We start from the raw sequence: 72089 nt of genomic DNA on the forward strand, positions 1-72089 counted from the left end.
TTAACATTGAACATTTGAATTCGCCTTGAAGACACGTACGAATCAAATTCTTGGAATGCATAACTATATTTCACTTTTATTGAAGATATCAAAAAGAAAATAATAAAGTATAGATAAATCCCAAATCACACCATCAGCTCAAAATATGATCGTAACACTAAAGATCCGTCTGCTTTATATGTCAAGCCATCGATCGCTCCAAATTTATCACGGCTATGATGTTAATGAGAATAAAAGTAACAGATTAAATTATTGAAAATACAAATGGCAATGAAAATTTGACAAACACAAACACTGACAAGGATTCTGATTTTAAGCAGGAAAATTAACGAATGATTTAATTAAACTATTGAGTACACGAACCATGCATTACTTAAATTAATATGTACAGATTGTAAAACTCCGTTTTTCAAGATGAAACAAGTTTTTACTATTTTTTTCGAAAAATTATGGTCAAACAGTATAACAGTACAATGCAGTAGGCATACAAATCTAAATTGCACAAAGTTTAGGGCATTGTTGTTCTTGAAAACAAATGTTGCAATTCATGTTATTTTGTGATGTTATTGTTTTAACTATTTATTTCATCATAATTTTGTACTTCATTTTAGAAGATCGTACTGCATTTGATTACCTCAACTATTGTATTTGTATTTTCACCATGTAATGCTGTTTATTTCTCTGTAAACTTGTATTTAGTTTTAAGAGAATAAAGTATCTATCTATCCAACAATTTATAATTGTTAAAGTTCACTGCTTTTACAAGTTTTACTGTGTGTATTTTTGCAAGTTTTTATATGATTTACATTTGCAAAATTTCAGGATAGCTATGAATTCGATTAGAATATCATATATCCCATGCACTTAATCAAAAACGACGTGGTTGTCAACATTGACCGAATAACATGCATATCATAATATCAACAAGTAATTGAAGTTGTAAAACAGAAATCAATTAATATTCATATTTAAGAGTTTATCATTTTTAATTTGTTTTCACTAAATGTATATGTCATTCAGAATCAAATTTACACTTATCCATCGTGTGAGACCAATAAATAAATGACAAGTTTGTTTCGCCATATTCATAATTTCACTTCAATCACTTTACTTTGAAATACTTGTATGATTTATAGTTATACTAAATATAGTATGTTAATATCCGGCTTTATACATTCTAGATGTTAATAACCGATATCTTTCTATTTGAATGTCATTAACGGCAAATTTTGTATACCATACATGATACATTTTGATCACTCGGATTTGCTCAAAGGCCTCAAATTTTCAAAGCAAAGAATGCAAAAAAGTGTATATTCTTTTATTTCTACATAATTTTTTTTAATTTTTATCATATAGCTCTTCAGTTTAATTATTTCTATTATTTTTGTGCATTCTTAGCTTTCGAATATTTGGCTTCAAGCGTTCCTGATGAAGTTGAATAACAAAAAAATGCTTCGGATGCATGAAATTTACAAAATGGCTACTAACGTGCCAATGTATTTATAAATTTGTACATGATGTTTTGGTTTTAAATTTTCTGATAGACAATTTTTATCTATTATTTATAAGTTCCATTTGCAAATTATTTATATGAAGAAGTAGAACATGTACAATGTAAAGCATATTCACCTACCTAGGTAGTCCTACTTAAAATAACTCTTATATTTGTATGGTTGAACTTGATTTTTATGTTGTTTATATTAACATGTCATTTATAATGTACTTTTGCATTTTTAAGCACTACTTTATTAATCTGAATTGTTTGTATATTGTTTTTAAAATAAGTAAAACATTGTTTTGCATTGAATATATGATAATAATACTATATAGGCCGTTCTTGATGTCAAATATGATGTGATTGAAGTTTCAAATGTGTATATTGTGTTAAACTGGTTAAAACTGTTACACGGACAAAATTCAAACATACTCATGATGTGATAATGTAAAATAAAACATGCCTGTCAAATATTCTTCTGTTATTTCATAGTTTGTAGATATTACATTAATTCATTTATCAACACTTAAATACAACGTTCCTTGTGCAATCCGGGGGAGTTGAAAAAAGGAGTCGTGGGTTTAAAATGTTTTATCACCGATAGCTAAATAACGTAACATTTTATGTTAAATGCTTGACTTGTTTTCATTGACTTCACCCTTCACGTGCCAATCTTCCTAAGAATCAGACAGGGGGGAAAACATGACAATCAAAACCTCTCTCAGGTTTACATTTTCATGTTTATAATGTATAATGGTTCACGGACATGAAATGCGTTTCCATTTTCCCTTCTGGTATTTTCAGATCTGGTTTGGTTGAAACACACAAAAAAAGCACAATGAAGGGGAGCTTACTCTGTAATTATTAATTATTGTTACTAAAATTTGTCTAGATATTTCTCGAATTAGAAGAACACGGAAAACCTACCCTTTTCGAACCGAAAATGACAATTACTTAACCCCGAAAATTCTAAACGGAAAGTCACTAATCAAATGGCAAAATCAAAATCTCAAACACATCAAACACATCAAACATTGGTAGTAAATGATGGATTAAACCTGGTTTCAAAGCTACCTCAAAATCTCACTTGTATGGCAGGCGCATAAAATTTCTTTATATATTGATGTAAAATGTCAAAATTAGGGGTACAGCAGTCAACGAGTGTTTGTTTCTTTTAAACACTTTAAAAAACAAACAGATATTAAAACAAATATTTACAATGGCACAATAACTGGTTGTAAAAGTACAGAGCCACATCATACAAAGAACAACAAAGAAACATAAAAAGTCATATAAACAAATCATATTAGCAAATATGAAAGAATAAGAATACAAAAATCATCATAGAAAAATAACCCATTCACGGGATGTATAAATACTATATGATACAAATATATTAAAGAATACATACATGAATCCCCTCATCTTCCACCTAGACACTTGTTAATTGTTAAAGCTGCTCTTATTATACTTCAAATTTCTCAAGTATCGAAACACCGCTATTCTCGTTGTAGCGTACTTGTCTCGAGGGTGTGATCCCGTCCGGTTCAGACTAAAGAGCATTGATAGTTGCTGCTTTTCCGCCAAGCAAGCTGCATGTATGAGTAAAATCTCAGATGCAGATTGCGCAGATGATGTGAAATGTCTTCTTTATGACTATTACCTTTAGAATAAGATATAAGAAGATGTGGTATGAGTGCCAATAAGACAACTATCTTACCAAGTCTCGATTTGTAAAAGTAAACCATTATAGGTCAAAATAGGTCTTAAACCTGGAGCCTTGGCTATCACCGAACAGTACGAAATAAAGGACTCCCAAAATGACTAGTTTTTAAACCAGTTAAACCTGCAAACCATCGGTCTAAGCTATATAAAACGAGAAACACTTATGAACCACATCAACAAATGACAACTACTGAACATCAAATTCCTGATTTAGGACAGGTGCAAACAAATGAAGCGGGCTTAAATGTGTAGACAGGTACCAACTTCCATCCTTATCTGAAACAATAGTGTGATATCACAACAGAGGAAGACACAAGTTAAGAATCCACCCAGTCTCTCTGTCGTGTACAAGGCAGGAGCTACATACATAGTTCTTCATGAAACTCTCGTCCTGAATATACATTAGATTTGCCACTGAACGGAAAACAGAAATTTGCCACATCCATTAAAAAAGACTGGATAATTTATCTTGCCGAGATGTGTTAAGCACTATAACTTCAATTTAGTAAACATGTACTGAACTAAAACATTACTTATGAAGTATTTTCCAATTATTTTACAAGTTTAGTACCATATCTAACAGCAGAAGATAGTACTACATGTACAATGATATGGTTTTTCTAAAGGAGTAGGTTCAGTAAGACCCCTTTTTGGCCTCAAAATATAGCAGTTTTAGAAAATTGTGAAAATATAATCGTTTAGATATTTATTGCAAAGTAGAATGCTTCTGCTACATAAATATGGGCTGTTTTTGACAAAACAATGCACATATATCGGGTACTAGCATCATTAAGTCATGCTAAATTACTGAAATCTTCACAATTGTAGCATTTTAGTTAAATTTTAGACGGTTTCCGTCTGAAATGAAAGTGGCCGCATTCGTGTTCATTCATAATATTCAAAGGTAAGTTGTATTTGATGATAATACATAATATATATAAAGGTTGAGGATGAACACGGATGCGGCCACTATCATTTTTGACAAAAACCATCTGAAAGTGACGATTTTTGGCATATTTGATAGATTTTTCAAATTTAAGCTTGAATCGGGGCGTTTTAAATGACTAATTAAGTTAAAATCTTCACCATTAACTAATTGAATCAATTGAAATAGACACTTAAGTGTTTAGAAAGTGTCTAAAATCTTTCGTTAGATGAACTTGAAAATTGAGGCCGAAATCGGCCCTTACCGGACCTACTCCTTTGTCCGTTAATAGATTTCGAAACTTTAAAGAAAGAGGTTTAAACTCCCTCAGGAAAAGTTGACCTTCGATGGATTTGGCTTTTGTTTTAGGTTTTCATTTTGTCAAATAGCTCTTCGACTGTTTCGGTACTTATATATCCTCGGCTTTCAAATATGTTGCTTTGGGCGTTCTTGATGAAGTTAAAGCTAAAACAAAAAAATCATTAAGTACAATAACATTGGAGATTTGAATTTGTTAAATTAGTTTTTATGTATGAATTACTACACGAGCAATTTATGAGGTAGCAATATATTCGAGAACTATAAAACTGTGGTACTGAAATTATAAAGTAGTTTCGAAGTACTATAGCAGTAAGTTAAAAGTTAGATATATACCAGTTTTTGTTTTTCAAAGAAACGGAATTAATAACTCTTTGTGAACTGGGCTACAAATATCATCGGGTGCATGCAAACGTCATACGAAATAGCGAATGAACCATTTTTGTTGCAGTTAAAGTGCTACATTATGTGTTATAATAAGTCGTTACAGTAAAATGTCTAAGTTGATTTTCCTTTCGTAACTGATACTATTTTGAACCTGTACCAATATTGCTTTAAATGGTTTCTTATTCAAAGCGAGATAATCAAAACATGATGCATTGACTGTTTCAAAATTGAACGTATTTGCCCAATAATAGGTTTATTGCTGGCATTAGATATTCTGGTCTGTTTTGAGAGATGATAACGTTATTTAACTTCTCTGCATCACACATCTATGTACATCAGAAAATCAGAAACTGTAAATAGCCTGAGTTATAAGGCTATCCCAAAAGAGTTTGTTAATAAATATGAATCTCGGTTGTTAGTTGTCTCAGTAAAAATCGTATCAAATCTCTTATTTTCATATTTATATGTCTTTGTCTAAGATCACAAGAGACATTTAACTAGAAATTAAAGAAACCACAGCACGTCTTCCTCCGCCTCATTTGTAGACTTATATCTCGAATTTTAATTACACACTCATCTCAGTACCATAATCAATGACAAACGAGACGATTTTAATTTTGAAATTATAAATTTCCGCAACCTTAGTAGCAATACTAGTATACCAACTTCACCTGCATATGGGATATACATTTTCCAACTCATTCGATATTTAAGAGCTTGCAGCTCCTACTCAGACTCTGTAAAACGTCATCAGTGTCTGAGCATAAAGTTGATAAACTAAGGGTATGTCAAAGAACTTCTCGGAAGGTACAAAGACCTTGATGATGCATTTTTCGTATCAACTTCACAAATAATATAGGATGGTCTTGTTGTATAGATTCTGCGTACTGACGTTGTTTCTCATCTTAACAACGTGTTATATTGTTTTTTCATTCGTCTTTGTTCTATTATTGATATTACTCTTACTGTTGGATTGTTTTCTGTGATATCCATTTCACGTGGCTCGGTACTTATACATCCCGTCAATGTGTTTGTATTATCTTCCATTTTTGCTGATGTGCTTTGTATATGCGACTTTTTGTGTTTCCTTGATTCTTATAACGTGATTCTGTACTTTATAATATCCTGTCAGTATGTTATTGTTCTATTATATGGCATTATGTTATATTTCTTTTAGAAATTAGAAAATACGTTGAACCACAAACATCAAAATTATTTAATTACGTAAAGATATGAACCATTTATGGAATCTTATAAGTTCTATAGAACTTTTGAACTATTTTCAATGTTGGTCTATTTCTGAAACTAATTCTTACATACTTTAGATTGTTTAACCCTGTGTGCTAACATTGCCCATGTGAAACTTTCGAGTTGTTTGTATAAACATTGAACGACAAAACTTTGTGACGTATAAATTTTCTGACGTCAGACACGCGAAACTGTTTCTTTTAAAATTATAACACGATGATGCCTGCTGTACCCATAATTTGACTATGTTATTTATTATGACTCTTTAGTTCACGCATTATTCTAAATATAACGGAATTTGATGACAATGCCGTACAAAGTGAGAGGTTTAGCGCTATGAAACCACCATTTTCTTCATTAGAAAATGCCTGTACCAAGACAGTAGTTGTCCTTTCGGTTTTTATGTGTTTTGTCATTTGATTTTCCCATGTGATTAGGGACTTTCCAATTTGATTTTCCCCTGAGTTCAGTATTTTTGTGATTTTACTTTTTAGTTCTGTCAACTTTTCAGTGAAAGACCTATTATTCATTGTTGTGACTATTATTTTTTCCGTCAAATTTGTTTCTGAAGTGTAAATCAGTTTTGAAACAAGTCGCTTAGATATTGGATAATTTTTATCGAACAGTGTATCCGCTTTTAAATTTTACCCTTCTTAACCGAACTTATTTTGTTGTCAGATTTATCTCCCCGTACACTGTTTGTATCGTGAGTGCATCTCCTTCGCATCCGTAAAATAAATCGGCAAATTTATTTTTCGATGCTTCAATCAATTTCAACGGAAACGATACTGAGATTTCATATTAGAGTTATTTCCCATTTTGTATTTGACACACGTGATATATGAATGTAACGCATTAACCGTAAGTAATGGAAACCTAGGATATATTGATTTGAGGTTCTTCGTACACCAACATAAAAATGGTGCCGAGTGCAAAGATCAAAGTCGTATTTTCATATATATTTTCCTTTTGCTTGTTTGTGCATCGTATCTTATACTTAATAAGCTCAAAATAAAGAACTGATGCTTAATGTTGGGGATGTTGAGGCAAACAAATGGTGCATTCAATACTAAGCGAACTGATTATTACCTATAGGAGTAATTGTGTTTATGTAGGTAAAAAAAAACAGCGAACAACTTATTATCAAAGTGATTGTTAGAACACTGCACCGCAGATAAATTGTCAATTATTTATTAATAAAAGAATCATTCGCAATGGTACATTTATTACTTGTAGATTCGAAGCAACAGTACTTTATCTTTGTTGACATGTTTTTAAAGTGATTAACATAATAAAAGGTTGACTGCTCTGACACATTTTTGACATTTTTACCTATTATTTCTGTCTGTTTTGTTCACACATCGTTGTCAATATAATGTAATTGTATGCGACTATCATACAGGTCAGAGGTTTAGCAAGCTATAAACCATGTTTAATCCACCATTTTCTACATAAGAAAATGCTTGAATCTATTCGTGTGTGCTTTTGATTAATTTGCTTAGGGATTTTCCGTTTATAATTTTCCTCGTATATCGGTATTTTTGTTATTTTACTTTTTAGATATGAGCTTAAGCTCATGAATTCAGAACGACGGTACAAATTAGACAAAAATACAAAACTGTCCGACTGCGTCAACAAGGTATGCGTTCCTTGTCATGTGTATCATGTACACTCAGTGAAAATGTCACAATCAGAGATAGGACATATCTATAAAGCAGACAAAATAAGAATCACTACATTTGTTCCCGCATTTTTATTAGAAAAACCAACACATGTTTATCATTAAAATGTAATACAATTTATTAATGATAATTCACTGAAAAATATTATGAAATAATTCAAAAGAACTACCCGCTTCAATGTTAATAATGGGTGTGTATTACAATTAAATGTCACCTGAATCTATATTCAATGTGAATTCTACGAAGTTATCATTTGCATTTTGTTAACAATCAAAGTACAAGTTATCAATCCCACAAAATGTCATTGAATGATGTGATAAATATATTTTTTATAATCTCTGTCAACACTCAGTATTGACCTCGTTTTTATATAGTCTGTGTATGGCTACCGTGCATTATCATGGGTTACACTTTTTCATCTACCTTCACCAAAACACCCCTGTCAACCCTGTGATGGTCCGAGATTGTCACCGTCGGTTCTATTTCGCATAAAAATACAATTTTCAAATGTCACAAAACATGTAGAGTTATACCAAGCTATCTGTTGGCCATCAGCTTATAAAATAAGGATTATTCACCATTATATTAAAATTAAAATTATTTTACATTGAAATATGCGCCTTCAAAGTTTCGAATAAACATATATCTATACTAGCAAATGATGATCATATCAATTGATAACTTAAATGTCATTCAGTCTATGGTGAAGAGTATGGTTATTATCGTACCATTTTGACAAATACTTTTTTTAAGCATTGTATAAAAATAAGATTAATAACTTGATTTGTCTGTGGAAAGGACAAGATATGATAAGGGCCATTTCTGGTTCATCTTTTTTAGAATTTTGAAACTTTGAAGTTGGAACCCATACCGCCGTTGGAATGAACTGCAGTATCTGCTCATCTACATAGCACCTTATCTTATTGTGATATGTGCCAAAATCTCTGCAAACTACGACTTTGAAAAGGCAATGAACAACGAAAAGTGATTTTAGTTATTCCTTTTTATTGTTAGGAATGTGGCTCATTATATTTTTTCAGCGCAAAGAATGGATGGTTTCCTAAAACCTTACCACACCAAGCCGGTTTTGGATATGTAGATATGTCCATATGTTTTGTTTTTTTCTAAAATTAAATTTATCGACAATAAAATAAATGTTCTTTCCATAAACTTTTCTGATTGGGTTCCATTAATATATCCCCCAGAACTAGAGATTAAAGAAACAACAGACACGGCTTCCTCCGCCTCATTTTTAGACTTATATCTCGAATTTGACTTACACAGTCATCTCAGTACCAGAATCTATGACAAACGAGACGATTTTAATTTTGAAATCATAAATTTCCCCCACCTTAGTAGCAATATAGCAACTTCACCTGCATATGGGATATATATTTCCCAACTTATTCGATATTCAAGAGCTTGCAGCTCCTATTCAGACTTTGTAATACGTCATCAGTGTCTGAGTAGAAAGTTGATGAAACAGGGGTATGTCAAAGAACGTCTCTTTCTTTTTCTAAAAAAAGTTCATCGGAAGGTACCAAGATCTTGTTGATAAATATTCCGTATCAACTTCTCAAATAATACACGATGGTCTTGATGTATAGATTCTTCGTACTGATGTTGTTTATCATCTTAACAACGTGTTTTATAGTTCGTTCATTTGTCTTTGTTCTATTATTTATATTACTTTTACTGTTGAATGGTTTCATGTGATATCCGTTTCACGTGGCTCGGTACTTATACATCTCGTCAATGTGTTTGTATTGGCTTTTATTTTTTTTGTGGTTTGTTTTGTATTTGCAACTTTTTGTATTTCTTTTGTTCTTATAATGTGGCTCTGTACTTTAAAAGATCCCGTCAGTATGATATTGTTCTATTATATTTCATTATGATATATTTCTATTATGAATTACAATATACGTTGAACCACAAACGTCAAAATCATTCAATCAAGTAGTGGAATTAACTATTTTTGGATTCTTATAAATTCTATATATAACTTTTGGACTAGTTTAAATCTCGGTCTATTTCTTAAATTTATTCTTACATACTTTTGATTTTTTAACCCTGTATGCTAACATTCCCATGACAATTTTAAAATTGTTTGTACGCACATTGAACGACAAATTTATGTGACGTATAAAATTTTCTGACGTCAGACACTCAATAAATGTGTTCGTAGATAGTAGATGTTTTTGTGTTCTGTTAAATTGTTCCTTTTAAAATTGTTAAACGATGATGACTGATGTACCCATATTTTGACTATTATATTTATTGTGTCTGTTTATTTAACGCATCAATGTAAAAATATCGGAAATTGATGAGACTGTCATTACAAAAGTGAGAGGGTTAGCGCTATAGAACCAGGTTTAATCCACCATTTTCTACATTTGAAAATGCCTGTACCAAGTCAGGAATATGACAGTTTTTGTCCATTCGTTTTTGATGCGTTTTGTTATTTGATTTTGCCATGTGATTATGGACTTTCCCAATTGATCTTCCTCTAAGTTCAGTATTTTTGTGATTTTACTTTTAACAATTTCAACGCATTTGTTTTATACCCGGTGTGATATTCTGACTGAGTGTTAAAAAAGGGACTAAAGATACCAGAGTGACAGGAAAACTCATTGATTGAAAATAATCTGACAACGCGATGGCTAAAAAATAATAAGACAACAGACAAATAATATTACACAAGACACCATATAGAAAACTTAAGACTGAACAACACGAACACCACCAAAAACCGGTATATGCTACACATGTGGCACCCGTCGTGTATACATAAATGTAAAAAAGTCAAAATTCTTAGTACAGAAGACCAACCATTGAGTCGTTTGAATTTTCTGAATTCTCCTTAATCATTCACTGAATTTTTACACAAACGAAATTCTATACCTACTTATACAAACGGCGCAGTACATTAATCCAGCCTGCAATATGAAAGAACTAAAATAGCCGATCTACATTAACATCTTTCTGAGGTTACTTCTTTGTAACATGTTATAACTTTTAAATGCATTTATTTAATGTCAGAACTTTTTTTATTACTAAATTAACTGTCATTTTTGTTGTTAAAATTTGTTTTTGCAATAAAATGTAGCGGGTTTTTTTCTAGTTATCTTGAAAAGGTTTTAAGAAAATATGTATGTGTAATAATCATCAATCCAAGTCCATCACCCCAAAGAGTTAGATAAACATGCACATACCATACAGGTTCGTATTGTTATATATACGTTTGAATTTGTTTTTCACATTCTATTTCTCGATATCTTTAACATTGACTATGCGGAATGGGTTTCGGTCATTGGATTAGAACGTATGGTGACCTGAAGTTGATAAACCTGTATTCGATTTGGTATCTGTTAGGATGATTTCTTAAGTTGTTGCAAAGGATGATTTTTCATGCGTTTTAAAAACTTATAATCTTGATTAAAAAACCAAACTAGTAACGACGAGTACAACAATATGGTGGTTTGGATCGATTCTTCTCACAAAAGAATTTATTGATAGATATGCATGTATATGACCCGTCTATGTACACCAAAACATAAACTATATGTATATGTAACAACACAGAAGTTATCGTTAATTAATTTGTTTCAAAGATTAAATGAATACAACACTTGATGAATTTCGTGCGTTCAAAATGATATCTTGGATTTACCTCAATAAGGACTGCTCAAAATTAAACTTTAGCAAGACAGGAATGTGTTAATATGTCACGAATGTATGAGCTATTTGACCAAAAAGGATCTTTAAATTCATCTAGGGTCAAAGTTACATTAGCTGATGGTTTTTCTACTGTTTTTTTTAAATTTATATCCCTGTAATCGTTTACTGAATTTTTACACAACTCAAGTAATTTATTATTTCAACATATACAAAAGGCCTAGTTTGTAACTTGTTTCCAACAGAAACCTGACTTAAAATTCATATCTAAACTGCATAATCTGGATATTTGGATGATTGAGACAAATATAATGGAAAAATGTGTAAATTCAATTATAAAGTTGTCTCTTGTTGTAATATCAGTTGCAAACGTGGTTATTTTTACTGTTTCCATTGTGCTTTTGGTTATATCTCTGAATCCAGGAGTGAAATGGAATGAATATATTGATGAAATTTCGCCTGGATTTTATGTCTATTATTTTCATACATTGTGGACAAGTTTAGATGCCAATGCCTATGAGGGAAAACTTTATTCTGGAAGCTATTCAAAAATATTAAATTCACATCATGATGGTGAGGTGTTTTATTTTCATGTTATAAACAATTCTAGGAAAACGTTAAAAAGTTCGTTTCAGTCTTTCGTTTGTCATTCATTCATTTGACATTGTGGACGAATAATGCCAATGCTATGAGGGCAAACATTTTTCCGAAGATATTTTAAAATATTAAATCTGCATCATGCTAGAAAGATCTTTTGTTTTCATTCAATTAAACAAAAGACTAGGAAAACGCTTACAAAACGCGCTTTGGTCTTTCACTCGTCCTTCTTTCAATTTAAATTTAAATACAAGAACTCCAAAATCTTCCCGGCTGTAGCACTTTTAAAGTATTTTGTTAGCACTTTTATAAAGTGAGGCAAAAAGTGTCAAATATATATGCATTTGAGTAAAAACAGCATTTCGAAAGCTTTTCAAAAAATTTAAACCTTAAAGAAGGTTATTTCGGTTTTATTTCATATAAAGATATTTGAACACATACAAACAAGATAATCATGGAATTTTTTTGAAGAGCAATTATTATGTCATTCAATTCTGCGGTTTAAAATGACTATAAGCCACTTTGACATATTTCTTCGTCTTATTTTTTTCACAAAATACCATAATATATTATTCTCTATAAAAATATAAATTTTGAAACTTCTCTGATCAATCTCTTATGCTTTAGTAACCAGTCTTTTTAACATCCAATGGTTAAAAACTTCATACCATTTTAAATTCTAACAGTCAATAACTGCCTTATTTTCAGATTTTGAAAGTTATTGATTATTTTCCAAATGAACATAATACATTTTTCTTTGTGTTAATTTTCTTCCTAGATTCAAATTGGCTGACATATAGAATTAAACACATATTGTTCATCAGAATTTTTACCGAATGTACATGTATTTGGAAGATTAACAAACCTCAATAATTGATTTATTGTCTGAAATGATGTTTAGCAATATGTTCAATATTCATTATCAAATTTCCGGAAATAAGCTAAATGACTGAACATTTCAGGCAAAACGTAATACGTGCGCGTTAGCTAATTGCCTAGGATTTGATTGTGATGCTTTATTTTACTTATTGGCACTAACATATACATTCAAAACATTAGCAACAGTAGTATTACATCAACATTTTTAATACCTGTTTCTTATTATAAATTTTATAGAAAAATTAGAAATACTTTTTCTTTTACTTTCAGAAACCTGGAAGAGTCCTACACAGAATGGAATATATACAGCAATAGGTTTTGCCTCCGGTAGCTTACTCTTGCTAATAATTGGAATTGCATTACATGCTGCTACAAAACAAAAAGTGTTTACCATTGCTGTTAACGTAGGTGCTGTAGTAATTGGCGTAACAGGAGGTATGTTCTTTTTTATTTGTTCTTGTAACAGTATTGTGATTCAGTATCTACCACTCATCGTTTGACATCAAATTTTAGTGAAGATATGTCCTATCTGTCAAAATATTGCGACTGTCATCACTTGATTTCAAGTGTTTTGATACAAGTAGTATTTGGTTTCATTTAAAATCCATTTATATCATTCTCAATTAATTTGAAAGTATTAATTTGGGTTTGATGCTATGTATGGGTTTTTAACGGAACAAGGGTTTTCTATCAATTCTAATGCAAATGCTTACATGCTATATTTTCGTTACTTCTGATTATTAAGCTTAATCTAAGAACACTGTTAATATGAAAACATCGGATCTTTCATTGTAGACAGAATGGAGAAGGTTATCAAAGATAGATCATGTATATTTAGTGTAGAAATAAATACAAATAAACAAGCAAATGTTTCAACAAAAACCTTTGTGTTATTATCAGTGTTGTCTTAATTTCGCAAATGTGTCAAAATTTATTACAATGGTGTCTTTCTTAGGTATTTCACATAATTATAAAAAAAAAACACAAACAAAACTCCAAACTACAGTAAAAAAAAGAACCGCCAAACCTTTAAATGCTATCAATCGACGGTAACAACGTAACCAGTGAAACATTGTCATATTCCTCATTTGAAACACATTATTTATCTTATACCGTCTCTTCTCTTTTCCCATTTCATCTTCTTTGTTAAACTATTATACAACAAATGTGCATTTCAAAAAATAGAAAATATGTTCAGTATATTGCAGATCAAAGTATTTGAAAATCGAAAATTTATACATTAACGAAAAGAAGAGTTTATATACTAAAAAAGATAAAACGTTTAGCTAATGCGGGGCAAGAAATCAATTGTTCATTTAAAATGGTTTAGACTTAGAGGCAAAGCCAAAGTAAAGCACAATATTTGACGTCATATCTAAATTTTAAACTATGAAAACCTGAGACAATACAAACCATATTTCAATCAAACGTAAAAAACGGCTAGGACATAATGCAATTGTTTGTACTAACTGTTACAGAATATTTGAATGTTTCAGTAATACTTTGCAGGATTAATTTGTTTCAAGGCAACACAGGATTATCAGAATGGCATACCTGGCGCTATTGCAAAAAGATCAATGCCGTATTATTTTCCGGAAAAAGAGAACATGGAAATAGGCTTTTATCTTGCCAAGAGCAGTTCCTTATTGATGATTGTTGCATCTGCTTTAATGACAGTTTTTATCGGTCTTTACGTACCATTTGGAGAAGGAAAATGGATCTGGCAAACGAAAATAGATATATTACCAGATACCGAGAGAGGTGTTCCTTTGAATACTGAATTAACACCATAGAGTTCACAGCAACGTCGATAGGTGAAAACAACGAAAGGAAACGTTATTGTTCTAAAAGAGTGAAAAGAAAAAAAATGTGTATATTTGCTAATGACTATTTAGTATTTAGATATTTATCCTGTTTGCAGAACATTCCTAGTTTAAAACGTAAAATCGTTTGATTTTTTTTTTGTGTGACAGGAGTGCCTTGAATAAAAATGCCTTTAAAAAGAGTAAAAAGACTATAAGATTGTTTTCAATTAGGTTACAAAATTTATATAACCATTAAAAATAATGGAGCTGCGCATTTTTATGCTACATTCATTCTGGTAAAAGTAACCAATGCGTTACAGAAATATAAGGGTAAGGTTATTTCCAGACGACTATTTTTTTATATAAAAATAGAATCATGGATACAATTTATTGTCCTGCAAAATCTTTTTTTGTGAAGAGCCATACTGATTCATAAAACAAATACTCTGAAGATAATTTCAAATTTTAAATATTATACTATTACATCGAAAATATTTTCGTATTTCTTTAACCAGATTGATGTTTCTGTAAAATGGTGTGCAACACTACTGACAAAATTCCTACCAAAACTTTTCAAGGTGAAAGAAATAAAACTCAATGTTTTCATATGCTGAATTTCAATAACTACAATACGAAACCCTGAATTCTGCTGTATGTTTCCAATTGATTGAAAAGAGACCATATGAATAGTAGTAGTAGATCTGTAAACAAAATAAAACAGCACAATGCTGACTCATTGTTCGTATACTCGCGTCATTTTTTTGTATATTAAATTTGAAAACAATCAAAATGTTATCACTTTAAAAATCTTGTAGAACCTTTTTTATGTACATTACCATACACACAGGAGGTTTGGTTAGCCACAACATTAGAGTCCCAACATTTGATTTATCAAAATGTCCTGTACCAAGTCAGTTATATGGCAGTTGTTATCAGTGGTCTTTTTTTCTGTTGACGTTTGTTTTGTAGCAGGTCAGTGTTTCTTTTGGCCCTTTTTCTCCCTGTTACAGTTGATCAATTTCGCATTGTGTTTGCTTAATCGATTTATGGCAATTTATCACTAGTGTACTACTGTGGGCTTTATTTATTATTTAGAATTGACTCGAAACATTAAAATCATGATAAAAAATCGATAGATATTTTATAGGCTTTCAGGTTTGGAATAAGCATCTTTGAAATTAGAAAAAATATCATCTTCTTGAGGTAATGTTAGTTTCGCACGAAATTGTCCTGCCTTCAATAAAATGCAAACACTTATATTTTTATACTCAAAATGTCAACTTTACATTTGTAGCATTTAGGATGTCCTGAGTTGTATATTATCCTAACGCTATGTTAATATAACACAAAAAGAATTGACAATATATTGATTTCACCAGAGTTTTCAATCTCACAAACTAGTCAAAACATTCACTAAATTTTATCATCGGTACAAGGACATCATTCATAAATAAAAATCAAAATGCAGATATCTTATACTTTTAGATTTTTAACATACAATTTTCTCTTGTAATTTTCTTTACAAAGCACCAACATGTGGCAATCACTTCAAAAGCTAACCAAACCTTTTTGAACATACTTTTTCAGAAGGGGTATAGTAACGCTACAGTTGTCAGGTCATAAAGGAATGCATATTTTTGTCGATGTTATTTCTATAAGACTTTGCGTTTCTGATCGTTTCACAAAACAAACTGTAAGCAGTTCTGTGTTGACATGAATTAATAAATTTGATGTCCCTTTATAGGTTAGATTATTCTACCATGCTGCGTTTATATGTTTAACACTTCAAAAGCCCTTCCTTTTTTATATTGGACTACTAACATATGATTGTATTCTATGTTCTAAACTTGATAAATTTTAGTCACCTTTTAAGACAGAAGATCAGTAGACAATTGTTTGATTGGAAAAGAAATTATTTTATTCCATAGTTTTGCTTTACAAACTTTGCCCTATGTAATGTGATTATCGTTCTCAAGCTGATTCTGGGAGTAGTGTTGGTTTTTACATATAATATCTGTTTGTTATGTTCACACATCAATGTCAATATAATGAAATTGTAATAATTGTAAATAAAATGAAAAAATATAAAGGACAATGTGAAAGAATAGCGAAAATCATAATCTCAATTCTAAATCTACGAATATAGTGCCTCTATTACAACAATCATTTATAATACATGATTAACAAATTGATTACTATTGTGAATGCAAACCTGAAATCATACCGGATAACTTTTTAGTTAGCAGGAGTGCTTTCAAATTCTTTAAATAAAAAAAGTAAGACATAAACTGAACATTTTAGAGACAAAAAGAGTGGATTTAACTGTTTTTGATTCGAGAATCACTGAAAAGTCTTTTGTAGACGAAACGCGCGTTGGGCGCATATACAAAATGTCAGTCCTGGTATCTAATAATAAGTCTATGATGGGTTGATTGATAGTCCTAGGATAAACAGTCAATATGAAACTGTTGTCCACATAAATTGAAAGATTAGTGATGAAAAGTTTGGTTTAAAAGACTTTTAACAACAATTGGATCTTAACAATTTTCAGCTTCAATCTCTAATTTTCAGTGTGGTATGTTTGAGTAACTTGTCTCTTTCTTTTATAAATATCATACAGTTTAGTAGTTGCTCTAATAAAAGTCACTTAACATTCAATGTTGATCTTTTCTCATTTGTTATCAATATGTAATTTAAAGTTATATCTGGGAAATGTAAAATAAGAAAACACTGAACTCCGGGGAAAATTCAATCGGAAAGTCCTTAATCAAATGGCAAAATCAAATGACAAACACATCAAACGAATGGACAACAACTGTCATATTCCTGTCGTTGTACTGTCATTTTCAAACGTAGAAAATGGAGGATTGTACCTGGTTTTATAGCGCTAAACCTCACACTTGTACGACAGTCGAATCGAATTCTATAATATTGATAATGATGCGTGAACAAAACAAACAGATACAATAAGCAAAAAAGTCACATATAGTGGTAAATAGTATAATCGTGTATACAATTCTGGTGTAAAAGCTTTCGTTTTACACAAAATAAGAATTACAAGCAACTACCACTATCTTGGTCATCTCTTTTCATAGAAGGGTAAACTGTCAGCTTTGGTAATTTAATTTTGAATTGCATATAGCACATCTTAAAACATGTATTCTTGTGGTGTTTTTTTAATTGTTTTGAGAGTGATTAAGATTATAACACAATATTGACTGTTGTTTTCCAAGTTGTGACATGTTTACCTATTAGATAAGTTTGTTAGCTGTCATATTGTTGTCAACATAATGGAATTATATGCAACTGTCAGAAAAAAGGAGGTTTATTTAGCTATAAAACCAGGTTCAATCCACAACGTTCTCCATAAGGAAATGGATGCTCCAAGTCAGTAATATGATTATTGTCTTCCATACGTGTTTTGAGTTTTTTTTTATTTTCCATAATTAACGGGCGTTTAGTTTTGAATCTCACTTGGAGTTCTAAATTTTTGTAAGTTTAATTTTAAAAAATGAAATGATATCTTTTGATTTTCTGAAAGGATAATTACGAAGGCCTATGACCATTTTCGTTCTTTAAAAAAATAAGAATATAACACATTTTGTAACATGTGAAAATGATATTGAGTGTTCTTCAAGACATTTGAACGAATGATTTTTTTTTAATATTTAATGAAAGTTGATATTATGTTTTTAAATATAAGTCAAAAGATAAGAAGACAAAGCATCATGATGTCTCTTTCTTCCAGTGTCCAGATCGATTTTTTTAAATGCATCGAATTAACGTCTTAAAAGATATTGTCGTGTTCTGAAATATAAGTAAACGAATGAATGCTTTATTCAAATAATGTGGATGTTTTGGTAGACATGCAATATCAAATATAAGGTATTATAAGGGATTAAGAAAAAATAATTATTCTGCGGCCTTTTAAAGTTATTGAATTGAGGTATTATTAATATTATACAATGGATTAACACAGGACCAATGACATGTTAGCTTATGCTGACGGCACATATATAAAACAAAAATCTACTAAGATAGGTTCCAGCACATACCAGGTCATAAACATCTAGGAATAATGGTTGAGTTATGGAAAACCGTCGTCAAAAAAATCCTAGAAATTATTCCAGTTATTTGTATTGCCTTACTCTCTATGTCGATAGTTATGTTGGTGGTATCATTGGATCCTGAAGTTACATGGAATGAATATAACCAGGAAATCTTTAGTGGAGTATATGGACATTATTTTAGTACCTTATGGTCTTATGATGTAGCTGCATTTGTAGGGGAAAAGGACCGACAACATCCTTGCAAAGGAAAATATTGGAATTTACTAAAACCCGTCCATGACGGTAAAAAACTTTCTTCTAATTTAATGTCAATGATCCATTTTGTCCCTTCAGGAACTTCATATCCGTTATCGGAATTATACATGGTTTGAGGTATGTAGAGAACGCATTTGGTCAGATAATTCGGATGTGCTGTGGAAAACGTAAATTAGTATGTGAAACGTCTATTTGTAAATCAAATACAATTTATAATAGTTCAGAATGCAAAAACAAATTTCGTATCAATAAGTTAATAGTTTATTATTAAAGTCTTTTTTTTTTCTTTTCTATTTTTTTTTTTATTTGTTATCAATTTCTTTTATAATTCTTTTTATGTATTAGTTTATTTATTTCTTTACCTTTATTATTTTTGTTTTGTTCTCTCATATTCTATAACAAACAATTTTATGTGAATATTATGGGATACCAATTTAATTTTCATGTTTATTTGTAAGGATTTGAAAACTTTATTTCAATTTTAGTTGGTTTAAGCTCTTATTAGCTTTTTTCGATATTTACACCAACATACTAAAACAAAGGAGTAGGTTCAGTAAGACCCCTTTTTGGCCCCAATATGTAGCAGTTTTACAAAATTGTTTAAATGTAAACATTGAGTTATTTTTTGGAAGGTATAATGCCTCTGCTAAATAAATATGGGCTGTTTTCGGCATTACAATCCACATATAACGGGTACTTGCATCGTGCTAAATTACTGAAATCTTCACAATTTCAGCATTTTAGTTAAATTTTAAAGGGTTTCCGTCTTAAATGAAAGTGGCCGCAGTCATGTTCATTCTTTATATTGAAATGTAAGTTGTGTTAAATGGTAATACATATATATAGGTCGAGGATGATCACGGATGCGGCCACTTTCATTTTTGACAAAAACCATATGAAAAGTGGCAGTTTTGGCATATTTGATAGATTTTTCAAATTTAAGCTTGAATGGGAGCGTTTTTAGTGAGTGAATCAGTTAAAATCTTTCACAAGAAAATAATTGAATCAATTGAAATAGACTTTTACGTGTTTAAAAAGTGTCCAAAATCTTTCGTCAGATGAACTTGAAATTTGAGAACAAACCCGACCCTTACCGTACCTACTCCTTTAACATAAGATTGTATATTGGTATTGAAATCAAGGACTAAATAAAACACGGCTCGTATACGGTATATCGAGAAAGATGATCGTGAAAAAAATAAAATACTATTCAACTGCAAAATCAGTGAAAATATCAGTTGTATTACAACAGTCTGAAAACATTTGAATGAAGAAATGTGTGTGTTAAATGGCTCAATTTACTTTTTTTATTTATAATATCTTTGATATATTTTTTTCACTGAAAACGTGTGCTAGTTAAATAAGAACTGTGACATATCTTTTGTTTTGACGTAGTTGGCCATATCCTTAATTTCTACAAAATCTATAAATAATTCAATAAGAAAATAATATTTATTATATTTTATGGGTTTATTTAAGGAGTCAAAATTTCCTCTTCCCTTTTTAATTAGATATCGATAGGGATCTTCCTCGTATAAATACAAATACTGTACATCAACATCATTTATATCAGATGAGTCTTTTTTTTCACTAATAAAAATGACAAAAAAATGTTGACGTACGGAGAGACTTAGAGCTATTGCTCCAGGGCAACACGGACTAGTCAACGTTATTGTTTTAGACCATGGCTGCTGAGAGCATGTGTTGTTAACCTTGATTTATTTATGTCTTCAAAAATGGACAATCAATTATCAAATTCAAAATGTTTAAGACCGATCACTTCCTTAAAGAATCTACTAACGATTTCGAAAAAAAAAAGATTTAGTTGTAGATATTGTTTTCCGATGAGATTTGCTATTTATCTATAGTTTAACCACATACAAAGATTGAACCATCGTCATTACAGAAAAACAATGCAATTGGGAGTCGTCGGTCAATTTTGCTATGTTCAATTTTTGAAGATATTTTCTTGCTGTTAATGTTTGATTATTATTTCTACATTGTAACTGTTAGTTAAAGGCTTTAAGATATTACCATATATAACACTGAAGATTAGTAAAAGTCGTAACTAACGGGCAAACAATCCAATAAATTCTAATTATTACCAGGATTGTACTAACATGAGCAACATGACGGATTATAAGAATCTGATACCCCTTCCAAGGCAACTGAGATCGACCCCAGTTTATTTTGGGTTCGTGTTGCGTAGTCTTTATTTTCTATATTTTGTTTTGTGTACTAATGTTTTGTTATCTTTTTCTTTTTTGCCATGGATTTTTTCACCTACTCGGTATAGCTTTGTAACAGATGTTTTAATGTCTTATTTTTACTGATCATATTGAGTTTTGTCTTAAACATAGTTGTGGAGGAAATTGTGATAGAAAAAATCTAATATGACGTGCTTCTTTTGCTGTGTGAATAAACCCATGCTCTAAATCCAATTAAATTTGTTTGCATATGCGTATATTGACTACTGCAGAATAATGATTTTTATCAAATAAGTATGCATTTAATATATATTTCATTTACTTAAAACACTCACAAACTCTTGAATAATGCACATTTTGGGCCATCTTTTTGCTTCTTAACAAAACAAAAGCGACTTCATGGAAGAGAGAATACAAACGATCTACACTTATAGAGATCGGATATCGAGCTTACCTTGATTGTCATAATCAGAATCGAAACAATTGATGCAAGCTATACTTTATTGTAGTTTTAACATGATTATACTCGTATTATTATTTTATTATTTTAGCCCTCACTATCGCTCGGGTAAAAATAATCACGAATATAATGCCTACCCATGTAAATACTAAAATTAAGTAAAGCTTGCATCATTTAATTCTTAAACATAATGCTATTTTATTTTAGTTTATATTTAATACTGTTAATACTGTCATAATTAGATATGAATAATTACCCGAGATGATTTGATTCCTTTCTAGAAAGTTGGAGGGTTCCTACACGAACAACATTACATCAAGCTATTGGACTAGTGTCTGGTACATTATTTTTATTGGTCGTATCTTTAACCATCAACATTGTCACTAAGCAGAAGCTGTTTTGTACTATCACAAAGGTTGCTGCTTTAGGGACAGGCATAACCGGAGGTAAACTATAGTTTGTTTATATTTGAATATTATTAGTACGAATGTCCTTTTTACCGGAAAAGTCTAACACTGTAGGAAGCAACGGTCCCTTTGGTATCTTTCGTCCCTTTTTTATGACTATATTTCCTGGGATTTATTTTGTTAAAGCTGCAATGTGTAATGCGAGTGACTCTTTCATATCAGTAAACAGACCAGGTATGAAGGCAAATGAAGCAACTAACCACCACAGTTAAAATGACGTTAATATGAGCAAATATAAGTGACCGCACGACCGTTCAAAATGAGCATTACCATGCCATTTGGTTAGCTATAACAAAACCACGATGTGACAAAATACTAAACCATTTCCGACAATAACAGACTAAAAATTGTAGCTATGATTTATGGAAAAAAAATTAATCGAAATCAAATAGGGCAGACAATAACCACTACAAACCAGCAAAATGTTGGATTTTAACTTCATACACACGAGTGAGACGCGGTTAAACATGTTTACAGAGATCAACCCCTGCATAACCTTGGACATTGGTGTAATATTATAACATAAAATCAAACTATGAAATTAAGTTGGAATTAGTTTAATTCATCAGGTTAAAAAGACATACAAAACATATCAACAAGACACACAAAATACCAATCTAAAAGAAACTGCAGGTATTGAATTCAATACATTTTATAAAAAGAAGACCCATCCTTTTCTCTCAGACTACTGTGGACTCATTATAATTCGTTGGATATCAGTTTTCGTGAGTTTCTTGGGTACAAGTGAACCACGAATTCAAATGTTCAACGAATATCATATTTTCAATAGGCTTTGTATACAGAGATTGGCAAAACCACGAAATCAAATATCCACGAATGTCAAGAAGTAATGCATCGATGGAGAATAGCATTGAGAAAATATTGATAAAGAGAAAAAAAGACCAGCATTTGTGACGGTCCTTTATTTGTTATTCCTTTGACTTTTAACATGTTTAATTATATGATTTTTACTTGTCTCAATTTGTTTATATAGGTTATTTTACCTTGAAAGCTATTAGTGATTATCAACTCGGAATTCCTAAAGCGTTATCCATAATGGCAAGTGATCCGGCCAATGGAATCTACCATCCAGAAAAGGAGGAGATGCAAGTTGGATATAACTTGGCAAAGTACAGTGCTGTCACTACGATTATAGGTTGTGCATTCATTCTTGGTAATATTGGTCTATATATCCCGTTTGGCGATGGAAAATGGATTTGGCAAAAGAAAACAGAAGTTATACCTGAAACAAAGAAATGTCCAAATCAATTGACAGAACCCAAAAAGCTAGAACGATCAGTGAAAAATAAAGGGGATATTGTCACTGTGAAAGAATTTGTACCAGAGTAAAATTTAATTGGTTCTAAACAACTATCATTGCCAACTATACTTTTTCTTTCGTTTAACAATTTGATTTTATTTATATTAAGTTTGGTTTCCAAAGTTTTGTCGAATTGTAGTGTAATTCTCTTGAAACTGATTCTTAGAAACAGAACACTGACATATTAGTTCATAAGGAGTGTTTTATACATTTAAAAGATCTATATTTATATAGATATATAAAGTGCCTAGAAAATCAACCTAACGATGTTAGAGTAGATTTAATTCGTAACTTCCTCCCCGTCGCCGGGGCTGGAACCTGTACTTTTTATTTCTAACTTCTACGACAACACCGCCTAGCATTGCGCAGATACCTTATCCCCTCCTCTAACTCTAGCTGATAAAAATAAGCTTTCGTTTCGGGAGGTGTGACCTTGTCCTAGGAATTGAACAAGGATCTCTAATACAATACACGAAGTATTCTTTTTAGTGTACAGACATGATCATCTACTTCTCTCTTCAGTTTAATTACAGGATGCTAATCTATTTTTAGAAGCATACAATCACTATAAATTAATATATGTATATCTCTGCGTAGTGAGAACTGCACATATATATATATATATATATATATATATATATATATATATATATATATATATAAGTGCCTATAAATAGCAGCACATGACATACAAATCTATGGGAGTGTGGATTAATCAGTACAGAGATTAATTCAATTACACAAATAAAATTATAGATTGCCTAACAATGTAATTTTAACACACTATTTAGTATGTAAATATAAGAATGTTTATAATATTTACAAAATGATGAAAATAAACGCAATATTTCGCTAGACCAACTAGCTTTATCAAGCGTGCATCTATCCAGGTGAAATCGGATGTAGATGATAAGAAACTTTTGCAGCTCAACGTCTGTGTTGCACTGAACTGCCTTCAAAATAAGAAAATTTTGCAGCTCAATGTATATGACCTCTTGCATTTAGCTGCTTTGAAAATAAGAAAATTTTGCAGCTCAATGTACATGTTGCACTTGGATTTAGCTACCTTAAAAAATACATAATTGGTAGTCGAAGTTAGCAACGTCCATTGGCCAATATTACGGGATAAAAAGGACGATGCTTTGTTTTAAATTATTCTTTATCTTTCCTGTATCTTTTTTCGTCTTTTTCGTTAAGACCATCAGGTTCTAAAGTGTGGAGTTGGTGGATCCAAAAGTTTTCTCTTCTCCTTCTCGCCGTGGTGTCCCATTCGGTGTTGACTTCTATAATTTGGAAAGTGACATTATCAAAAGGATGTTTCGTTGAACGAAGATGTCTTGTGAGAGGACAGTTTTTGTTGGTTTTGTACGATGAACGATGGTTATTGAGCCGAATATTAAATTTGTCCATTGTTTCTCCCACATACTGAATGCCACAAGTGTCACATGTTAATATATAAATTGAGTTCTCCGTTTTACAGTTGGAATTAGAGTAGATGGTATAATTTTGTTTAGTAACGGAGCTGATGAAAGAACTGCTTGTATTGGCAGCTTTACAACACAAACAATTCCTTCGACCACATTGTTTGTAGCAACCGGGCGATGGATTAGGCTGCTTGGTTAATACAGATGTCACTAATTTGTCACGGATGTTTTTAGGTCTTCTGAAGGCCATGACTGGTGGTGAAGAAAATACTTTTTTTAGATTTAAATCATTTTCTATAATTTTCCAATGCTTATGAACAATGGATGACACATTTTTAAAATCAGGATGGTAAGTGAGTACAAGGGGTGTTCTGTTAGCTGCTTTATTCTTATCTTTGTACTCAAGAAGTTCTTGGCGACTAGTTTTGTTTGCTCTTTCGAAAGCGCTATCAATAATGTTGTTATTGTATCCTCGAACAACTAGATGTTTACGAAGTTGTCCAAGTCTAGCATTTTTCGTATTTTCAGTAGAGCATATTCTCTTGATTCGCAATGCCTGGCTGAATGGGATACCACGGGAGCAGTGTTTAGGATGGCAACTTTTAGGAGAAAGGAATTGATGTTTGTCCGTTTGTTTGGTATGAAGGTCCGTTATAATGGTTCCGTTCTTGATGTAACTCGTAGTATCGAGGAAGTTTATTTTCTCCATAGATGATTCATATGTAAATTTTATTGAATGGTGGAAAGAGTTGCAGTGTTCTAGAAATTCATTAAGATGTTCTTGTGAATCTGTCCATTTGAAATCAATATCGTCAATGAATCGGAACCATGATAAGGGCTGATATGGAGCACTAGCCAAGAGGCGTTTTTCAAGTTGGCCCATAAATATGTTGGCATATGACGGGGCCATTTTTGTGCCCATACTAGTACCGTCTATCTGGAGATAGTGTTTTTCATTGAAAGAGAAGTTGTTATTCTCCAGTACTAGTTTCAGAAGTGTAACAAGGCACTCAGTAGGAGGATTTTTTTCACTACGAGTGTTCCATGCCTCTTCACAGGCTGCTATTCCTTCGTCTTGTGGAATGTTGGTATATAAAGAAGACACGTCCATGGATGCAAGTATAGTATTGATTGGTAAAGGATTGAGGCTTTCCATTTTCTTGAGATAATCAGTTGTATCTTGAATGAATGATGGTAGTTCTTTCACATGAGGTCTTAGATGATGGTCTACAAATTCTGATATCTTTTCAGTTGGATGACTATTCGCTGACACAATTGGTCGACCTGGATTGCCCGTTTTATGTATTTTAGGCAACATATAGAATCGTCCGGCCTTTGCTTCGTTCTCAAGAGGTCGGAGATAATCAAAGGTGTCATTGTCTATATGCTTTTTGTCGAACATCTCTTGAAGGATGGTGTTGATCCTTCGAATAGTATTAAGCGTTGGATCTGTGGTTAATTGTTTATAAAAAATGGAGTTAGAAAGTTGTCGATTCCCCTCTGCTATATAATCTGTTTTATCCATGACAACCACAGCGCCCCCTTTGTCGGCAGGTTTTATTACAATATCCTCTTGATCTTTTAACGCTTTCAAAGCTATACTTTCTGACTTGGATAAATTATAATTTCTTGTATTTGTTATACAGGACTTTATATCAGACCTCACGTAGTTAATAAATGACTCCAAGTTATCATTTTTGCTCTTTGGTGGTTTCCATGAACTTTTTTTCCTAAATTTTGGGATGGGCGTGACTTCTTCATTGGTGTCAGTATCTGAATCTGTTAATCCGGCTTCTTCAAGGTTTTTCTTGCCCCTATTGTAGAAAAAATCTTTCAAGCGTAAACGTCTAGCGAATTGGTCTAGGTCTTCGTCTAGCTGAAAGTTATTTACAGTTGATGGGATAGGACAGAAGTTTAAACCTTTACTTAAAAGAGATTCCTCAGCACGTGTAAGTTCTTTAGATGACAAATTTACAACAATGCTTTCAGTTTTTTGTTTCCGTCTTTTAAATTTTCTTTTTCTAGGGATCTTATGGTTTGTTATATTAATATCATTCATATGCTGATTTAAATGGACAGTATGAATTTTATCTCTTTGAAATTTATTCCTTTGTTTTTCTTTATGTTTTGATAGTTCAATTTGTTCAATATCTGCGAGGCGACGTTTAATTATTGCTAAATCGTCACGAGAAATGTTACTATTGTTGATGATATCTGATATTTCATTTACAATTTGTTTGTAATTTGTGGTTGTAAAAGAAAGTAACAGTTGAAGAAGCTGGATTGAACAGTTAAACAGAATTTCATTCCAACGGCTCATGAATCTTTTGGATTTATGTCCCGGTGCCTGGGGACTCACTTTGATGTTTAAACCTTTTGGTACAGTTTTACTTTGAATATAATTTTGTAAGTTAGATAAATGATGTTCAGTTTGTAGTTTCTTTTTAGTTAAAGATCTTAATTTCTTGAAATGCTGTGAGCTATCCATGTTGTAAAGATAGCGATAGATTTGAATGGATTACACAAACATTTGTGTAATGCGTGCTACTGGAGATAATAATATAAGTGCCTATAAATAGCAGCACATGACATACAAATCTATGGGAGTGTGGATTAATCAGTACAGAGATTAATTCAATTACACAAATAAAATTATAGATTGCATAACAATGTAATTTTAACACACTATTTAGTATGTAAATATAAGAATGTTTATAATATTTACAAAATGATGAAAATAAACGCAATATTTCGCTAGACCAACTAGCTTTATCAAGCGTGCATCTATCCAGGTGAAATCGGATGTAGATGATAAGAAACTTTTGCAGCTCAACGTCTGTGTTGCACTGAACTGCCTTCAAAATAAGAAAATTTTGCAGCTCAATGTATATGACCTCTTGCATTTAGCTGCTTTGAAAATAAGAAAATTTTGCAGCTCAATGTACATGTTGCACTTGGATTTAGCTACCTTAAAAAATACATAATTGGTAGTCGAAGTTAGCAACGTCCATTGGCCAATATTACGGGATAAAAAGGACGATGCTTTGTTTTAAATTATTCTTTATCTTTCCTGTATCTTTTTTCGTCTTTTTCGTTAAGACCATCAGGTTCTAAAGTGTGGAGTTGGTGGATCCAAAAGTTTTCTCTTCTCCTTCTCGCCGTGGTGTCCCATTCGGTGTTGACTTCTATAATTTGGAAAGTGACATTATCAAAAGGATGTTTCGTTGAACGAAGATGTCTTGTGAGAGGACAGTTTTTGTTGGTTTTGTACGATGAACGATGGTTATTGAGCCGAATATTAAATTTGTCCATTGTTTCTCCCACATACTGAATGCCACAAGTGTCACATGTTAATATATAAATTGAGTTCTCCGTTTTACAGTTGGAATTAGAGTAGATGGTATAATTTTGTTTAGTAACGGAGCTGATGAAAGAACTGCTTGTATTGGCAGCTTTACAACACAAACAATTCCTTCGACCACATTGTTTGTAGCAACCGGGCGATGGATTAGGCTGCTTGGTTAATACAGATGTCACTAATTTGTCACGGATGTTTTTAGGTCTTCTGAAGGCCATGACTGGTGGTGAAGAAAATACTTTTTTTAGATTTAAATCATTTTCTATAATTTTCCAATGCTTATGAACAATGGATGACACATTTTTAAAATCAGGATGGTAAGTGAGTACAAGGGGTGTTCTGTTAGCTGCTTTATTCTTATCTTTGTACTCAAGAAGTTCTTGGCGACTAGTTTTGTTTGCTCTTTCGAAAGCGCTATCAATAATGTTGTTATTGTATCCTCGAACAACTAGATGTTTACGAAGTTGTCCAAGTCTAGCATTTTTCGTATTTTCAGTAGAGCATATTCTCTTGATTCGCAATGCCTGGCTGAATGGGATACCACGGGAGCAGTGTTTAGGATGGCAACTTTTAGGAGAAAGGAATTGATGTTTGTCCGTTTGTTTGGTATGAAGGTCCGTTATAATGGTTCCGTTCTTGATGTAACTCGTAGTATCGAGGAAGTTTATTTTCTCCATAGATGATTCATATGTAAATTTTATTGAATGGTGGAAAGAGTTGCAGTGTTCTAGAAATTCATTAAGATGTTCTTGTGAATCTGTCCATTTGAAATCAATATCGTCAATGAATCGGAACCATGATAAGGGCTGATATGGAGCACTAGCCAAGAGGCGTTTTTCAAGTTGGCCCATAAATATGTTGGCATATGACGGGGCCATTTTTGTGCCCATACTAGTACCGTCTATCTGGAGATAGTGTTTTTCATTGAAAGAGAAGTTGTTATTCTCCAGTACTAGTTTCAGAAGTGTAACAAGGCACTCAGTAGGAGGATTTTTTTCACTACGAGTGTTCCATGCCTCTTCACAGGCTGCTATTCCTTCGTCTTGTGGAATGTTGGTATATAAAGAAGACACGTCCATGGATGCAAGTATAGTATTGATTGGTAAAGGATTGAGGCTTTCCATTTTCTTGAGATAATCAGTTGTATCTTGAATGAATGATGGTAGTTCTTTCACATGAGGTCTTAGATGATGGTCTACAAATTCTGATATCTTTTCAGTTGGATGACTATTCGCTGACACAATTGGTCGACCTGGATTGCCCGTTTTATGTATTTTAGGCAACATATAGAATCGTCCGGCCTTTGCTTCGTTCTCAAGAGGTCGGAGATAATCAAAGGTGTCATTGTCTATATGCTTTTTGTCGAACATCTCTTGAAGGATGGTGTTGATCCTTCGAATAGTATTAAGCGTTGGATCTGTGGTTAATTGTTTATAAAAAATGGAGTTAGAAAGTTGTCGATTCCCCTCTGCTATATAATCTGTTTTATCCATGACAACCACAGCGCCCCCTTTGTCGGCAGGTTTTATTACAATATCCTCTTGATCTTTTAACGCTTTCAAAGCTATACTTTCTGACTTGGATAAATTATAATTTCTTGTATTTGTTATACAGGACTTTATATCAGACCTCACGTAGTTAATAAATGACTCCAAGTTATCATTTTTGCTCTTTGGTGGTTTCCATGAACTTTTTTTCCTAAATTTTGGGATGGGCGTGACTTCTTCATTGGTGTCAGTATCTGAATCTGTTAATCCGGCTTCTTCAAGGTTTTTCTTGCCCCTATTGTAGAAAAAATCTTTCAAGCGTAAACGTCTAGCGAATTGGTCTAGGTCTTCGTCTAGCTGAAAGTTATTTACAGTTGATGGGATAGGACAGAAGTTTAAACCTTTACTTAAAAGAGATTCCTCAGCACGTGTAAGTTCTTTAGATGACAAATTTACAACAATGCTTTCAGTTTTTTGTTTCCGTCTTTTAAATTTTCTTTTTCTAGGGATCTTATGGTTTGTTATATTAATATCATTCATATGCTGATTTAAATGGACAGTATGAATTTTATCTCTTTGAAATTTATTCCTTTGTTTTTCTTTATGTTTTTATATATATATAAATGTCTGAGAGTATAACTTAAATATTGAAACATTTAAAAGTTCTATTAGATTTTAAATAGATGCTCACAATATATCGCTAGACAAACTAACTTTATCAAGCGTGTGCATTAAGAAAGTGACACCGGATACATGACAAAAACATACGTTCGTAGCTTAAACTACATCCAGTTGAATTAAACGTTTAATTTATGTAGTGATATTTTATAAGATATACATGTATGATTTCAAGATTGTTAGTTTGATTTATTTTAAAATCTTTTTCTCGACTCTCTCAGTGAGTCCAACAGGTTCAGGAGTATGTAACAGGCGCATTCCAAATCTCTCTCTTTTGTCGTCATTGTGTATCCCTTTTTTTTTGTATTTTCTTAAGGATTTGAAATTTGACTTTTGCAAAATCATGCCCTCCACTTAAAAAATGTCTTGTGAATGGGCAGTTTATTTCTGTTTTTTTTTTAGAATCTAAGATGAAATATCTGGATATTGAGTAATGTGCCTCTGAGTATAAAGCTGTGCAAAATGTGGAAGACTCAAAAAAGAGACAATTTATATTTCATAATGTATTATGTTGAGATGTTTTGTGATTCTATTTCAGACATTATGTGTCATTAGTTTCTAAGATTTAATCGAATACTTAGTGAACAAGTAGTGTCTTCAACGAATTTCGAAAGTGATTTTGAATTGGAAATCATAACACACAAAATGACTGACCAGGTAACGAAAGACAAATACCAACAACAATAAAAATTGGACTCTTTTGAAAATACTCCAAAACATAGTGGTGAAAGAGTCCAACCATCAAGTAGTCCAGATAACTTATCTTAAAACAAGTTATTTTTTTTAGCAAGAACAGGCAACCTTTATTCATCTTTGATTGGTTCTAGATCTATCGTTTCTGAACGTCACATTTCTGTACAGATCATATCACCCATGTAAGATAAAACAGGATTTAAGTTAACTGATGTTGTTTTTGATTTGCTAAGAGTTTTTGGACTCCATCATTCCCCTAATCTCTGAAAAAGTAATTGATATAATCAACCTAAAAATGAACTGATCGTTGACGATAGTACTCTGCCTCACTCACTTACCATTAAAAATAATAGAGAAGCACTCATCTTAAAATATGTTGAACTTAACAATCAAACAGACCAAATAAATTCTTTAAAAAAGCATATAAAACATGTTCGAAGGCAGAGTCGAGAAACAGGAACAGTATTTTTTAGAAGCAGTTTCCGATTCCATAATATTCCTGCACCATCTGACGGCAAAGGATATTATCAAGCCTATAAACACAGGTTCCCATATCCTTGGTATTTTTCATAGGCAATTAAAATTGAATTTAGACACGAGAGATATAACAAGATCACATCCCATAGGTGAGATTAAAGACGGCAAGATTTTCATCATTGTACGTTTTCTATGGTATCGTCAGAGGCATTTAGTTTTCAGCAAGAAAAGTAAATTGAAGGGAAACATGAACTAAACTTGTATTGCTGAAACCATTACTTTAAACTATTGATAATATCTTTAGCACAGACTAATAACATTTCGTTGACAAAGGTGAAATACATTTATTTTAGACACTTAACCGGACCATCTTGATTTAACAATATGAGAGTTCTCGTCCGAAAGTGGGAACTTCAGGAATGATCCTATAAACTTGGTAGGGAAGTCCTTTAAAGTGATGACATAAAAGCGGATTTAAAATTTAGACATTCCGTTTCCATCATAGTATTATGTCTTTTAAATTTCTTCGGTTTAAATATCACAATTATTAAATTATCAATTGAATTATAAATATATGTATAAATATATTCGTTTTCAATTTACAGCTGTAAATATTTTTTTCCTCAATACACGTGTTAAGCTGCAGATTCCTGTGTTTACTTACTTATATTTCATTTATTTGCTATTTTAACATGTGGCATGATATTTTAACTCAATTCTTCACACGTGACTGATTAATCACTTGCAACATTCCAGCAGAACCTGCAATAGGTGTATATATCCCCAAATTGATACGATATTCCCGTGTTTGCATTTCCTATCATGATTTTTGTTATAGGTTGTTGTTGCTCAGAAGGAAGCTATTAAACCAAGAGTTCAAAATTGTGAAGATGAAATCTTCTCTTCGTAAATCTTTAGGACGCCATCACGATTTGGTTGACCATTATGGAATAACCGTTACACGAATGATTTCGACTATGATCCTTCCGTCTTAACTACAGTCTCTTTCCCTTTCATAAATGTGACCTACTGAATTAGACGATTTACCGGATTTGTTATCTCATGAGCAACACGACGGATGCCGCATGTGGAACAGAATCTGCTCACTCTTCCGGAGCACCAGAGATCACCCCTAGCTTTTGGTGGAGTTCGTGTTGTTTATTCTTTAATTGTTTTTGTGTTGTGTTATGTGTACTATTGTTTGTCTCTTTGTCCTTTTCATTTTTACTTATGGCGTTGTCAGTTTATTCTCGATTTATGAGTTTGATTGTCCCTCTGGTATTTTTGTCCCTCTTTTATATACATGTTGTAATTATAAACGTGTTTTAATGTCTATCCCGTCTTATAATGTCACATTTTGTTTTCTGATTTATTATGTTTTTTATTACTTTATTCTTTCCCCTAACTATTTTCAACTTAAATGACACCAAAACTAATTTCTCGTGACCAAATTAAAATTATCTAATTACACTACAGCTACATCGAACATTCTTACGATGTTCCAATTTTGCGTTTTGTACATAAACTTTTATTTTCATTATTTTTTATCATCTGAATTTCATGAATGATCATTCGAATTATGGCGGTTTATATCTGGTTTTAAAAAGCAGTCATATTTCTGGTTGTCATCCACATGCATTGTCTTGTATTTAACAAAGGTTGTTGACATCGTAGAATGAATAGAACGACAATAGGCCTGTTACAAGACACATGAAAGTCTGTGTTATTTGAGAGAGAGAGAGAGAGAGAGAGAGAGAGAGAGAGAGAGAGAGAGAGAGAGAGAGAGAGAGAGAGAGAGAGAGAGAGAGAGAGAGAGAGAGAGAAATTCTCAGTATTATTAACAAATGTTTCACGACTTAAACTATGCATTTTAGATCTTGTGCTAATCTGATTTCATTTAACATACTGCTATTGTGTTTATTGAGAATATGTGGTGACATCGAACCGGACCCGAGTACTGAGATAGATATTGCACACAACACAATATCAGAGAAAACATTATCAATTTTTCAATGGTAATGTAAGGCGCCTAAGAACTAAACTGAATTATATTGTCGATATTTTGGATTTAGATATAGCATTCTTTACAGAAACACATTTAGACTCAAATATTACATATTCCGATGGATGTATATCCAGACTTTAAAATGTCATTTCTCCTGGGGTGGCATAATTATATATTATAAAGTAATTTTTGCAGAATGTGTAGTCATCATTTAGTGAATTGTCAACTTGAGAGTACATGTATGTGGCTTGAGTCAAAAACTAAATTGCGATCGATATTGATAAACATCAATTATAGGTCGGAACGGCATTCTTCAGTTTATTTTCTTCAATATTTTGATCAAATGTTTAAAAATGCCCTAAATTAGAATAATTGCAATATTTTGCTTTGGTGATCTAAATAAAACAGTTATGTCAGATTTTCCGTCAAATTAAAAGATAGTTATTTTAACTAATGATCGTGTTAACACAATTGACAAAACTGAGCATTTTGACACACGAACAGGTAGCACAAAACATCTAGATATTTAGTAATGATTGTAGATAGAAAAAGCATGTTGATAAACTGATTTAGAAAACAACGGATCAGCTTAATGTTTTACGCAAACTATTTCGATCAAAAAGGTCTTTTTGTAAAAAAAAAATATATGATTTTTTATACGTCCGATACTAAAGTATTTATCAGACGTTTGGTATGCTATTGGGGAAAATCTGATTATTAGAAATATTTAAATCTAGGCTGCTAGTATAGTTACTTGATAAGTTATGCTAGCCGCAATTATATCTATAAGGAGACAGATAATTATCCGGTAGACGGTAGGTAAAAGAAGTTTGCCAAAAATATTTTTTTGAACAACATACTATTTTTTAAACTATCAGGAGAAACAAAACCAACAAATCCTTGATTGATTAGTTAATTTCAATTTTTGTCTGATTTAAATACTTAGTAAGGGCATACAAAAACAGTGAAGAACATTTTTTATTTCTTTATATTTCAGACTGAGAAGATTGTGCGCATTTGTAATAAAATGCAAAAGCATGAAATTATCAAACTAAACCGTCATTTTATCTTATTTTAAAGCAGTTTTTTTATAGCATTGATTTTTTTTCTGAGGATTGTACACGATCCTGGCTTTATGTACAATAGCATGTTCTGTTTGGATCGCAAGTGTGGAAAATAACCCTATGTAAATGTACACCCATTACATAAAGGTTCATGAGCACATGCTTTCATTACTGTCACACACAGTAGTTTATGAATTGATGAGTTAATTTTTATTTTTTCTATATTCGAAAGAAATGCTTAGCTTACAATTTTGTTTTGCTATATAAAAAAAAACCAACAACATCATGCAATATGCTTGCCAATGATACAAGTATCCTTTAGAAACTAACAACGTAGATGTAAGCAACTAAATGTGACAGTTTTGCCATTAACAATGAGTAAAAGAATTAGGTATAAAGGAGCACGCAGGTAATCCCACATACAAAGACATATCATTTGACAAGGATGAGATTCTTTACCTTGTTTGTATTGGATAACAAAGCTTCATAAAATTCCGTACAAACAACGGTATATTGCTGGCTCATCTTAATGTGCCACTGAAGAATTGTCCATTAGATTGACTTAACTTCTGTCTGCAGTGAAAGAGGGTCTTCAGAGATACTGGGAAACTGTTTACTCGCGTAGTGGTATTAACCATATGTGGATTCTATAAAATTATAAAGAACTTCTAGAGAATTTTAAATCTCGGTCTTTTTCTGAAAATTAGTTCTATCAAAACTTTTGATTTTTCAACCCTGTCTACCACCAATATATTCCCCATGTGAAAGTGAAAAATCGCCTAAAAGAAATAATCCACAATGCCTTTCAACAAAAAAATGGTACCATACGCTATAAATGTATTACTTTGGGATTTCATAAGGCATATTTCGTTTATAGTGACAAACAAAAAGGTAAAACATGCTACACAGAAGAACAAGTGGTCAGTATGCTGGAGTTTCTTATCGACAACATATTTGTTGAGTTTGGAGGTAGATTTTTCCTACAAATTGTCGGCATTCCTATGGAAACAGACTGTGCGCTCCTTCTTGCCGACCTCTTCTTAGTTTTATATGAATCGGAGTTCTTTTAGACACTTGTTAAACCAAGAGGATCAAAGAAGCTAGATTATTTAATTTCATTTTCAGATATATTGATGATGTTCTTTCCATAAACAATTCGAGCTTTTCTGATTGGGTTCCATTTATATATCCCCCAAAACTAGAAACAACAGACACGGCTTCATCCGCCTCATTTTTAGACTTCTATCTTGCATATGACTTACACAGTAATATCAGTACAATAATCTATGACAAACGGGACGATTTTAATTTAAAATTATAAATTTCCCCCTCCTTAGTAGCAATATACCAACTTCACCTGCATAGGGGATATATATTTCCCAACTTATTCGAAATTTAAGAGCTTACAGCTTCTACTCAGACTTTTGTAAAACGTCATCAGTGTCTGAGTAGAAAGTTGATGAACCAAGAGTATGTCCAAGAACGTCTCGTCCTTTTTCTAAAAAAGTTCATCGGAAGGTACCAAGACCTTGTTGATAAATATTATGTATCAACTTCACAAATAATACATGATGGTCTTGATGTAAAGTTTTGCGTACTGATGTTGTTTGTCATCTAAATAACGTGATTAATTGTTCTTTCATTTGTCTTTGTTCTATTATCAAATATTACATTTCCTGTTAGATTGTTTTATGTGATATCCATTTAACGTGGCTCGGTACTTATACATCCCTTTAATGTGTGTGTATGTCTTTCGTTTTTTGCTGATGTGTTTTGCATATGCGACTTTTTGTATTTCTCTGGTTCTTATAACATGACTCTGTACTTTAAAAGATCCCGTCAGTATGATATTGTTCTATTTTATGTCATTATGATGTATTTCTATTATGAATTACAAAATACGTTGAACCACAAACGTCGAAATTATTCAATCGTGGTGGAATTAATTATTTGTGGATTCTAATAAATTCTATATAACTTTTGGACTTTTTTCAATCTCGGTCTATTTCTGAAATTTTTTCTTACATACATTTGATTTTTTAACCCTGTATGCTTACATTACCTATGAGAAATTTTAAAATTGTTTGTATATACATTGAACGACAAATATATGTAACGTATAAAATTTTCAGACACGCGAATCAATGAATGTGTTTGTAGATAGATGTTTTTGTGTTCTGTTAATTTTTTCATTTTTAAATTGTTACACGATGATGACTGCTGTACCCATATTTTGACTATTTCATTTATTATGTCTGTTGAGTCACGCATCATTGTACATATAACGGAATTTGATGAGACTGTTATCAAAGTGAGAGGTTTAGCGCTATAAAACCAGGTTTAATCCATCATTTTCTACATTTGAAAATGCCTGCACTGAATCACGAATATGACAGTGCTTGTCCATTCGTTTTTTATGTGTTTTGTTATTTGATTTTCCCGTGTGATTATGGACTTTCCGAATTGATTTTCCTCTAAGTTCAGTATTTTTGTGATTTTACTTTTTACAGTGTAATACGTTATAAATGAACCAACATAACAATATGTAAAACAATTTAAAGAAAAAGCCATATGCCTGATTTATAAACAAATCAAAAATGATAAACAATTATGGTAGACAGCAAACAACGACAATCAATGAATTTCAGACTCTTTTAAATAGTAACGCATATAAAGAATGTGACGGGATTCAATATATCTACGAGTGGCAGTTTGTGACAAAACCTGTCAGCTTGACCTAAGATTTATTGAATTAAAATCAACAAAGTAAACAAACACCTACGATTTGCAATTGTTGAAAATTCATTTTCATTATTTTGTATATTTGTGAGTGTCAAGATGGCTGTGACGTTCTGAAATAATTATGTCGTGCCTTTCTGGTCTACGGATACCTAAAGGTAACAGTAGTATACCGGTGTTTAAAAGTCATAAATAGATTGAGACAAAACAAACCTGGTTACACACTACAACAATGGGAAATACATTAAATATAAGAGAAAAAAGAAGTAACAACAGGAAAACTCTGAAGTGCCACAAGAACAAGCGGCAACATAAGAATCGAATTTACGGAAAAAAACAACTGCCATATTACTGATTTGGAACAGGCCATTTGAGAGGAAAATGGTAGTTTGAACCAGGTTAAATGGCTAGCTAAACATCCCGCATTATGACAATGTTAAAATATATCGCTGAAATGACAACACTACATGACAGAAATTCAACACAAACACACGCAATAGATTGTACTCATCCTCTGTGGTCTGTAGTGAACCGTATAACGAATTTATCACACACGAGACTTTTTTTCGCGTTTTTACACGGCATATTTAATTTGAAATATCTATTATGCATAACTTTGTTCTTCATGTGCTTAATGAATTTAATCATATAAGGTGCATAACTAAACAAGTGTTATCTATTTTTATGTAATATGTACTTATTATATTATCATTGTCACATACAAAGACAAATTTCATTTCAATTGGATTAAAATGATTTCAATCAGACATAAAATATCTTTGATGACAAGGACGAGAAAAATGCATTGGTATATTTGATATTCTGTTGAAGTATACAAACTGTAACAAATAATTATAAATAAATAAATATAAGTGCCTCGTCTTTGCCCTTATCAATAATTTAAAAAAAAAACTGTTTCTGTCGACTGCTTTATCAAATTTTTGTTTAAAACAAATAAAAAAATGCAAACTTCAACTTCAACTTTATACATATGTTGAAATACATTACTAATTTGAATCAGCGGGATGTTTGCACAATTCAAATCATATATTCAAAAACTTTAAACTGTCCATCACACCAACGATTTCAGCTGACTTTATTACGTAAGCACTATTGAAACTTAGTAATGCATATATCAAACCGATAAAACTCAATTTGATTTTATTTAGTATACATTTTATGATATTAAAACTAATAGAAACGTAGATCACGTGGTTTGAAGTTCATATAAGAACGGAAAAACCTCGGTATCTGGAAGTTTGTGCAAAGAGATACATGACGTAATGGCCAAATGTGTGAGATCATTTTTAAAAGTGCCTGTTGCCGTTCTTCCAGTGGTTAATGTGATTATTTTTATTGTTGCAATTGTGATGTTAATCATATCTCTGAATCCTGGAGTAAAATGGAATGAATATCTTGATGAAATTGCGCCTGGATTTTATGTATATTATTTTCATACATTGTGGACGAGTTTAGATGCTAATGCCTATGAAGGAAAACTTGGAAGCGGCAGCTATTCCAAAATATTAAATCCCCATCATGATGGTGAGGTTAATTGTTTGTGTTCAATAAAAAAAAGATTAGAAAAAGTACAAACATTTTTTGAAGGCTTTTATTAATTCTATTTCATTTGCATACCCATTGTTTACCGTAAAAGGATTTTTTTTAATTTCTTGAAATTCACTATTTAGACAATCATCTGAAATGAAATGATTTTTTGTTATTTTTATGATTGTGCGTATACGTCCGTGTACGGTAACATGTGAATTGCAAATTTTGTATCAAAACTTTGGTTTTTTTCTGAATCATGTTATTCATTTTATTCTGATATACATTGTTTACTGGCTTTGATATTTCTTATACATATATACATATCATATTTGCATGGTAACGCTTATTTTGAGATAAAAAAAAATTCCATCGAGTAAATAAAATATTGTTGCATTTGCTTAATGGGATAAGCTGTACATATCTAGGTAGATATATGCATGACCGTGTCTGCAATGTCGACTTAAACTGCAAAGAACGTCATATTTTCATTATCAAAAAAAATATTCTACAACGTGTGACTAAATATAAAAAAAACCTCATATACTCACGCAATTTGAGCATGCTAAAGAGATTGAATATGAAAGTATTTGATTCCATGGACAGAAATTTACTTAAACATGTTAAAGGTTTGTTTGTTTGATATTCACATTTTGAGGAAAGTTATTCATAAAGTTATGGATTTTGCCATTGTTTTTCCTTTTGGTTAAATAAACTTTTTTATAAAGGTAATAACTACACTGTTGAGAAACGTTTCGTTTAATATGTTTAGGGCCTAACATAATTCGATAATGTATGCCTGGAAAAGTTTTTTTCTATTTCTCATTGTATCAAATCTAGAACTCTTTCGATGATTTATTTTGTCAAATGTTATTTGTGTAATTATTCATTTTCTGTGGGTGTTGATTTATTCACAGACTGATACGACCTTTATACACATTGAACATATAAACATTCAATTATTTTGGGACTGTATGATGTCTTTTATTGAATTATGTATGCTGTTGCTGTCTCATTGACGTATATCTCTGTACTGATGTAAAATGTTTCAAATATTCAACTCGCATTGCCATTGTACCTGAATTTTCTTCATAAAAGAAGCTTAAATCGAATACAAATATCATTTTATCATTTCGGAATCGTGGTTGCATTTTTATAAATTCCCATAACATAAAAGTTAAAACAATCTAAGAATATATTTGATAGTTGTATATCTCTGGTAGTCCTGGCATTTCTCCTTTTAAACATTTATCCTGTTTTGAGAAAAAAGTAAAATCACAAAAATACTGAACTTAGAGGAAAATCAATTCGGAAAGTCCATAATCACATGGCAAAATCAAATATCAAAACCCATAAAAAAAGAATGGACAAGAACTGTCATATTCCTGACTTGGTACAGTCATTTTCAAATGTAGAAAATGGTGGATAAACCTGAGAATGATATTTGTTCATAAATCTTCTAGTATATGATTATGATGATTATGAAAGTGTACAAAAGTATCAGTTGCGTTTTGCATATCATTCAATAATCATTGCCAGTTCTAAAATGCTGCTACTTATATAACAATAATCATGAATTGATGTAACACACACTGTTTATCTCTAAAACCCAAATGAGAAACATTATTTTTGGTTTCAATTAAATAACTTATGATTATCAAAATGATACTTTAAGACATGAATATGGCAAATTATAAGAAACTTGAGCTTTGCATTTCATCGCCTGTAGATTGACTGTTTGATTGTTGTTTGCTAAACATCCAGGGGCAAACATTAATGTATGTTAAGAGCAATTTTATCGCCTGAAAATAATTAACAACAACAGTTATCATTACACCCCTTTAATTTGCGTAATGATTAAGATTTATGAAATGATATGAAATTTCGGAAGTAAAATCAAAGTTTTGACCTTAATTGCTCGGTGTATACGTAAAGATATTATAGATAACTCTTTTCAAATATATGTAGGACTCAAATCTATGGTGAGTTCTAAATCTATGGCAGATTCCTAATCTATGGCAAATGTGACGTCTTGCCGTTCCAAATTGATGGCGTTTTTTTGTTTCGAATTCTATGGTAGATTTCTTTCAAATGTAGATCACGGCAGTACATATACGATCAATGGCTTATCGTAAACAAGTGGAAATGAACGACAACGGGAGTATGTCTATAAATAAAAATTGGTATCTTTATTTGGAAGGGCGCTCTAATCTTTTAATTTCAGTATCGTTAGCAGCGGCGATGATGAAATATTGCGCTATTCACATGTGACGTTATATGTTACTCTTTGCCCCAGTAAATTACACAAATTAAAGATCTGCCATAGATTTGGAGAAAACAAAAACTTGCCATAAATTTGGAGAAAACAAAAATCTGCAATATATTTGATTTGAGTGACGTTTGTAACGTCACATTTGCCAAAGATTAGAAACCCGCCATAGATTTGAGACCTACATATGTAACAAAAATAACTGAAAAAAATTAATTAGCTTAAATACAAAAATAAACTGAAAAATAGTTGATTTTAAAAAAGTATTAAAAAAAATGTGTGAATATCGCATTCAATCATGGTCATCACTTTAAGTAACGATAGACAAATGATTGATCATAAAATATATCAAAAAAAATAATGAAAAATGGACCAATCCTGTGTTATGAAACGTTTAAAACAGCGAGGTGTCCTTCATATTTTGAATTATCTATAATAATGATATGGACGGTTCTGAACTTTTTCAATTTTCTTATTGTGTAAAGTTTTAAGTTTTCAAATAGCAATATTTCATTTGTACAGCAATACATACCTACGAAACTCTTATCTTAAGGATGTACTTAGATGAGGTTTTAGCATTTGTGTCGCATATTCGGACTCCTTGGTGTTTTTCGATACATTAATACAAAATAAAATATTTTGCCCCATGACACCTCTTTAGTTTTTCATATAAAATTCAATAGCTCATAAAAAGTCATTAATTAAAATTATAGCAGATTGTTGATGTTTTCTTTTGATTTCAGACCCAAATAACACCAATGCAAAAATAAAGGAAACGGTCCGAGTCAGCCTTTTCCCGCCATATTGTAAATATCAAATAACTGGAAAAGAAGTTCCAAGACATATCAATATTTTTTGCTTATTTTGTTTCTTAAGGATGTTTGCTCCTCTACCTTTTGAATTTTTGCCAGATTTTTTGGAATCCTCTGGTTTTATCCATGTATTAACATTAAAAAAAATGCCCACTAACCCCTACTTTTCTTTTCAATTTTTTATTACATATTATTTGAAAAGCCATATTTCCAAATCTTATGAAATCCTTGTTATTTTTTTTATATTTTTTTAAACAAATAAGGTGCCAATGTTAAGTGAAAGTAAAATCTAGAGAGAATTATTTCCCGCCAAATTTTCAATGGCTTATATCTTGAAAACAAGCACACGGACCCTCCATTTTTTTCTGCTTTTGTAGTTTCTTTATTTATAAACTTTCAATTTATAACGGTCTTTTAAAAAGCTTGTTATTTTTAAACAGAGTAGCGAACATCCTTAATCAATACTCTTCTGACTTATAGTATCAACTTAAAATTCTGTTTTTTTTTTAATTTCACTAACTCTCACCTAAGTACATCCGTAAGTGGCTTTTTTTTTCTTCTTTTTTTTGTTTGTTTACAAATGTATATGAATTTTATTAACTCAAGGTACCTGCTCACAGTGAAAATATTCTGCAAAGGTTGACATTTACTTAGCAGCAGGAAATGGTTACCCTTCATTGATGCTCAATCCAAGTACAAACAAATTAATGTGATGTTGCTTTTGTCACAAGTCTCAGTATTATAACGTTATATTTCGTTTTTACTGGAACTTTAGTCACTGTTGCTCATAAATGTGTAAGTTATTTTCATTTTGAACGTTTAAAGATTATTCAGTTTCAACTCAGTCCATAATTATCAAAAATAAATACCAAAACGTAAGGTACCATCAATTACCTTATCATATATGCATTTCTAATAAAAAATTTAGTTGACCGAACCCATGGAGACCATTTATATTTAAATTGGGTAAGTAAGCCGGCTCATTCTAAAACACTGTTAGCAGTGGTGTTACGTTCCTTTATAGTTCGTTACATAGTGTAGTAGTGACATAATACGGCATTTATCGGGTCAATTATAAGTTTGATCTTAGCTCTCATCCTATTTGGCATTTACTGACCCCAAATATTTTTGAAGTAGATCATTACCACAATATGTAACAAATCATACTAATATGAGCATAGATGAATTGATTGATAGAACGCTATTTACATTGAACAACAAATATATGTGACGTATAAAATTTTCTGACGTGAGACACGCATTTTGTACATTTGAAAATGCCTGTACAAAGTCAGGAATATGTTAGTTCTTGTCCATTCGTTTTTTATGCTTTTTGTATTTGAATTTTGCCATGCCATTATGGACTTTCCTAACTGATTATTCTCTATGTTCAATATGTTTGTGATTTCACTTTTTAAACATGCGTTTTAGAACTATAGGCGATCTGTGGTTTTTTTTTAGTTAAGGAAGTAGGAGTGGCTTGAGATAACCAACACCCTCTGATAGGCAAAGTATGTTTTAATTGCTCCGATTTGGATAATAAATAGTTTGTAAAACATTTTTTCATAATTTCAGAATCGTGGAAAAGTCCTATACAGAATGGAATATATCAGACAATTGTTGTTATCTCTGTAGCCTTACTTCTTCTTATATTAGGCATAGCATTGCACAGTGTTACAAAACAGAAAGTGTTTACCATTGCTGTTGACATAGGTGCTATCGGAGCAGGTATTACAGGAGGTAAGTATCTTATTTGAACCGGTCTTTCTGACGTTAATCTTGTTGACGTCTTTACACTTGTTTCTTATTGATATTGTTTGTTTAGTTAGAGAACTCAAAACTTTTCCAGACTCCGGTATACTACTGTTGCCTTTGTCCTATCATTTATGAGTTGGTGAAATGAAAGCTTATACAAAATAAATTGTACACTTACATGTCCATTTTGGTGAAGTTAAGTAGCTTGACTGTTAACCTGGTATCTACCTTAACCTATGCCTAACAACCAAAGTTTCACCTTCATCGCAAGAAACTTGACATAGTTAAAAACTAGTTTTGTGTCGGTCAATGATAAGTATAAACTAACTTATCCGGTGATATAAGTCTTATCGTCGACAAAAACCTCAGGATGTGTAACATTAGGAATATTTTTTATAGGTTGATATTTCTAAATATGGATAGAATTGGATAATCCATATACAGTATAGTGATATTAAGTTGATAGCATGTCTTTAGAGTGTGAAAATTTACCTTATTTGACATTAACCTGATATGTATGCATGTTCAATTAATGTGATACTTTTTCTTCAACATGCAATTCAATCGTTAAACAAATATTCAAGCAGACGAGTCTCTTTACTGTTAACACTCCTTTGTTTAGTTATTTCTATTAGAAAAGTCTGTTATATACTCGTCATTTGTACGGTTATTTCTCGAAGATAGGCATAATAATTGACCCCATTTTTCATTTTACAAAGATTGCTTACAATCTCTGTGTTTGCCCTGTGTTGGTTTTATGTCAGTTTTGTAATATGTCAGTCTTCACGTTGGGCCTTTTATAATAGTTTTTGTAAGAGTTCTTTTACTGTTTTGCCTATTATTTCCTATTCCATTATTAAGATCCTTATTCAATGTTTCAACCTCCGGACTTTTTTTGTTTTTTGGAAATTGTTAGGAAACCACAACATGATTTTTTATTCACACATGTCATTAATATGCCAAGTTATTGCTAATTAAGCGCCGTTGTACTTCCCGAGGCATGTAAATTCTTCATCAGCAATAGATTAACATATTCTGCAATAGAGATCATACAATTAATTTCATAGGATATTTGAAAACAAATTAAAAATCTTTTTAAACAGTAATTTGAAGGGTAAAGATTGTATTTCTTATTTTTCAGTTTTATACCGCGATATACGGATTTGTTGCAGTTGCATCCGTATCCGATTCTTTCATTACTTTACCTTTGTAGTGTTTGTAATTTGAGAATTTCAATGATATTTTGTCAAAAAATGGTTAAATAAAAGCAAATATGAATGAGCTTGCCACTACTGTTGTTCCAAAATTAAACATATCAATTTAATAAAGCACCAAAATAAAACACATGCTGTCCGAGAAAAAAAACACAATAAAATCCAGACGCCAAAATTTCCCAATTTACGATATCTAATAAGTAGGACAGAGGAGACGATAGTTATACAGAAGAAACCAAAAACATCTTTACCGTTTCGTACACCTAAAAAAATCAAAAGTTTGATATCAATATTTAGGTATAAAGTATATATTAAGTTATTACAATCTAAAATTTATAAAATGACAACCACTTGAAACCGTTCAGAAACAACCAAGAGATTAACACAAGCAATTTGAGAATCACTTGAAGTTCGCGATTTTTTATTAGATAAAGTTCAAACAGCTAAACCTCTCGGTCTCAATGACAATATATTAGGACAGGGTAACATAAGTAAAACTTTTGTCGATGTCATTAATATTTTCGATAAACGAAAAATCTTTAATCAACGTATGAATTCAGCGTATAAATTATACATTTGCTGATCAGTAATCTATAATAAAAAATAATGGCACACATCAAGTATTATGCAAACTGCGTCAGATACCAATAAGTAAATCATATGCTATTTTTCTTGAATGTGATCAAATTACTTTTTTCAACCCGTTGTTTGAATATACCCGTTTATTACAGCCTTTTGTCATACCAGGCTTTTTTCTAGTATCCATAAACCTGAAAATCATAAACAGCATTTTCTCAAATAGAAATAGATAAATAGAGTTATTGATTTTATTAACTTATCTAGTATATACTAGACTCTTCCCCCCAAAGCTAAATACCTCCATATTTTCATTAATAGAACCCCCTATTAAAAGACGTCCGAACAAAAAGGGATGTTCAGATTTGAACAGCTCTTTTTTGTGAGGATGTCTTTTAATGTCAATATTAACTTAATCATCAAAAATATAAGAAAAGTACATAAAAAGCACTCGCAGAAACCTTATTCCCCTGACCTGGACGAGTCTACATATGTTCAACTTAAATGATAGTTAAACAGTGCTCAGACTGATATATATAATTAACAGTTACCAAATTGAAATGAAAACGGAACGATTTAATGGGATTACATCATATAATTATTATTTATGATATAACAAAAGAAGAATCTAAATAACACTAAATGATAGTTTTATAAAATGAGGGGGTTATTCTTTATTTTTTTATCCAACTTTTCACAATAACAATTTCTTATTTGATAAATCAGGCAATCAAAACCCATTACAGACCTCATTTATAACTGACCAATGAATATTATGCCCAACAACTTCATACTATATATACTTGATGTTTTTGATCTGTCAGTAATCATGAAATAGATTCGCAAAGATCAGACCTCAGAAAACAGTAAGTAAACTCTTCCAACAATTAGCTTTTTGAACAGCTTGTTTCAGAACTTCTAATCGGACAGACGTAAATGCAGAAGGTCCTCCAAAATATCCGGTAAATGTTTCTTTTGTATCTGACTTGGTTAATTTCCTACATTACGTTACATGCGAATGCAAAATAATTTTTGTCTATACAGTCCAATTAATAAAAAGATCTTGTTTTATTTGTGCATGCAAACTTCAATGAATAAAACCGTGTAAAACGAGGTTTCACTTGCCCGAATAAAACTTGTGAGGCGAGATAAATTCGCAAGGTCAATGCATTATATGAAAACAAACTGTTTAATTTAGTCGTCCGTTATTCCCATTTCATGTCTAAATAAAGCAAAAACACCTGATTTTCTTTTCTTTCTTAGTTTTATCCTTGCCTGGCCAAAAAATTCATATGTTATAAATCGTATTAAAACAGTAGATAAGAACCATAGTAAAAAAATATTTAAAACTTTTTTCAACCAAACACTTGTGATTGTTCGGAATTCTTTAACGATAATTTAATTAAATCAAATGTGCCTTTTCGGATATATGATATTTGATGGTAAATATTATTGAATTAACTCCGTATAACTATTATTTGGTCATTTTTGGTCGGTTTTGAGCTTATTATTCTGTATACGCATCTTTCTAAAAAAAAAAAACACCGAATGTTTTTTTGTTTTTTTTAAGACTTGAAATACATTTATTGAAAATCACCTGAATACAATTTTCCTTGTATAACCCAGGGCAGAATACACAAGGGGCCCTGTGTTTACAATGATCCAACGTCCAGGGATAAACGGTGGACTCTATTATAAAAAAAAATCTATTTTATATTTTTTCCATACATAAGTTATACATTTATATTAATTACACAGATTGAGTTTGTGTATAAAATGTTAACAATATTCTACAGTAAATTAAATACATCAAAAGTCCCCCAAAACACACTACAATCTACACAATAATTTACCTTTACTTATGTAATTGGCATTTACTTTTTTGTACTTTTAACACCGATATTACATTGTTATGTGTCGGTCAGTGATTTTATAGGTCACATGCTCGACCTTGTAAATGCATGTATTGCATATTTCTATCGTTGGATGTATTATGTTCTAAAAAGGAAAGAAAGTAAGTACAAATTATTTCGTCACTTACTAATGTATAAGATTTATTATAAGTTTTATCTCAGCTGCAAAATTTTCTTTTTTGGATGATAATGATTTGTCCATAGATTCTAATTCAATTAAACTTCCCAGTTCCCGTTTTGCATATGTTATCAATTGACTGGAAGTAAAACTTTTAGACTGATATTTGATATATTCCTACATTTCCAAATAATCCATTTAACTGTATTCATAATCGTATTAGTTATGACATTGTACTCTTTGTTGTAATCGTACATTCCTAGTATGATAAGTTCTTCGCTCAATGGATATTTTGTACATTATATATTTTATGCGCATCAAAAATGTGTTCCCAAACAACCATTATAATGTTACAGGTGTGTGAGAGTTTCGTTTTCTGTTTTACAAAAATGGCATTTGCCATTATTTGATTTGCCCATTCTAAATAGTGTTTGCTCCGTATAGATAATGTTATGAACAATTTTCCAGCTAATTTGATTTGTTTTCCTAGAGGACATACTTTAATTTAAATTTATCAAGATCTTTTTCCACGGTAATTCTAAATCATACTGAATATTCCATTTTATTTGACAGTTTGGAACTATATCTAAATTTAACGAATATTGGATTAATTTCAAAGATATCTCACTTGGGATTACTACTTTATTCTGTTTATCGTAAAATTCAAATTCAAATGTATTTTTAATGTAATAACCATTTGGGGGGTTCTGGATCAACGTGGACGTTTTTTAGTCTGTCCTTGAACAATTTAGGAATAGCTAATTTCAACCTTGCCCATTCCGAGATCCAGTTTCTCTTATCTTTAAGAGTATTGTATATAAAGTTGTTGCTTTACTCAATGGATATTTTGTACATTATATATTTTATGCGCATCAAAAATGTGTTCCCAAACAACCATTATAATGTTACAGGTGTGTGAGAGTTTCGTTTTCTGTTTTACAAAAATGGCATTTGCCATTATTTGATTTGCCCATTCTAAATAGTGTTTGCTCCGTATAGATAATGTTATGAACAATTTTCCAGCTAATTTGATTTGTTTTCCTAGAGGACATACTTTAATTTAAATTTATCAAGATCTTTTTCCACGGTAATTCTAAATCATACTGAATATTCCATTTTATTTGACAGTTTGGAACTATATCTAAATTTAACGAATATTGGATTAATTTCAAAGATATCTCACTAGGGATTACTACTTTATTCTGTTTATCGTAAAATTCAAATTCAAATGTATTTTTAATGTAATAACCATTTGGGGGGTTCTGGATCAACGTGGACGTTTTTTAGTCTGTCCTTGAACAATTTAGGAATAACTTATTTCAGCCTTGCCCATTCCGAGATCCAGTTTCTCTTATCTTTAAGAGTATTGTATATAAAGTTGTCGCTTTTGATGTTTTTCGTTTCTTCATCCCAAATATCTTTTATTGTATGAATTCCACTTTTTCCGAAGTTAGCGAAAAAAATAGGTTTTTTATTGTATTGAATTTTTATGTTTCCAAAAAGTTGTTGGTTTAGGATATCGTTTTTATTTATTGGACTTTGTATACTTAAAAATTTTGACCACGTTTTAATTAACTCAAGATAGTATTTTGGAAAATTTTCCATTTGTAAGTCCGAACACTTTGCTAAAAAAATATCACAATTATATTTGATATCAAACTTCTATAGCTACCATTTAGCTATTGTGTTCCAGTTATCTGTTTTTGATCTTAAAATCTTTTGCATACTTTTGATTTGTTTGAATTTAATGAACGAGTCTATATTGATCATACCAATCCCCCCTTACTCTAGCGGTAAGCAACACACGTCCCTTTTAATTAAATTTACTTCCCTACCCCCATATAAAATTCCACATGACATTGTTTATTTCTTTTTTTATATTTTTCAGGTATACCGTGCATTTCGATTTCGAACCCTATTTTAAATATGATCAATGATTTTAATATTAAGGCCCTGCTCTTCAATGTTAGGTCACGAGCTTTCCAAACCTCAAGACACGCCTTAATCTTCTTTATTTTTTCTAACCATATAGCTTCTATATCAACACTATATCCATGCATGACTCCCAATGCTTTAATTGGTTCGCTTGACCACCTATTTTTTTTATATTTTGGTGTTTTATTTTCCAACGACCCAAATATACCCCTACAGTCTTTTCATAATTTATCTTAGCACCCGATGCTTTCTCATATATTTCTAAGACCTTGAACGTTTCCTCGATTGATTCTTCTGTTCTATTAAAAAATTGTGTATCGTCTGCAAACATGTTAATCCTAACCTCTTTCTTTTCATTTTCTATGTCAGGGTGGGGTAAATTTATTCCTTGAATTTTCGGATTAGCCCTAATTGTGGCTGCCATCGGCTCTGCTTGTAGTATAGCATCGGCGATATTGGACAGCCCTGACGGATTGATCTAGAAATTGGGACGTATCTTGATTGAAAACCGTTAGTCATTAAACAAGTTTTAGCATTTTTTAGTAACATTTTAACCCATTCCCGAAAATTTTCCCCAAATTGAAATTTTTCTAAACATGCATCTAACCATTCCCATTCTGCATAGTCAAAAGCTTTTGTTTGATCAAGAAAAAAGATTGATCCTTCCTCGTCTTCCATATCTATAAAATCGAAAATATCTTGCAGCATTCTATTAGAATCAAACATATTTCTGCCCTTAACAAACCCTTTTTGATCTGTTTCTATAATTGATGGTAGAACTATTTTCAAACGTTCAGCCAGAATTTTTGAGCAAATTTTATAGTCTACATTTAATAATGTTATAGGTCGCCAGTTTTTAATATCCTCCCTCTCCCCACTTTTATATAATAGGCTTATCATTCCAAGTCTCTGCGATTCGGAAAGTGTTTTATCAAAAAAGGTTTCTTTTAATATTTGCGTACAGAATTGGAATTTTTAATATCTACGCCCCTAATAATGGCATAGAAAGAAAACATTTCTTTAATAAGTTAAAAATAGATAAAGAAAATGATATTGTGAATTACGTTATGGGAGATTTTAATTGTTGTCTAAATAGGAAATTAGATAGAAAACATATGCCCAAACGTGAAGAAATTATGAACTAAAATATTTCATTGAAAAAAATGAACTGACGGATATTTGGCGTCTCAGATATCCAAACTAAAACAATATACATTTTTAAGGGGTCAATCATGCTCGAGAATAGATTATATATTCACCAATGAGAATATCAATTGTAGAGTAAACAATGCAAAAATTGTTTATTTCCCTTCAGCGATCACGACGGCGTAACAATTACTATGAACATCGTCGAACCAGAAAGAGGCCCGGGTTATTGGAAAATGAACAATAGTATAATTAAAACCGACCTTTTCAAAACTACTTTTGAAACATTTTGGAAATCTTGGAAACTTAACATAAATAAATTTAAAGATAAAAAGGAGTTCTTGGATTTAACAAAAACTAAAATAAAGGCCATAACAATAACGGTTCTAAAGAAACTTAGATTAAATGAAAATGAAGTTAAAAATTGGGAAGATAAATTAGAAAATCTGTTAGAAAATGATGGAACACCACAAAATCTGAATGAGGTTGAAAACCTAAAAAAAAATATATATAAATGTAACGAACAAAAAGCAGAAGCAGCACGCATAAGATCAAAAATAAATTGGTATGAAAAAGGTGAAAAATCCACAAATTATTTTTTCAGATTAGAACAAAAACGAGGAAAAGAAAAACTATTGTCAAAAATAAAAGACGAAAATGGCACATACAAAAATAATATTAATGAAATCTTAGGCGAGCAATTAAAATATTATGAGAAACTTTTTACTTCGGGGGGTTGTAATAGAGAGGCTGGGGAAAAATTACTATATAATGTAAATAAAACTCTGCCTAAAGCAGAAAAACGGTTATGTGATAGTGAAATTACAAAAGATGAAATTTTTAAAGCAATTAAATTAATGAAAAGGGATAAACCACCAGGGGAAGATGGCATATCTGCAGAATTTTATCAGGAATATTGGTTTTTGATACAGGATGAGAATGCAAATATTAAAAGACCGAATGTTGATTCTAAATATTTTTATTTATCTGTGTCTTTGGGTTGCTGTCGCATTAATGTATATCTTTATCTCCTTGTATTTAAAACCAAATGGTATGCTTGGGTATAGAAATATTGACATCTCTGGACCTCTTCAGTGCCACAATATACCCTTGCTAAATGGGTGCGTTCGTTTGGCTTTTTTTGGTTATATAAATAAACTCATCATAGATACCAGGACTAAATTTAGTATATTTATAAATACGCAGCTTTGTCCGATCAAAATATGATAGAAATGTATATCCGATGCCTGGTGCAGTGAGAATTTCACGCTATCTTTACCTTAAAAACATTCGAGGGACAGACGATCTGCGCATGAGTTGAATGATTGAAATGTGTAAACAACAAAAAAGGTCAGCTAAATCTTTTCAAATAAGTCGCATGGCTGATTTGAACAACATTTTTTGTGACTTTTACTAGAACAATAGTAGATGATAAAAAAACATAATAAAACCGATCAGCAAGACAATATAAAACAATGAAACGCCCAAAATTTGTTGCATCTTTTTATAAATTCTTGTCAACCTTTTTCTTGTCTTTTTATTTTGCTTTTATGATAACTATTAAACCAGTCTGAGATATAAATAAACTTGAAACAGCAAATGTTGTCACCTAGACGAGACAGCCGTCATTTTACGCTTCAATATTTGAATTATTGCCACTCATTGAAGATTGGTTTTCTGTTCTAGTCCCCCCATTATTAGTTTTGCTGGAAATTATACAATGAACCCCTGATGTGTACAACGACAACGTTTTTTAATGTTGAAAACAAAGATTAAATACAAAGAGAAAATGATGGAAGAAATGCTAAGATTTACGCATAAAAATTCAAATGTAAATAATAATGAAATATATAAAAATTGAAAAACTGTTTGAGCCTATAATCAACTGAGGATAAATGGTTATACATGAAGCTGATTACTCTATTGCTCCTTTTTGTCCAGTGGCAAATATGTCATGCATATTCAAGACTAGATTCAAAGTGGATCAATCTGAAGAAAATGCTAACAAATTTAGAGTGCCACTTTTTACAATTAGGAAGAGCGTTTGTTAGAGGTAAAACGTATGCCGTAATAGAATAGATTTCAATCATAATGATCGAACTCGTAGGTTAAGCTATTAGCCCTCCTTCCCTCTTTTTTCTCCGCGATAGACGAATGTCATAAACAAAACGTCATGAATTAACAATCAATAACAGTCACTATAAATAAATGAGATATGGACTTTTTTATAAATACATTCCTATTGCAGCTTACATCTCCCGGTTCGGGACAGGTTATTATTTCCACAAATACCGCCTGATTATTGACCAAAAGCACTTTGAATCAAACAAATTCTTAATCTTAATTTGTTGTAGTCTTTAATGTCGTTTATTTACTTTTATATTGAAAGACAACTGTGAAATCTGTGTGGTATCCATCCTCTATTACCCTACCGCAGAATTACTACATCGGGTGTTAGTTCACCATATTTAAATTCTTTAATTGTAGATTAAGGTATTTTCCTGGGTGTTTTGTCCCGATCCTATTTCGGACCCCCTGATTTTAAGAGGGCGTATCTAATTAGCCATGCCCGATTAACTTTAAATAATTGAACCTCAACTTAAAGACCTACACCAGGTAAATAAGTTCGAGGTACAATAAGTAGACAATAGAAATCCTTTGTGAAATGAGATCGTCCCAGGTTTCTTAGATAATTATTTTGCGTTGAATAACAACGAGATATGCACGAGCAGGTTAGTAAGGCTTCATAAAAAAGGTATAATTTTAATGAAATCTGTACAGTAAACGACTACTTCCTTTATATAGTTATCAAAGGTACCAGGATTATAATTTAGTACGCCAGACGCGCGTTTCGTCTACATAAGACTCATCAGTGACGCTCATATCAAAATATTTGTTAAGCCAAACAAGTAAAAAGTTGAAGAGCATTGAGGATCCAAAATTCCAAAAAGTTGTGCCAAATACGGCTAAGGTAATCTATGCCTGGAATAAGAAAATCCTTAGTTTTTCGAAAAATTCAAAGTTTTGTTAACAGGAAATTTGTAAAAATGACCATATTATTGATATTCATGTCAACACCGAAGTGAGAGAACAAAAATAGATATGTCCACCTACACTTTCTGGGTTTTTGGAAAGTAAAACCTCATCATAGATACCAGAATTGATGTTTTTTATTTGTGCAGGACGCGCGTTTCGTCTAAAAAGATTCATTAGTGACGCTCAAATAATAAAAGTTAAAAAGGCCAAATAAAGTACAAAATTGAAGAGCACCAAAGACCAAACTGTTTCTGTGTTAAGTAGTCAAAGATGTGACCATTACCCTTTTTGATTAAATATATGAAAATAATGGAATTCGCTATTGTTAGAGTTGGGAAATTCGTAATTTAGTTCAACATGGTGCTTTTGATGTTATTTTTGATCCGGTTGTCAGTTAAGATTTTTCAACTCCTAAACAATACTTTTACACAATCTTATTTAACACCGTTTCACTACTAAAATCTACTACTGAAAAATCCGAGTGTAATTGTTTTTGCTGTCAATCTGGACAGATGTAAATTTGCTAGATATGCTAAGTCCCAAGTCCGGGGCCTGTAATTGAGTGGCTGTCGTTTGTTTATTTGTTACATGTTTGTTTTTCGTTCATTTTTTGTACATAAATTTGGCCGTTAGTTTTCTTATTTGAATTGTTTCACATTTCGGGGCCTTTTATAGATGACTATGCGGTATAGAATATGCTCATAGCTGACGATCGTACGGTGACCTATAGTTATTGATTTCTGTGTCATTTTGGTCTCTTGTGGAAAGTTATCTTTTTGGCAATCATACAACATCTTCTTTTTTATAATTAGTGATGAAATGATTGAAAACATGCATTCTTGGTAACGTTTAAATACATTTTGACAAATCAATATATTAACATGTTTAAGGTATTCTAAATGGCAGAAATTGCACCCTTTTGATAACGACTTTGTTATGATTCACAGGTTTGGTAACCCTTTGAAAAGAACCATTTAAATTGTATTTCATTGACAAATTAACCGTTGATGATTTTTTTTTTGGGGGGGGGGGGGGGGATAAATGATAAAGATTTGTATGAAGATAGTTCTGAAACTTACAAAAAGTAACTTCCATCAAATAAATTAAATAAAACAAATTCGAACATTAAATATTTCTTTGTTCCAAGATTTATTTACTTTCAGTTTTAGATATGAAACATCAATTTACAACAACATGGACGTTTTTTCGTTCCCTAATACGAATTTATATCTTTTGAAAGATGATTTTCCTTTTGCACAACTTACGGTGTTGATCGTCTTTATATTCAATATGTTGGATATCCACACATCTAAAGTGTCATTGTGGATTTCAATTATAATAATTGGATATCCACACATGTATAGTGTCGTTGTGGATTTCAATTATATTATAATAATTGGATATTCAGACATCTATAGTGTCGATGTGGATTTCAATTATAATAATTGGATATCCACACATGTATAATGTCGTTGTGGATTTCAATTATATTATAATAATTGGATATCCAGACATCTATAGTGTCAAATTGAATGTGGATTTCAATTATAATAATTGGATATCCACACATCTATAGTGTCGTTGTGGATTTCAATTATAATAATTGGATATCCACACATGTATAGTGTCGATGTGGATTTCAATTATAATAATTGGATATCCACACATCTATAGTGTCGTTGTGGATTTCAATTATAATAATTGGATATCCACACATCTATAGTGTCGTTGTGGATTTCAATTATAATAATTGGATATCCACACATCTATAGTGTCGTTGTGGATTTCAATTATCATAATTCATATGTTAAAAAGTAAAGTATGGGTTGAAGAATTTCGTTAATTTTCATATTTGATTATATCTAAGAAATGCATAGGACCATCTAGAGCTTTAATATCCGAATCCCATTTGGCAACTTGGGATGGATAGTTTCAAATGTGTTGTTTGAAACGAAAAAAAGTACACGAACATCTATTCAATTTACGAATCGACGAATATACTCGGAATGCTACAAAGTGTCTGGTGGACCAGAACAAATGCAACCATCGAGCCCGACTCATACGAACATACATGTTGTTCTTCTGTTGTTGTTGCTGAACAAAACAAACACGAAAGCCTAACAATAGCTGAATGATATAGTTTCAGCTTAAGTTCGTTTGTGTAATCAATTTGGATTACAACTTTAAGGCGAATGTGCTACGAAGGATATTAGTAAAGATTTTCAAAATGTTACATTTTTTTTCAACCGTTGAAGACTTCTGACTGGTAATTGACTTTTAAAGATTTTAGCAGGGATCATGAATTAACAGATTATATGACATTATGAATAATTTAAAAAAGAATATTTGATTCGCAGAGGAAAATAGTGTCACAGAAATTGAAAACCGCAATCAATAGTTCCCATAATGTTTATAAAATTTGTAATCCGAAAATAATCTTTCAAGCTTTTTTTTTATCATTTATTTTAACAGCGCTCTGTCAAATGCTTTGATAAATTAAAATTATCACATGGCATTTTTCATATCAGACCTCTTATCAGCCTTATATCATTATATACCATGGGCTAATAAGGGGTTTGATATGAAAAATGACATTTTAGGTTCTTTTTATCATGTTTATCAGATACTTCAGAAGATGATATATATATAGACAAGGACCATTTTAAAACTTTGAAAATGTATTTATACCATTATTTGTAGTGTTGTCAAATCAGACACTGTTGCCTAACCGGTTACTCGGATAATCGTTCAACCGATTAACCGGTTAACCGGTAGTTTTTAAAGTTGGTGGTTTAAAGCCTAGTTATCTGTAGTACCCTACACATAGATATCAGATGTGGTATGAGTGTCAATATAACAACCTTCCATCCAAGTCATAATTTTACGCTTTTAGAACTGAAATTTGTCCTTTGTTGGCATTATAAGGCTTGTCTCTAAGAACTTGAATTTTAATAATAAAATACACCGTATCAACTATATCGTTTTTACCAACTTCAAATTAAAAAATAAAATACTTATTGATTTCATAGAATTAAATATGTCTTAAACCAATTATTCTTTCCTTTTCTCTTATTGTCTCCGAAAAATAATGTTGAGTGTTTCAATTTGAAATGATTACTAAGCATGTTACTCGTACTATCACACGCACATTGAGTACATTCACGTCGGTGTGCATTTCACAAATTTTGAGTAAGCATTTCCTTTAAAGTGAGACAAAGCCTTGTACGACAGAGGTTGCATATTCAGATGTAGGCCTACATAATATTTGATCAAAAACGAAATAATGAAGTGAATCGTAAAATTTAATCGTATTATTGAATTAAAGTTCCTTTTAAAAAAACATGTATTTACACTAATAATGTTTCCTTAAGATCTTGCCCCGAGCTGAGACACGTTCTAATTATTTTTTTGATTAACAATAGCAATCAATATACTTGGCAATTGATCTTGTCAAATTAATTTTTTAAATAAAACAAAACTAATATCTTTTATACAAATTTGTATTAAATATACTAGAATTAAATTTGAAAACAGTTCGTTTAACCGGTCAGATTTTTTCGTATTCGATATTCGGTTGTTCGACCAGTTAACTTAACCGTTTAACCGTTAACAACACTTATTATTTCTTTGTTAGTTGATATAAAACAGAAGCAGTTGACAAAAAGGTCTTCAAATTTAATGAATGAATATATGTACAAATTTACTTTATCATTAGGTTCAATCATACCATTTTTTTCTAAGTATAAAAAAGTATATGATAAAAGTTATTACCAAATTACCGAATTACCAGACATTTAAAAAGTAAAAACACAGAAATACTGAACTCCGAGGAAAATTCAAAAAGGAAAGTCCCAAATCAAATGGCAAAATCAAAAGTTCAAACACATCAAACAAATGGATAACAACTGTCATATTCCTGACTTGGTACAGGCATTTTCTTATATATGTAGACAATGGTGGATTAAGTACGTAAGAAAATCGCCCACTTCGTTTTATGTTCAATACAGCTTTTTCTCTTTTTTTCTAAACATAGCTTCGAATATTCCCAAGGTAGAACAGTCCAATCAACACCTTATACGTATCGTAAAACATCAGATCTTAGTAATCACATATATATTTAAAGCACAAACTATTGAAAAAAATCATAATGATATTGGAATGAATTTGTACCGGCAAGAATGGATTTATCTTTCATATTTCTATTTATGAACACGATGTTCATTACTGTAAAAGGTAAATCAAGTTTGATCTCAGCACATCGTCAACCTGAATATGACAACAGGTACGAAGTGAAGAACGCCATTGGAGTCTACCATGTTAGATTTGTAGAATGCAATGTAAAATGTCTATCAGATACGCGTTGTTTATCATTTTTTTACGACAACCTGAAAAGAGTGTGTATTTTACACTCAGATCCCTTTACTTACTCCGTGATGTCCTTCTCAGGGAAAGGGTGGAAATTTTACCTTTCACAGGAACGTAAGTTTACATACAGTGATGAACTAGTAACTTCGTATTGTGTCTGGTTTACAAACATTAAACCCTAGGCTGAGTATCATATCACTTTGGTATCTATCACGTCTCTTTTTTATCATATAGGTTGATACTAAAATTTTATTATAACATGTATAATTCATAAAGGAATTTAAGATCAACATATTCTCAAGTCAAATATATTGCATTTATTCTAGATGGTTTGCTGTACATTACTGTACTATCTTTCATTTTCAATCGATTGGTTAGAGGTATACATTTTTATTTCTTCCAATGTTAACAGTCACGACAACATTTGTTTTAAGTTATGCTGTAGGATAAATTTTATCCTGTTTTCGTTATGAAATGTGATCGAAACTGTTTAAAAAAAAATTGTCATTTTAATATCCGTCCATCATTTTTTTCTCTAAAAATTGTTGAGACCTTAGCAAATTTACACGTGTAAATTACTTTTCTACATACCATTCCGTTGTTTAGTGGCATTTTCGTCGAGGAACACCCAACATATTCTTTAATTCTTGTTGATTAATTAAACAGATCTAAACTGCTAAACTATTCCAACTCTCAGTATTTTCTTTCATAATAAGAAAACTATTGTGAATTGATATTTTACCAGGTTATGGTCGCTGTTTGGTCAACTTCTATTACTACAGAGAACTGGACTTGTGTTATAAATTAGAACCGCCAATTAAAATATCCACTGTTGATGAAGATTCCGTGTGTCAAGGAAGTGAGATCATGCGTATCGATTCCAGTGTTAGAACGAATATATCAAGCTTGTTACAGGTAATTAAGTAAATAACATTGGCCGTTCCAAAGTCTAAGGAAACACTTGTACCCCAAAATGAAAATAACGTAATGTCATTTGTTAAATTTTCATTATTTATGACATTTTTAACCAATCATGACGTTTTGGTGTTCAAATATTATGCATTGGCTTCTGAAATGGCGAATTGAGAATGAATTAAAAAATAAATGAAATCGACTAGTTATAGTTGTGTTTGCGTCCAAAGAGCTATTCTGAAATTTTCTTCATCAGAAACGCATGTATTTGAATAAATGAAAGGTACACGGGTTAACAATACTGAAGATGGATAAGTTTTAAATAATTATATTTTCGTTTTACTTTGCTATTATAAATATTTGCAATCTGCGGCGCAGAGTTCATATCCGTTCTATACATGCTCCGCAATACTGTACTTAATATAACCTCTGCCATATATTGTCTGACCCCCAATAAAGGTATGGTAGGGGTCATATTTAGTGTAGTTATACAAAGTATTGAACAATATATGTAAATATGAAATAAGGGACTTATCATTAGTTATCTGGGAGGATGGGCTGGTCAACATACACGGGGGATCAAGTTTTGTTTCTGTATGTGGAAAATGGGGGTTCAGATTTCTTTTATAAATTCAAAGTGGGGGTTTCAATATATTTTACACATGGCAATAAGTATTTCACATACTTCAAGAGACAAAATGTCCAGCAGAATATTACAACAGTCAAATCGAAATATATTTGTAACACCATTCATATACAGTAAAGTAATTTATAAGACATCACAAGACTTAGGGGATACATGAAGCTGCATAGGTGCAAGCATTCATAATCAGAGTTATTAAATCGTCATATATACTGTATGCACATGTATTTAACTCACTTTAATCATTTTAACAAGCATTAAAAGTAATCTACAGCAATTGGTGCAGAATTTTGTCCAAAACTACAAATCACGCTGCATCATAAAAGAATATAGTGTAGAGCAATAAATTCTCCAATAAATGATCCATAAAAATGTTTAGCGACTCAATTGAGGTTTCAATTGGGCCTTCCGTAAAACTTAAGTTTAAGCAGTGTTGTTGCTGTTTCAAAAAGTTATGTTTTAGAGTTACAATAATGTTTTCTTTAATAAAACAATATGAGAAATTCGATAAAAAGTCTGAAAAAACTACTTATATTCATGGAAAAGGCATCGTAGAAGAGCCCAGTTTTATGACAATTTTCTCTCAAATATGTTTTTGGACTCAATCCACTGAGAAAATTTCATTTTCAATATTTTCGTGAAATAACATGATTAAAGTGTTTTGCATATTAAAATTTTGACAAGTTTAATAGAGGGGGGATCAATATTTTTTTTAAATGTTTTTAATGAGGGATCAAATAAAAATAGTGAAATACTATGGGAGATCAAGAATTTTTGTATGTTTGATTTCAAAATGACCAGCCCCCCCCCTCCCAGGTAAAAATGATAAGTCCCTAATGCAATTCGATTTCTGTTTCTTTTTATATTGATGGAAATAGAAGGAAACTAATTTCTGTATACAAAAGCAAAGATTTCCAAGAAATCAAATGCTTAAACTAAAATTATTTCTTCACTATATGGACAAAGTAATAAATTAGTACTTGTCTTCCTATGATGTTGAAGAGGAAACAAACGACACAACAGAAACAAAACGTTAAAATGTAACACACACAGAAACGAACTATAGTTTAACAATGGCCGATACAACATTGATGCTTCCACGGTTACGAATTTTTTGGAACACTTATTTTTACATGCATGAATTAAAATATTCCTGCATGGATTATATAATACTTCCTGAAGGGGTTTCCTTCTCTAATTTATAAATACCGGTAAATATCTATTTTAGCTGACATCGGAGGAGTGTATAATAAAGCAATATGTATACAAGGTAAAAAGATACAAGGAAAATGGATTTACAACGATGGATCTGCAATGGAGTTTTTGAGGTGGCAACCAGGTCAACCAAAAGGAAATTCTAACTTTATTGTCATGGTCAGAAGGAATAACTACAAATTTAAGATCGCTAATCCTAGGAACGAATGCACCTATATGTGTGAATATCGATCACTGAATTAAAGATTCCGAGACTATTCTAGATGAAAAAAACTTTATTTCTTTCTTTAAGCTTAAATTTACTGTCTAATAAACTGTAGATGTAACGTTACTTAAGACTAAACCACCATGTTTACTTGTTCCTATCAATCATTTTGCAAAATAATGAAATAACATCAACATCATCAGAAACACCTAAATCATGTATCTCAAAAGTACATTTTACAAACAGATTTTCCAAATTTGCAGCATGCAAGTATTTGGTCAACCTTGAATCAACCTTAAACGTGGGAGATAGTATTCGTTTAGTATCATGTTAAGCAATGAAGTTATTCAATACCCATCTAAGTAAGACATCACATGACTTTGATGACGTAGCCCTTTGCCATCTGTCATAAAAATTGTCAATGTCCTTGCATAAACCCTTATTTTTTTGTTTTCTAGCTTTTTTTTGGTCTGTTCTTTGAGTTCTTACATATATATTTCTTAGCATGTTGAACCTGATAGTTTTAATTGATATAAAATTACTTCCCTTGTCAACTGAAAATACTGCCGTCTTCTAATTTTTTTGCTAATTGACTGACTTGTAAAACGAACAATCTTTATGCATACATTTTACAATTCCTTCATATATTTCTGTATTGTAATATCTAAGACTTATGTTTAGCTCTGCATTTGTTTTGAACAGTTTCACTCGTTTGCAAATTACGTCTGTAATCGTTTTAAAACCATAAATGAATCAACCTTGATGGATTAAAAAAAAAAAAAAAAAAAAGCAGATTTGTTATTTTTTAAGGTTCATACTTCAAATAAAGATGTCTTTGAAACATGTTTTTTTAATTAAAGTTCATTTGATGCAAATAAGTACTAATTTTGTTCTAATCAATGCATATTTGACATCTGCATTTAATACACAAAGGCACATACATGCATATGTATGAACGTGTATTTAATTTTCTGAGACAATTCAAAAACAAGGTAAGCCTATATAGATTATATATCAATTGTAAAATACATCGTGTTCTTGTATTTTCTGTCAAGTATGAAATGAATGCAAATGATTTGGAAATATCGTTTTTTCTGGGGTGTTTAAGATGTGTTTTTTTTTATCGAAATTTTTCATAGTGTTGATATCAAATTATATTCCGTAAAGTAGGATAAACGTTTTAATTTAGTTGTGTTGTAAACGGAATATTAAGCTTCTCACTGATCAAATTGGTGGTTGTCAAACTGTTATATAACGAGTGTATTTTTTCTCACAAAAAAGTTGGTTCACAAGTAAATACTTTGACAAAATGTTATGAAAATCAAAAGCGCCAAATTGATTTTAGTGAAAGTGTTAAGAAGTCCGAAAGATTGTATTTAGGACATTACACAATGGCGCTGTATATACACTGTATAATTTTGATTTCGATATGATGATAGGATGTTACTGTGCAAAATATCAAATATTTCAGAATTAAATTAAAGGTATCGACTTCCTTTGATGTCTTAATACGTAACAACTGTATGGCTGGTATACGCTATTATTCATTGAACCAGCAGGAATTGCTTAAACGCGCGTCTGGCGTTTTAAATTTTAAACCCTTTTGTTAGCTATTATTCGTGTGTTTCTCTGTCCTATATGTTCTACCATTTATTTGTAGTGTAGTCCTTTCATTGTAATTATGTCATTTTAATGTTATATTTAACATTGCCATTGTTATATTATAGTTCGTTTCTCTATGTGTTACAATTTAATGTTGTATTTCTGTTTTGTCGTAATTCTCCTTTTATACTTGATGTGTTTCCTTCAGTTTTGATTTATAGCCCAGATTTTTTTGTTTTCAATCGATTTATGAATTTCGGGCAACGATATACTACTGAGGCCTTTATTTAGATAAACATATCGGTTTGTTTTACAACTTGAAATTACTCTAACATGTTTTAGTGCTTAAATATATGCACATATTAATAAACTTCTAATTAGTGTTCTTTATTATGAGTTTTACTGTCCCTCTGGTCTCTTTCGTCCCATTTTTTATTTTATAATTATTTTCTCAATGAACGTATTCGTTGGATTTAAAAATGCTTAATTTAATTTAAATTATGGTATTGTTCCTTTTCTTTTTATCTATGATTCATACATAATAAAAATATATATTTAAATGTTGTTTTCTCAATCTTCTTTTTGCATTTAAATGTATAAAGTAAAAACACAAAAAAAAACTGAACTCCGAAGAAAATTCAATAGGAAAATCCCTTATCACGTGGAAAATCAAATGACAAAATACATCAAACGAATGGACAACAACTGTCATTTGATTGATTTTTTTAAAGTAGAAAATGGTGTATTGAACCTGGTTTTATAGCGCTTAACCTCTCACTGTTACAACAGTCTCATCAAATTCTGTTTTACTTACAACGATGCGTGAACAAAACAGACATAATAAATAAAATAGTCAAATTATGGTTACAGCAGTCATCACTGTGTTACAATATTAAAACAAACAATGTTACAAAAAAAGCACATAAGCATTGAACGTCAGAAATGTATGTGTATAGCATATATCATTTTATCGTTTTTTATGATCTTTATTTGTGATAACACGATGTGGTAAGATTGCTAATGACACAATTTTCCACAATAAACCAATTGACGCAAAAGTAAACAACTGTACGGTATCGTGTGGACAATGAGCAGAATTCCTACTGATTAGCAACTCATTAAGGGCTATCAAACCAAACTCCCCGGCAGTTCCAGTTCCGATCCGCATACGGGCCCGAATACTACTCTACACTAATTGATGGAGTAAAGGAAAATAGTTCCGGAACGGAAACGATCACTGTCCGGAGTTTGCTATTAAACGACAAATGAAAAAATCAATGCAAAAAATAACGCATCCGGGTGTGGAAATTTCTCGCTGCTTTGAATACCTGTTGGTGACCTTCAGCTGGTGCTTGTTCTATGGTCGGGTTGTTGTCTGTATGACACATTCTCCATTTCCATTCTCAATTATAAGAAATATAACGGCCTAACTTATGTTCAAAACAATAAACAAAAATATATATAATAAAGAGCAACAAATGAAAACCCATAAAAACAGCCACAACCACACTATTGCAAGGTTAAGCATATTTGATGGCACCGAATCTGCATACCATCTTTGGCCAATGATATAGCATCACAACATAAGAACAACCTAACACAATCAGATCAAAACGGATCATAAGGTTTTTACAAACGTAAAAACAAAGACGATAGTTTGAAGGATGCTTCAAGAAACAAGAGCCAGGGAAAAGGGAATACATAGACGAGCCAGGTTTAAAACAAATTCCTCAAAATTGACAAGTTTTCTGAGAAATGACGACAATAAGAAAGAAGTTTATAGTTTTCATTCACAGCAGCTTGCTCAATCAGGAATAGGTAGTTGAAGCAGCAAATGCCTATGATGTTCTGTGTTATCCACCACATGATGCTGTTTCAAATTGCGCACCATGTTTATATGAAGGACTGTTACTAGAATCGTGATGCATATGTCTAATGCAAACGAGTCATGATTAGAACAGTCAATACTGATGTTGCTCCCCTACTGTTTCGCTTCGGCGTCGTTAACGATGATGCTGCTATTACTATTTCACCATTCCGTGACATAGGTCCCAATCACGAACTATAGTTTGTGTTTTGGGGTTCAAAAAGCTAAAAATAAATATCTGTCCATAGCTTTTCAAATGTACTGTTAAGAATTGCGCTAATATTAACGTACCTTTTTGCGGTACGGCCACTATCTTTGTGACGTCGCGTAATTGGTATACTTTATGTTGTATTGAATAGAAACGTATAATGGCAGACGTAGTTCTATCTTTAACGCCTTAGATAACTTACGATCAAATACACAACGCAGCGCAATAATCTACATGTACCAATCAATGATTGATCGCACATACTTCCTGTGATCTATGCCTTTACCTGTTGAAATACGGTTCTTTCTTTGCGAAATAAAAAACTGCATTGGAGACACTGATGGAATAATTCAGGCATTCCCTTCAACTTGGTCTAGTATATATGATAAAGAGGGGCAAAAACTACCAGAGTTACAGTCAAACTCATAAATCAAAAATGAACTGACAACCCCATGGCAAAAAAATGAAATAGGCAAACAGACAAAAAAAAAGTACACAAGAACAAACATAGAAAACTAAAGACTTAGCAATACGAACCCAACCATAAACTGGGTGTGATCGCAGATGATCCAGAAAAATAATCAGATCCTGCTCCACATGTGACATCCTTCGTGTTGCACATGTGATTACAAACAGTCTAATTTGGAAGGTCTCATTCATGAAAAGAGAAGGGGGCTTTAGTTACGGTGTAGGAAATCAAGCGCGGGAATGTTGTATCAAGATATAAACTCTGCAGCAGTAGCTGCTACAGGGAAGTTGCAATCACCTCGTTTGTGATACAATGTGCAATACACTAAGGCAGGTGTTTAGAAGGAAAAGCTTGGAATTGGTTATTATGCTACCCAGTCCAGTTCCTAATTGATTGCGAAGTGATAAGGAGGATCCATGGGAACCCTTTCAAAAAAAAAATTGTGAGGCCTCATCATCTTGTGAGGAGCTTGTACCTTATGAATGTAAGAAAGGATGCGGCTTTCGTTATAAATGTGGAAAATCGAATCGCACGTGCACTGCTCTGGGTGCTTGTGGTGGTGATTGTTGTGGTTAAAATGTATTTGTGGCTAAATAGTAATTTCAAAAAATATTTTATTTTGTTTTATTCAATCAATCAAATGGATTGAGGTCTCATCTTTGACATTTGTTTTTTTACTGTAAGTGTTAGCTTTGTATCAAAATATTTAAAACATAATAGAGAATTAGTTATTTTGAGGATAACTTTAAGCCAAAAGTTTAATGACCAGCACAAAAATATTTTTACTTACTATTTGAAAAAAACCTTAAATATCAAAATAAATAAAAAAGATATTTCTACGTGCGCCACATTGAACATCGCCGGAAGTAGGGGTGTTAAAGACTATGTCCTATAAATTGTATCCGTGAGATGCACCAAAGAAATGCTCCTGCACAATATAATGATAGCAGCAATACGTTAGAACACATTTCAATAACTCTCTTTGAAAACAATATGCTTATTTTTGTACAATGTCTGCCATAATGAATTTTACCGGAAGTAGGATTTTTGAAGACATCTAGTCTTTCAAATTTATTCAAACGAAGAACATTACAATGGTTTGTACAAAATATTACGATAGTAGCATCACTATAACACCTTTGCACATACTAGCCTTCGATATTGGGCCGGTTTAAGTATGATGTCCGCCTTATTTGGTTTTTACAAGAATGCCTCCCTATCTGAATGTAAGAGTAATCGTTGAAGAAGGTCTTTTCCAAATGTCATGCTTGTAGCAGGATGTACACAATTCGTCTGAACTATGGTTGTAGCCGCTGGACTAATGAGACAACAAGAAAAAAGAAACAGAAATTAAAAACTATGGGTCATTGTATGGTTTTCAACAAGGAGCAAGCCCATACTGTATAGTATTCAATTATATTCTTCAATCATTTTAAATTTTGGTCCGCTTGAATAACTGATTAATGTATTGCATGTAATACGTTTCGGCATTTGTTGATTAATTTGTTTAAACAACCATGTATACATGTTCTGAAAAAGAGTAATAATGCAAACCTTTAAATATTCAATTTTATTTAATACGTAGCAAAATTGCGATGGTACTCTAAAGTACGATGGTCACGCTAAAGTGCGATGGTCTACGTTTAAGTGCGATGGTCTACGTTGAAGTGCGATGGTCTACGTTTAAGTGCGATGGTCTACGTTAAAGTGCGATGGTGTCAGACGCTAAAGTGTGATGATTGTTTGTTTTTTTAAATGCGATCAGATGACACGCTAAAGTGCGATGGTATGCCACGCTAAAGTGTGATGGTATATGACACGCTAAAGGACGTTGGTTTACACGCTTAAGTGCGATGGTGTAACGGAAATGGTGTTCATGCAATGTCTTTTGTTTTTTGCTGTGTTAATATTAGTTTTTGTATATTGTTTATAAATTATGCCGTTGTTTTTCCCTTTTAAATTGTTTTACATTTAATTTAGCTGTTGTGTGGTTTATATAACAAGCTATTAAACTAGAGCCGATACTCCACGCCTTGGGTCATAAGTTATTAAGTGCGGCGTACATCAGCAACATTTTGTGTATAAATCAGTCCGTTTTTTTTCTCGTATCAATTGTTTTGCAATGGTCGTTCTGATAACCTTTAGTCATAAAACTACTTTTTATCTGCTGGGTTAGCCATACGATATACTATAGCTTCCAGTCTTAGATCGAGACTTGTCTCATCGGCAATCATATGATGATCCCTCATAACTGCTTGGTATGTCACTATCTTATTGACGAATATCCATCTCTATCACAGACATGACAATACATATTATACAAAATTGTTAGGTTATAAAATAACTCAATTAGAAAGTTTAAAAGTAGCTTTTGTTTCAAGCAAGTTTGATTTAAAACATTGAAGGAGTTTCTAAATGAAATTTTGACAAATTGAAATACTTTAACACTTGGTGTATTTTGACTTTTTCGCCCTCTTTTACGGTTTGCACCTTCCCCTTACTGTCGTCAGTTTTCTATGTTGATGAGAAAACCTCTAATCCACTATCCTGACAGAAAAACGTGTGTCCGCGCCTACACAGCGAGTTCATAGGTTTTGTAATGTGGGTGATTTTGTTGGAAAAAAATACTCCGCATACAGTCTTCTATATCACCTACTAAAACTGTTTTGTTTTATTTGTATCTCTTTTTTTTATTTTGTAAAAAAACTTCATCAGGAGCCACACATATTCTCGTTTACTGGCATGTCAATTTTTGTATGTTCAAACGGCTTGAAGCCATAGCCAGAAATAAGTAGTGCTTTTGCTAATTAATATTCATAATTTGTAAATGAGAATTGTACCACGTGATAATAGTTTGAACTGGACTGGCTTGATATCACTAAAATCTTTAAAACACGGATATTATAAGTTGCCCGTCACAGAGTCCTTATTTACAATCACTTTGATATTTCCGTAAAGTTGTCAGGCCGTTAAAATCAAAACAATGAACGCGAATTTAGTGATTTTTTTCATGTTTTCGTGAGGTTATTCTTCTTGAAATAGGGTCATTCTAACTTTACGTGGAAACCTAGAGTTCAACGACTACACATACAAGGTTTGGACTTGCTTATTCTTTAGACATTCAAGTTTCAAATTTCACCCGGCAACCTGTTTTCTAAAGACATTGTTACATGTAGCCAATTTTCATCACGAACTTTGCAAATTTGAAGTTTCAGCCATTTTAGCCTGTATTTTATACTGCATACACCTAACCGCTATTTATTCCATTCCGGAAAAGTTCTAAAATTACACAACTTTTTCATCCAGTTGAAGCTATCTGGGACTCTGTTTAAACAATTCACCATGCTTGATACTTTTTAATTAGACCTGTTTAAACTACCGTAAATACTTCAAAAATATTTTTTTACTCTAATTTTAATTTCAAAAAAGTTGATCATACTATATCAAAGTTTCTTGATGATCACTTTCTAAAGTTTTTTCTCCCTTAGCTCACTACTGATGACCTCCATTTTCGGCCGGTGACTCAAACAAAACAGGAATTTGTATAAATGACTGTTTTTCCCGGAATGGACTAAATAGCGATAAGGTGTATTGTTAAAAGCCTCTCGCTTCGATTTTTGAAATAGCTCAGGAACCTTGATTTTTGCAACGACAGTTATAATGTTTCGTTTAAATTGTGTATATTGTTGTGTATATTTATTTTCTGCCCCGGCAACCTGTCAATCACTTAAATAAATGTTTAAACAGACATTTGATTCAAAATTTCCTATCATTTCAATATAATTACCGTGACACCTTTCCGATTTCTTTAGTATAATATTCAAATAAGCAAAGTGGCGTTGATTTCCGGATATGCGCCATAGTGCAAACGTTCACACTTGCGCGAACAAACACGCATTCGCGGAAAAACGCACTTTACCGTGTTGCGGCATAGCATTTTAGCGTATACCATCGTATGGAACGCCGGAACTGTCTTATAGTGTAAATATTTAGTGTGTTTTTTCGCTTTGCCTTTACGTCCTGTCATTTCTTCTTTATGTTATGTGCAGATGCCGTTATATCCGGACATGGCATCTCTGTGTTATGTCAAATTAGTTATTTGTTTGGTCAAACAATTGTATGATATGTCATTGCTAAACTGTGTTGTGTAAAATATGCATTACATTATGCTGTAACTACTGTATATTCTGAATACTTCGGAACTTTATGATCAACCACCTTTACATTCTCTCATATTTTATCTATGTTGTGTCTTTTCTTCTTACAAGTAAGTCAGTTTATAATTGCGTTCTGTCTCAAGTGTTATTGTTATGTCAAAAGTTCTAAACGTTTTGTTTTGATACACCTTTGTTCTATGTAAATCTCATGATTATGTTGTGTTTATACATATGTATCTCCAGTGAAAAACATGATACATCATGGTGTAATTCATATGTATGGAACGCCGTAACTGCCTTATGGTACTTCATTCTTTATCATGATGAGGTTTTTCTTTATTATGATGAGGTTTTTCTCTATTATGATGAGGTTTTTCTTTATTATGATGAGGTTTTTCTCTATTATGATGAACTTTTTCTTTATCATGATGAGCTTTTTCTTTATTATGATAAGCTTTTTCTTTATTATGATGAGCTTTTTCTTTATCATGATGAGCTTTTTCTCTATTATGATGAGCTTTTTCTTTATCATGATGAGCTTTTTCTCTATTATGATGAGCTTTTTCTTTATTATGATGAGCTTTTTCTTTATTGTGATGTGCTTTTTCTCTATAATGATGAGGTTTTTCTTTATGATGAAATTTCTTTATAATGATGAGCTGTTAGAAGGGAATCATGGGAAATTAAGAAAATTACGGTCAAACCAAAAGAAAAATGGCCAAATCAGAAATGTTGAAAGTTTTTCGGAAAGTTGGCTTGCTCCATGTGCGGAAAATGTTTGATAAAGAAAAAATAACATCAAATTTGTTGAACAAAATCAGCATGCTTTCAAAACATGAACTGGAATATCAAGGAGTTACCATTCCAGCCCATATGATGACACTGCGAATGAAATGCATCAAGTATGGAAACATGAAACCTGTGAAAACTGATAGTTTGGATGGCAATCAAAAATACCATGTAGAAAAAAATGTATTAGAATCGTTGTTGGATTGTGACTTCAAGATATCGACATTGGAAATTTCTTACAACTCTCAGAGAGAACAATATATTGACGGGTGGCTCATTTTGGACTACAGAAAAGAGACTTTTCTGACATTGAAGATGGCAACCTTGACAGTATACTTTTGGCATTGTCGTTGACTTTTCTCGTTGTGGCGAAAGCATGTTGCGTGAAATACTGAAAGGAAAATAGTACAAAGATTGAGGTAAAGAGACGCCATTCTTAGAATATACTTCGCTGGTACCAAAGAGAGAGACAAAAAGGCCGACTGCACAGACTCGTATATAAAATTACGGCACCGAACCACTTATGGCACATATACACTAACCGTAAATTAGTAAAAATGGAGATTCATTTTACTGGGTGGAGTTGATGGGTTCAGTAGGCTTATTATGTTTCTACATTGTCGTAGCAACAACAATTCCGCCACCGTACGTATTAAGGAGTAGGTTTTTTGTATATGTTCTGTCAGCAGTGGCGAATCCAGAAATTTTTACAAGTGAGTCCTCCCAATGACTGCCTAAGATGGGGCCCGCTCCGGTCATGCATCAGTGATTCCCTATATAATCAACCAATTTGTTTCCAGAAAAAAGGGGGGTGGGTCCCCTTGGTCTCCTAATAATACGCCTCTGGTCAGATAAGGGACTAGAAAATTTATATGTGGCGGATTTCATGTTGACAAAACATGGTGACGGCAGTGATTACAGACTCAAGCACGCATAGTCAGAGAATAGAGAGCCTTCTTGTGAAGGGACGTTATATATATAACGAGAGTGTTTTGTGCTATTTCTATTACTTATTCTATCATTTGGAATACCAGGGAATTTCCGATCAACTAAATGGACTGCATCTAATAGCCCTGTTTTACATTTACATATATAAAATTTACAGAAGACTTTATATTTGACCTCAAGTTTGGGCAAGCCATAGAATGAGAACAACAAGGTCATCTCCTGTCAATATTTGGATCACCGGTCACATACAGAATCAAGTTGGTACACAGCTCAATGAACGACAGTTAGTTGATTATGAATTTGAATGAAACATTGATGCGGCTAATTTTATGGATGATGGAAGGCAAATTATTAAACCACATGAACATTGCAATTAATGACTAACGAATATCTAGAGCAGATTTTAATAGGACAGGTATAAACTTTGGCATCAATGACTTCGTGAATTGTGTTGAAATCCTTTCTACACAAGCCTGATTGAACTGTCCTTATTTTTCTGAGTACAATAACAATCTTAATCAATATAAAAACAAGCAGGCATATGATAACAAAGAAAACCACAAATGCATATAGACAATGTAAAGAAAATGTTGCATGCAACGTCCAAAAAAAGCCGACTTGTGAAAGTTAGGCATAAAAACCATTGTGATAAAAAATGCATTATAAGCATAATTATGTTTTGTGCAGTGTGTTCTATGTAATTGACTACTTTTTGCAAATGCAAACACTGTGTGCACGTTGTCTAACTTCAATTAACTGTGATTTTTTTTTTAAGCAATTAAATTAGAAACCTGAGGCCGTGTTCACATTGATCTAGACTCAGTGTTGTGTTAGTGTAACTCACACATGAATTTCATAAAATTACGTGACCATTGATAAAACGCAATGTTTACATGCAGTTAAATCATGTTTTGTCTACATGCAGTCGATACTCAATGTTGGC

Source organism: Mytilus edulis, chromosome 12 (assembly GCF_963676685.1).
Source record: "Mytilus edulis chromosome 12, xbMytEdul2.2, whole genome shotgun sequence".
Classification (NCBI taxonomy): Eukaryota; Metazoa; Mollusca; class Bivalvia; order Mytilida; family Mytilidae; genus Mytilus; species Mytilus edulis.